Here is a 63,803-nt window from a genome sequence, read left to right as displayed (position 1 = left end):
CATTCTTTTTTGTGAGGTGGGAATAGAAAAAAGCCTCAGCCCGCACCATAAGAATAACGCATGATAGGACAGTGGCACTTGTACGTGTGCAAAAGGGAGTCGTATACTCTCCGCTTTCATCACTGTCTCGGTAATATTAGGAAATCGCGAGAAAAGAACGCCAATTTTGTCATCCGTACACGTTCTTGTGGATCAATACTATCAAACGCGTTAGAGCACGTCTGACAATTTCTAAAGCAGCAATCAAACTTCCTAAAACACTCGCACTTCGAGATCAAAGCTAACGAGAGAAACGTGTTTTAATTTGAGCATAGTGATAACAACCTTAATGCTTCACAAGTGACACGTATGTTATTCTGAGGTTTATTTTGATGACTTAATGTTAACTAATAAGTGCGCAAGTCGGTTAGAAGGATAACGTAAAAAATCGACTTCGATGGAAGCTTTTCTATCTGTATACTTTATCGTGCTATCTTTTTTTCTGACGTGCATACATATTGTTCTGTAAAACTAATATACGTCGTCATCATTTAGACGCAAATATTTCTATCCCAACTCTATCAAATGAAAAGCAAAGGCAGGCAGAGAGAAAAAAATATACACTTGAAAACGCAAGATATTTGTACCGCCGTACTTCTCTAAGCTTTACGTTGAAGTTTTATATAGGCATAATCTGTCGTTTCTTAAGACAAATGTAAAATGCAGATATAATTTACTTTTGCACACGTTGCGCATCAATTTGGATGAATTGTGTCTAATTTAGGCGATCAACTTAAGAGCCGGTGACTGTAGTTACAGAAAAAGCTGTTAAGAGATCGCAAAACGGATCTTGTGAGCGCCGTAGTTGTCCGCTGCCACCACCACCGGTGGCCGTAACCACTAACGCATAAAGTAACAAAAAAACTCAGTAACTAAAAAAAATTGCCCGCAGCTTCCCTCGGGGGAACACTGAGGAGGATGCGGAGCATATAATTGGTTAACGGGGTGTTAAAGTGCGACTTACTTGGGTCGATGGCTAAATTGGTTAACGTGGTTGTGAAATGGGGTGTTAAATTGCGACTTACTTGGGTCGATGGCTAAATTGGTTAACGTGGTTGTAGGAGGGGGTGTTAAATGAGTGAACACGTACACACGTATGCGAAAGGGCGGCGCTGGTCAAAGGGACGTCGATCATTGTGTTTGTGGATTGGTTGGAATTCATTTCACCGCGACCTTGGACGTCGACGCGCCGTACAAACCAACCGACGAGCGGCAACTGAGCGAGCGAGCGCCGACCTTGAGTATATATACAGCACGACGGCGCATGCACTGTCAGCTGTTGAATGTTCTCGAAGCGCGACGCCACATGCGCGTCCACTGGAGAATCAGGAGAATTGTAGATGTCGAACGCGGTGTGTAGAGGAGGAAGGGTGCACAGATGGTGGAGGAGTGAAGCGCGCGCGGTGTGTAGAGGAGGAAGGGATGCACAGATGGTGGAAGAGTGGGCGACGGCGCGACGGCGCATGCGCGCGCGTCAGCTGTCGAATGTTCGAGAAGCGGTGCGGACGGCGCACTACAAGGCGCGAGTATAAGATGCTTCCGCATCTAAAAACCAAGGGCACAATGGGACTCAAACCAGTGGCACCTGTGTTCCAGACTAGTATTCTACCACTGAGGTACGCTGGTGCTTGGAAATCCTTTGCAAAGTGGTCTTAGGCAAGCTTGATTTTGGGAAAGGAATCTCATTATTATTAGTAACAGCGCATTTTTGAATAGAAAACGAACAACCAGGTGTCAGATAATACGAGTTGTGAAACTATTGGGTCGTAGAATGCTCCAACTAATTACAAAAGCTTGCTCTTGTTTACCTATTGACTGTAGGGCATACCCACTGTGGGGGATGGTGGCGATTACAAAAGCTTCTGGCATAATTCTTCATCGTCGCTTGCCACAGCGGAAAAAATTCCACAAAATTCTTTGCATGCGTGCATTGGGTACCACGCTTCTACAAATAATGACGAAGGATGGCTTAACAAACAAACAAACAATTCTCTGCCTAGTACACAATGATTAACGGCTTAGTGGGTACCATACCAGTGTGCTTGAATCAGCTACCCAAAGAGTATTGATGAAACTAATAGGTTGACTAATTAACCAGTTTCATTATCCTAACAGGTTTACATAATTATATACGTATAAAATCTGATTATTGCTCTATTCTGAGAATAAATTCGTTTATGTAAATATTTGTATGCATTACATTTAGCACCACACTTTCCTAGGCTATCGGTAATCTTTCTGTTAAACCTCCATCATTCCAAATATGAACAGTAAATGTTGAAACCACTCGATTCTTGGTCAATCCCCCACAGTGGGTATGCACCACTAACAATAGAAAAACAACAACAACAACAACAACAACAAGTGTTGAAAAAGGTGCTCTGAAAGGCCGCTGGTCCGGCTTTCGCTGTGACAGCGCTGTGTGTTTTATGCAGGCCTGGTGGTCTTAGCGAGCCTGTATTGTCATCGAAACGTTTTCATTTCCAGAACTGCTAACTTTGAGAAAACTTGAAGTATATATTTACTGATGAGACACTTTACACCGATAATAAATACTACAGTTTTGTAAGGTACACCTTTTAGAACACCTGCGGCAGAACAGTGCACCATATGTGCTACATATTTTTGTCAATACCTCACGCTACACATTAACTAACGAGTACTTGTCCCCCAATAAACTGAAACCCACGTGAAATAGTCCTAGACTCAATCTGACACCCTTCCATCCTCGTGCTAGCTTATTTGAATTCAGCTTCTTTCCGCACACTAAAGAAAAATGAAATAGTTTGCCGAGGTAAACCAGATCATTGCCCTTAGATAAATTGTTGAACAAATGTATTGAATCGCACTTTGTTTATTAAGAGTGTTAACACAGCTTTTTTTCTGTTTTAGTTTTTTTACTAATCCAATGTTGCATTGTCTTACTGTTTGTAATCTGATGTTGAAAAACCCCTCTCCTGCGGCAGCCCGAATTGGGCTGCAGTATGTTAAAATAAATAAATAAATAAATAATAAATAAAAAAATAAATATTTCAATATATACAGCTCAAGTTGAAAAACAGCGTTTATAAGAGTGCCACTTACTTTCAGAGTACTTTAAAAAAACATTGCCAGTTTAATGAATCAAGTTGTTAAACTGTATATTTGTTATTGAATAAACTTTTATTCTGCATTACCATTTTTTGGTACAAAAATTAAGAACACGGTGCAGCATTTTTGCTGCGTTGCTGTGCGTTTCAGCTACTTGCTTTTGAACTTATGGCCTAAACTGAAAATTTTCTTCACAAAAATCTTCCAAGCTTTCAAACGCAGAAAGACGCACTAGTGTTGCCGCAGCAGTTGTCGAGAAAGCCAATGTGTTATCAAAATACTTTGCGTGAATTGTTAACATGCTCAGATATTCTGCTAGGTACCAGAAGCTTCTTCCACGAACTACATCTCTGCATACTTACCCGCCAACACGGCAATTACGGCGTGGTCTGAGCTCAGCGGTCCGATACCAGCAACCTCCGGCTACGAAAACTGTGGCCTGAGGTGGCTATATATCCGTGCCCGTGGGCGCATCGCACTTGCCACATCGACAATGTTAGTTAGCAATTATAAAGTATGCACCCACTAAGCCACTCCGAGTGAGCTTGACTGACAGCGGTTTCTTTCTGGCCTTCAGTGCACTCCCTGCAGACGCTATAGTTTGGAATTATTTAGTTCTGCATAAAGCTAGTGCACAATGCTAACACAGGATGTCGTGCTTTTCGGCTGTCTGCCGAGGCGGAGCATTGAATATGAGGCTCGGCTTGTAACCCGAAGGTCGCGGGCTCGAACCTGATCGCGACGTTCGCATTTGGATGGAGGCGAAGTGCTACAGAGCATGGTTTGCTTTGTGTGATGTCAGTTCACGTTAAAGAACATTGTATAATCGACGGGGCTTAACGTCTTCGAACCACGATACGATTATGAGACCCCGTAGCGGAGAGTCTATAGAACGTATTCGATCCATAGAAGATGCCGCCGCAGTGGCGTGAGTTTGATCCTGTGACTTGAAGGTCAGCAGTCGAGCACCAAACCACTCAACCACCGCGGCGGGTCACGTTAAAGAACACCACACGATCAAAATTTTCGTATTGCTCCTCTACAGCGCCTCTCATGATCATTCCGTGGGTTCGGGGCATGATTCAGATATGATACTATTATCAGCTATACGGTGTTATCATCACTTTCGTAGTTGCAAACACCTTAAATGAAGATAAATTGATTGATTGCACACGATAGTCAAGCGAGACAAAACTGGATTGGCACGCAACAAACGATAGTAAAGCATGTAAAGTGAAAATTCACAACTGAATTCTTTTGTGTATGGAACTATACTGAGAGCTTGTATACAAATAACGTAACGCGAATCACCCTCCTGGGGCCAATAAGTGCGCTGAAAAAAATGAAACAAAAAACTGAAAATAAAATTGTGCTCACGTTGGAACGAGATATTACCATCAATCTCAAAACAGTGACTATAAGCCACAGCAACGAACACCGCCTACTTAGCTGTGAGTTTTTAAAACACTTATTTTTATTTGGCCGACAGAAAACGCATCACTCTCACCATCGTCAATAACATCCGTCATAGGAACTTCTTGCTGTACGACTTCACCCTCGTCCAGAATTTGCTGATTGTCGACACGACGTTGTCGACGAGCCACATCACTTTACCTGGATAGTTCTCGAGAGCTCGCGCACCGGCGGAGTCCAGCGGCGGGTACTTCAAGTGCCGCTTCCAGTACTGGCATCGGTCTCGGCGCAGCTGCGAGCCCGTCGTGTATCGCCGCGGCCGCAGGGACAGATAGGAGCCGTTGTTCTTTTGAAACTCGTCCCAGTGAACGTCTTGAGTGCTTGGGTTGCTGAAAGGCAGCAGAACGAAAGGCGCCACTACTTGTCAGTGGTGTGACGTCACGAAAACGATGACGAAAGCGCCGGTGTAAGAGGAGTGCCGCGATAGACACTGATAACTGGAAAACGGGCGAGCAAGGAGTTACCGACCAGAGCGCGATACTCTGTTCGTTTTGCCCTGATGGCACTATTTGCTCTTCGGACGCAAGATATCTGGCTGCAGCGTCTGAAGGCGCGCTGGCTAAACCCCATCCTCTTACGCATGGTGACTTTCTGTTTGCCTTCCACTTCTTCGCTGCCTTTGAGGAAGAAACTGGGACGTCATGTGATCTTGAGTGCGAGATAAATGTCATAGAATGCTATCAGAGTATCAAAACTGAGTCGTAGTAAAAATGGTATTTGTCGAACGAGGCAGGAGCCTTTCGCTTTCGAAGTGCTCGTGAGTGGAAAACCTTCATGTTGGGTGATTTATGGGAGGCCAGAAAATTGAGGACAGCATGGAATCAATCATGTACAAATTCCGGCAGCACTGCGCGTACAGCGAAATGTGTAACGGTCGAGACATGGCACTCGTACATTTAATCTCGGCACCTGAAATTGATTCTCAGGCTTTACGAAAGAACAGTAAAAAACAATTAAAAAAAACAATACGATACAAGACAACGGTCATTTCAACTGCGCACTCAATTTTTTTTTCTTTTTTTTTCAATTGAACAGGTTGACGCCACAAGTGCTACTGTGATTATTTATTATGTGTTAATGAATCCTTGTTGCGAGCTGTGCTGTGTGTATTAATCACTAGGGGCAAATAAAAAAAGCTTCTACGAGCAATCCATCGTTATAGCCTACTAGTATACCGATCGAGCATAAAAGTCTTCCAAGGAGCACTCACCCAGTCTTCGCGAAGCTGACCCACATGTCCATTATGCGCTCGGAGAATCGTGCCTCCTCGTCTGTGTAGTGCTCGGGAAGCCTCACTGGCATGCCGAAGACGTACTGCACTTCGTCGCTATGCGGAACGCCCATCCAATGGCCCCAGATGCTAGACTCGGTGCGGTGCTCGAAGGAGTAGTAGAACACGCGGTTGCCGTGCCTTGTGTACGTGTGGGCAAAGTGCACCGACGGACAAACGAAGAACAGGTCGCCCACGATGTCAATTAGCCGCTTACGCAGAAGATCGTCCTCGCTAAGTGCGGGGGCCCTTTCCTCAGCATCTAAATACACGTCGAACACATCGTAGGGCACGGGCGAGTGCAGAGCGTGCAGCAAGATGCGCGCCACTTTCTCCGTGTCTTCTCGCGACACGCTCTGCGTCGTCTTGAGAGGGTAGAGATGCGGGAAACCGAGGAAGAGGAAGAGCGATCCTTCGTCCGCGTTGGTCCCGATCAGCACTTCGCCTTCTTGGATCTGACCCCTTTCAATCTGCAGCAGGTGGGATTTCGGCATGAACTCGTCCCCGTGAACGGGCATCATGCTAATGATCTTGCCCCGCGAGAAGGCGATGTGCGCGCGCAGGATCGCGTCGGCACTCTTGGAGCGCAGACAGTTTACCACTAAGGCCGGGTGCGACAACATGTCCTCGTCGATGCTACTAGCGCAGCCGAGGGTGCTCGCGAAATCGTTTGAGACCCGTATAGCTTCCTCGGTGGAGCTCATAAAGGTGGCCGAGTAAAGACTCCCGCTCTGCAGGATGGCGCGTTTGAACAGGCCGCGGCTCAGCGGCGACAAGAGGTGCATGTTTGCCGAGATGGCTCCAGCGCTGACTCCGAAGAGAGTCACCTGGTCTGGGTCACCCCCAAAGTTTCGGATGTTGTCGCGCACCCATCGCAACGCTAGCAGCTGGTCGTGAAGCGCCATGTTCCCGGGGGCATCCTCCGTGTCGGCGGTGAGAAAGCCGAACGCACCAAGCCGGTAGTTCATCGCGACCACTACCACGTCACCGAGGGCGGCGATCACGGAGCCGTTGTTGTAACTGTGGCTGGCCGATCCCATGATAAACGCGCCTCCGTGGAGCCACACCATGACGGGTCTGCTAGCAGAGTCGGTTTGAGGAGTCCACACATTGAGATAGAGGCAGTCTTCGCTGTGTCGACTCTCGTCTTCAAAGCCGGCACTGAGGAAGACGTTTTCTGGTTGCATGCAAGAGTGAGGCATTGTCGTCGCGTCCAACACATTGTTCCAAGGCAAAGCGGGCAGGGGCTTTCGAAATCGAAGTTCCCCTAATGGCGGCCTCGCGTAAGGAATTCCGAGAAAACCGAACACCGTCTTGTCTCTCACGGAAATTGGAATGCCGCGCACCATACCACCAGTGGTGTTGACTACGTGCGATGACGCTACCGAGGCCAGGGTCATGGCCAGGAGCGTCACTGCAAGTATCCTGTTCATTGCTGAAAGCAATACAAAAGAAAGTGTAAGAACTCTCTAATTTTCTTCACCTCCTTTAGGTATAGAACTTTCTCTCTTTTTAAGAAATAAAGATAAGTCTGTTAATAAAATAGTTGTTTTCGTTAGACATCATTCAAAACACAGTGCCTCACTTTCTCTAAAAACTTATAAGAAGCCCGCCTTGATGGACTGCCGTTAAAGTGCTCGGCTGCTGAACCAGCAAGTAGCTGGATCGAATTGCTGCCACAGCGGCCACATTTTCGACGGAGGCAAAAATGCAAGGCACCGTGTACTGAGACTTAGATACACGTGAAAGAACCCAAAGAGTTCGAAATTTTTGGAGCCCTACACTACGGCCTCTCTTATAATTATATTGTGGTTTTTGGGCGCTAAGGGACAAAATTTATATCTCGTACGAAAGTTTTGAGAACTTGAGAACTCATTGTATGACCGCAAATATTTTATGAGGCCTCGTGAGCTTTTCATATCAGGCAAAAATAAGACAGCTGTGCGAATTTGGTCAGCACAGTGACATTTTGGTGAGCACTAATTGGTTAACCCTACTTGATTTGGGATTACATTTTTTTGCTCTCAGTCCTATCGGTGTTCCTCATGGACACGGCGTTCCATTCATTGGGTCAAGTTCCAGAACCCACTTGTTTCCCAGAAGTGCAGACACTCTTCAAACGGAGAAAGTGATAGGTACATCCTTATCGCAGCCACCGTTGAAGCTCTATGCAGTGAAAGTACAGTATGCACTGGGACGCAAGCCAACCTTGAAACGCACCTTCATCATTTCTGTATCAAATTTACACTCTCAAACTAAAAGAAACGAGCGGAAACAAATAACCTTCTTATTGATTTCTTGAGATTTTAATAAGGAGCTGATCCACATTTTTTTTTTCAATTCTGATTATTCACAACATAAGATAATTATTTGCTTTACGCATGGTTACTAAGAGACGAAACTGCTCTGTCACCGGCACTTTTTTTGCTGCAGAGCGTGGGTATGTCGCATTAATATTCATCATGTATATGTATTGAATAAAATCGTGCTTACGTACAAATACCATAAACGCGCTGCTTTTTTTCATTTCCTGGTCTTACATGACAACACTGAAATGCATGATACACAATAACACCGTGTACTGTACTCCGAAAATCATGACTCTTTATAATTCCCTTTGATACGGCATCTTAAAGCTAGTAGTTGTACTTTTAATGCTTGACGCGACGCAAGTGTAAGCTCGGCGGCAAAACTGTGATGTGCAGCACAGTGTATTCAATCAAAAATTCATCACATAAAAAAATGGAGGTGCAAGAAAGATCTTTACCTGCTTGTATCCTTCCTGAATTTAGCCGCATCCCTTCCTCTGTCGGCAAATACACTGATCCAGATGTTAGGTGTCGTCGAAGCGTGTCTCTAGGAGCTGCTGATAACGTGTACGATTTGTTTGCGGATCGATAGCTGCTTTCTTTTTTTTTTTGTTCTTATCACGAAGACTCGTGCTGTGCCGGCAGCCGTTATCTCTGCTTGCATTTGCGTAAAGCCCGACGTGCTCATTCGCACTTGCACGACGTCAAGGAGAGATATTTCAGAAAACAAGCTGGCTTTGACAGTCACAACCGTGTAACTCATTCAATTATCTTACGACTCGCCTATGTATGGTTTGTAAACAAACGTCACGGAAGTCTCCTGTGGCAAAGTTATTTAAGTTCTGAGCTCTGCGAAGAGAATTCTAACTGCCCTAAAGCTATGCATAAATTGCATACGAAAGCCGTCAAAAGTGTCACAAAGCTGTCGAAACGAAAGTTCGGCGCTGTCAGACGTTGGATCTGAAGTAAAATGCATGAGTACGCAGAGTTTAATAAGTGCAGCGTAATTCCCTAAATTTTAGTTCATTTAAATATGCTATTTTTGTTATATCAGTACGAACGTTACTGCGAAACTTAACATGACAACAACAACAACAACAACAACAACAATAATAATAATAATAATAATAATAATAATAATAATAATAATAATAATAATAATAATAATAATAATAATAATAATAATAAAATAATTCTTTTTAGAGGTTGCACGTAAGTGTACATAAATATTCAGTGACAGCACTTGGCTGGCATAAGAACCGAACTATTATTCATTGACGTTGAGTGAATATTATTCCCGAATTTTTGAATAATAAAGAAATGTGTGTGTTGTACGTTTTAAAATTACGTCAAGCAACACTGACGTATTGTCAAGTTGTATTCAAATTTCTGTCAATGTATTTGTTTGTTTTCACTCCTGCATGGGCCCGAGAGGGGCCTGCAGTATCTGTATATATATATATATATATATATATATATATATATATATATATATATATATATATATATATATATATATATATATATATATATATATATATATATATATATATATATATATATATATATATATATATAACCCCGGACCAAACTAAAACTGCTCCGGTGTCCTGTAGCACCTTTTTGTCAATGTACATCAAGGAATTTTTTTTTCGAAATTATACCAAGTCTTCGCCAGAAGAAGATTTGGTGATAAACGGGATGAAATATACAAGAACATAACATAGCCCCATTCGCTTGTCATACCTTGCACAAGAGCTGTACAAAATTTACTATTTTTTTGCTTCTATTCTTAATATGGGGGCACAGTAATGAGGCTACGGAGTAGTCAAAGAATGTATGGAGCTTAAGTGAATACAGATATACATATGTACCAATATTGCACAGATACTGTAGTTCTCCGCAGGAAAGGCGGCCAAACGCCGATGACCAGCGCAATCAGGTAGAGAGATAGAAAGAGAAGGATGCAAGCAAGAGCAGGGCGGTTGAGACATGCAACCCCTTCAATGCTGTTCACTGCCTTCTTAGATCTCTTCAAACTATTACACTGGGAAGGATTACAAGTTAGGATGTCACTTCAGTGAGTTTAGGTTGTGCAAATGAAAGTTAACTGATCAAAAACGTTCTAAATACGTTTCAACAAATGTTTGAAAAGTTGTCAATGCAGAGTTGGTGTGTGGGAATGAATATTATTGTGCAAATGAGGAGGCAATGTTCAATGGTGTGGGAATAAAATAATCATTTACAAGTGATCGTTCGCAACTGGAAGACACTTGGGAGCACGTTTATCGATATGAATTGTTCAAGACTATCGTTTGAAAGCGTTACCAAATGATCACCGGTAGTTTGGTATCCATTAAAACGTAAAATGTACCTTCACAGCATCGTTGCATTCCGTCAGTATTACACGATACGGGGTATAAACTTAGAGCCGAAGAAAGCTTGAGAAGTATATAACAAAGCATGGAATGATGAATAAAGTTTTTAACGCTATATGACTGTCGCATTACTGTAAGGTGGAGTAATAGTGATATAGCGGTGTGTAGTGCCAATAAAACAGGAATATATAATATACTAGTTGGCAATAAAAGGAAAATAAATTGTTGCTGGACTAGTTAGTAAATGAGTACGACACACAGCTGATTGTCTATCAGAATTACAGTATTGATACCAAGGCAAAGTAAGTAATTGAAAGGTGTGGTGACGTTGGAAACCCGAAGATGTTTCAGGTTTCGCCAGCAAAAACCACATGAGGCATCAAGTTACGAAATTCGCAAACATGACTGAATCATTTAGAACAAAACAAATATAATTAATGGTAGCCAGAAGATGCCTAAAAATGTAATTGTCATATTAATTACGGTGGTGATTATTATGATAATGATGACGAAGACAACAATAACCAGGCTACAAATATTGTTAACTCTTATCGAACAAAGAATGCTTTATGCTGCAGACAACATTTTATCAGGAGACTCAGCACAAAGATTCATCGCACTGACGAATTATGGTTTCTTGAGAGCGAAATACCTCCTCAAAGTATATGTCACATGATATTCAGTATCGTGTGACTTAAAGAGAGGTGAGGTTTAAAAAAAGCGTTGTAGTATTTTGTAGCTTAGGACAATTTTTCGCTTTATATATTGGCATTCATTCTCATTTCAAATCTGTATTAGTTTTTGAGTAAGTTACACAGTTTTATTTTTATATAATGACGTTGTGTAACGTTTAGTTGGTTTCGGACAATTTTTTGTACCACTAAATATTTATACTTTTCAGCCATTAATGGTCTATATTGCTTTACATTAACTGCAGAAGGCAGATTGCTATCAAGAAAATGCATATAAGACAATTTAATAGACAGAAAAGTTGTAGTGGAAAAATACCAAGAACACTACGCCCACACTAATTGTTCACTTTAGGTTCGCAATAATTATACAGGTGACATCAAGTGTTAAAAAAGGCACTTGCACTCTTCACATTTTAAAGAATATTTGAGCAAAATTTCATCCAAGTCAAGCTTTGGGAAACACCGAAAACACAATCTCTTAACTCAAGAAGTTGCCCGAAAATGAATCCTGAGAAAAATGCATTTTATAGGTACACGTGAAAGCTCATCTATACGGAAAAGATTTGTTTTTAAGATGATTTCTGTCATCGTGAGAGCTTGGCAGTCAAGGTTATTTTGAGCATGGGGCTTTAGTGAACTGATGTTAAATTTAATGGCAAGTATGCAGGTGACAATTTCCAGAGGACTCTAGATTCCTTTGGTTTTTAGTAGCCACCTTGCGTTCTTTAAAAGCAATTTTAACCTACTTCGAGTTTCATTGCTATCTTAAGTTTTTTTTATCGTAGAAGTAGAGAAAGTATACTTGTCAGAGCAAATAAAAACAAAAATACGTAATTTTACAGAAACGCGTTTTTATACTCACATATCTCCTTAACTCTGCCTTATGTATGGTGCGAAGATTACACGGAGTTTCATTGTTGATTTCGGATAGATTTAATTCCAGCGAATGTGCTTTCACAAATATTTCAATGCGTCTCATTGCTGTCTTTATTGTAACGACGACTCTTTCGGGAAAACATTTAAGCGAATCAAATGCTCATCTACACAAACCGCCTATGTATCTTAAAGGGCATGTCATTTAAAGTATTCGTTAACATTTCGTTGTAGTTATTGAAATATTTCACCTTTTTGACATCATATACGACACGCGTGTGCCTATTTTCCTTCTCTCTCGAAGGTAACATGTTTTCAACCCCATGCACTGGTTTACTTCCTGGTTGCATGGGCAACAAAATGCGTGAAAATCAAAACCTGAATAAAGCTACTCCACATCGGTCTTAAAAAAGCGATTCCTAATAGATATAGATGACACTGACCGTGACTGCATGCGGAAGCGAACACATCCCAGATACAGCGGCAAGTGTTGCAAATAAACTGTAGGTCATGTTAAGGAGCGGCCTCACAAGACTGGCCCATTTGAAGGCATAGGCTGTCTTTAGATGCCTGCAGTGTGATGGGAACTGTCCTAGGAAACATTTACTCCATTTGAACGCTAGCGTGTATACGTTCCTCATGGCTGTCAGATCCCGTACTGGTGACCAGAAAACCGGGGATGGCGATAAAATTGTACGAATCTCAGCGTTAGCGGCATCTTTCTCTTCGATAGCGAGGTCAGTCTGGGCCGACCATTCGAGTAGCAGCAGCCTCTTGAGATAAGGAGCAAAGGATAGCACTGGAAATGCACTAACCTGACGATGGGGAAACCGCACATCTTTGGCCACGGCCGAACACGTCATGCGAAACGTTGTCGATAACTGCGGAAAGTACAAACACAAGAAAAATCACCCAACGAAGGTTAATACGATGTCTGAAAAACTAACCGTACCTGAAGTGGAGCGCTTATAACTTTTCGTCATCTTATTATGACATCTTTCCGCACAATTCCACAAGATTATTAATGTTGCGATGACTGCAACAGCAGGAAGCCATGAGAGGGTGAGAAGTACAGCCACCTTCCTCTGTTTTCACCTGCAATCACCCCCCCCCCCCCCACTTGCACCGAAAAAGCAAACATGTGGATCCCGCTGCCCTGGTCTTCCCACAAAGAAAAAACTCGCTTGTCATTGCCCCCCCCCCCTTGAAAAATCTCCACACCTGTATCGTACATTTATATTATCGCCTAAAATAACTAATTATTTGTCAGATCAGCTGATTATTTAAGAGCCGTATTGTAGAAGCCTGCTATTTTCTTTTTTTGTCTGTTTACACGAGGTACCAATTGATAACACGACTGAAGATTTGATGAACCAAACGGTCACACTTCCTAAAAAAGGCATGCAAGCACTAGTGTATTCCACCAGGGACCTAGCCAGGGGGTGACACAACAGGCCCATGCCCCCCCCCCCCCCCCAAATTTTTTTCTCATGACATAGACAGCAGAGAATGACCATTTCGAGGGGGTTCCCTCCCCTATAATCAAGAAGGTAACCCCCCTCCGAAAAAATGTGTGGCTACCCACTTGATTGCAATCACTAAGATATTCTTAAGTAAACAGAAAATAGGTTCTTGTTTTGTGCTAAAACGTGCATTTAGTCAAGCAAATTACACTGATTACGTTACTTTATTCTAAGCGTAAAGTTAGAAGCCTCACGAGAATGCTAGAAAGGTAGCGTAACACGCAGCTTGACGTGTTCGGCGATACATCTTACCTGAACAAAGTTCGCTGAGAGGCATCCACTTCAAACTCGAAAAGGCCATGTGATTGCCGTCACGTCACCATCAGTTGAAGGATTCAAGAGCGTTGGCTATACCAACAATATCGTCGATTTTGTAGTACGCTCCCGCGATGTTGTATAACCTTAGCAAAGAATTTTGAAGGTTCATATCATTACTGCCCTAATGTGGACCTTGTCCTGTCCCTTTCTTCTTCTTCTTCTTCTTCCTCTTCTGCATTTGGATCTCAAAGAAGTTGAAGTCAACAAGCCTTTGGGGCCTGAAAAGCACGAGCTTCAGCTGCACTTACTGAATGGCAAACTTCTTGTTTTCTGAAAAGCTTCATACATATAAAGAGATTTAGTTCACTTCTCTACTGGTGATCCTGCATAATTCCTGCCATTTACCTCGGTCACTACTTTTGTTTCATTTCATTTATTTATTTATTTATTTGGTTTTATTTGTATTTAGGATGCTGTACTACTGACCTCTAGGTCACAGGTTCAATACCTAGTCGCGGTGGTCACATTTACAATGAAGCTGAAAACGCCAGAGGTACTTCAAACTCTCTTGATCCTACCGTGCACGTATCACGCACCGAATCCCAGAAATGAATACGCCTATGTAAGCCATATAGTATGAACACTACGCATTTTTTGGTGGTTACAACCTGATATAAATAAAATCTTTTGTACAATATATTCTGGTATAATATTATTACTGACGCAAGTTCTGACGATTCTACATGTCAATTACAGTGACAATACACCCAGGCCTGCATTTTCATTTGAACTTCTGAATTATATGAAGTGTATATTTGGCCCGCCTAACATCGCTCAAGCATATTACCTCTCAGTAACTTTAACATTGGCCAATATTCTGCAAGAAACAAGAATCCTTCACAAAAACAATCTCTTCGACGCAACAGAAGCATAATCATGAAAACAGGCATGGCTTGTTGTCAATCTTGCTTACGTCATTTAAAAATGCCTTCGTCATTAAAAAATGATATGCTGTTATTGCTAGAATACGGTCTATTTACCTATTCAGTAAAATCGTTTCTTTTGCTTTGGTTACACTGATGAGATCAATTAGTTTTCTTTCGCCTAAAACTTACCGCTATGCATGTCCCATTGAAGGGAGTCTTGTTGGGGCGTAAAACAATAAATTCGTTATAGTAAACCTTGCTTGTTAAAGATAACATTTATTCAACTATAGAAAAAGTTTTCTGTGCACTTCACACTTCTCTAACGTTGCACTATCCCGAGTGCAAAGGCGTATCACAATGAAGTCATTTGTATATTATTTGGAAAACATTTAGTGATGCAACTAATGAAGAGAGCATTTTGCATTCGCACATGCGTTTTGAAGAAAGCGGTGGTGGTTGGTTTGGGCCATGTAAATGGTTGGCCTACTTTGCCAAACTCTAATGGGTAGATAGCATTTTTTTTTATTTTGGTGTCAAAACGTTGAGAATGTCCATGTTTAAGTGGGAAGTATAAATTTTGTGATTTCATATATATATATATATATATATATATATATATGCAGGCATGGCAGTAGAGTGGCCGTAGCGTTGCAAGCAGTCAAGTAGATCCTTCGTCGTGAGAAGTCACAACGCAGTTTATTTGTTTCAAAGTTTCAACTAGTGTCTGGCCTTATATATATATGAGGAGGAAAAGATGCTTAAAGTTGGTCGATCAAAGATTTGATTGATTGGTATGTGGGGTTTAACGTCCCAAAACCACTATATGATTATGAGAGACGCCGTAGTGGAGGGCTCCGGAAATTTAGACCACCTGGGGTTCTTTAAGGTGCACCCAAATCTGAGTACACGGGCCTACAACATTTCCGCCTCCATCGGAAATGCAGCCGCCGCAGCCGGGATTCGAACCCGCGCCCTGTGGGTCAGCAGCCGAGTACCTTAGCCACTAGACCACCGCGGCGGGGCAATTGGTCGATCAAAGTCGTAGGTTATGGCAATAATTGATTGCATCCATAAACGCATGTACATTAAAAAAAACAAAGGCGAGCACAGTTATATTGCTCTCTGCTATTGTTTCGTCAGGCTCCTCTCTTTGCAAATACTAACATACTGAACCATGCGCGCTCTGTCTTTCAGTGCAGTTAATCATGCATCTTTTCCACGAGCAACGATGTTGCGGTAATCTTGTTCAAGCGAATCATAGCGCGGCCCACGCAATGACACGACTCCGGGGTCGTGCAGGTTGTTTAAGTCGCGACTTCTACTGTCGCTAGGTTTAAGCTACGTTCGTGAAAATATGGCCTCCGCGGCGAACAATCCAGAACGTCGGTGCAAAATCTTGGAGGCCGCCACTGAATCGGCTGATCGCCGCTAGATGGCCCTACGTTGATAAAAGAAGAGCGGGGTTCCCGTGTGCCCGAGTACGGCTTGCCAACGAAACTAGGCACGTGCAATGTGGCTAACCTGTTAAAGGGTAATGTGATGAGAGATGATATAGGGTATTCAATTAACTTCGACGTGTGCCTAAATGTAAGAAAGTTCGACAGTTAATATATATATATATATATATATATATATATATATATATATATATATATATATATATATATATATATATATATATATATATATAAAGAGAGAGAGAGAGAGATATAAAGTGTATATGTGGGTAAATTAGTGATCAACCACCAAGCTTGCATTCCACTCTCTGCACTCAAACCTAAACTGTTTAGTAACGTCAACATATACCGATGTCCATGAATACCAGAACTGTTCTGTTTGTTTTTCTTGCTGCCCCAAATTTCACTCTAGAAGTCAAGTCCGCGTCACTTTGCCTTCAAAAACAAAGGAGAGAGCATTTGCCTCGAGCTGGTATCGCTGTACTCCTTTCAAGTCGCGTCAGTTAGCCCATAAACTGCTGCGCCGCCGTCCTCTCGATATACAGCAGCTGTGTTCTGATAATGACTCGCGTTTATTGAAGCCACGACTCGTGAAAGAGCAGCTTCTTATTTTTGTTTCGCCCGTTTTGTTCTCTTCTTCGTCGCCAGACGAGTGCGTGACGGTGATGAGTTCTTTTCAATGGTGTGGGGATATTCAAGTCTCTGTCTGTCGTTTTGCCTCACAGCTGCTATGTCGTAAATTCCTGTTAATAAATATTCTTACAAGAAACGTTCGATAAATATGACAGGCAACCGCTAACGCGGATGAACCGAACGAAGCAGGTAGTAGTATTGAAAGGAAGAAAAGTGAAAGTGCCAGAGTTCAACGTGTAGCATGCAATTTTGGGGGTGTTTTATTTTATTTTGTTCTGCTGCTTCTTTTCCTGAAACATATTTGAAGACGCTGTCTTTTGGGGCCTCTTCTGCCCGCATTCTATGACGGATAATAATATCCAATTTCAGATAGTAATGTTTAATAATAAAACAAAGAAAGTGAACCAACCTAGTCCCAGAAAGTAGACCCTCCAAGAAAACTGTTGATAGGAGTCGATAGGTCGACAGAATATAGCAAATATAAAAAGGTGTCTTATAAACGTATAGCAATGAAGAAGTATTTTCTGACAGTCACATGTAGTCGTAATATTTCAGGCCCCTTAAAAAGAGCGATAATGTCTTTCGTTCGTGGAAGGAAGTTTAGTGCATCGTAACGGTTTATTTTCTTGCGAATTTGGTGTAGTGTGGAAACGGCTGTCACTAAATATAATACAGCATATCCTGTCTTTGAGCCTACAAGTATACACAGTAGCAGATAATGTGATCTAATGTTTCGTCAGACCCGCCAGTAGCAATAACACGGGAAACAGGGAGAGAGAGAGAGAGACGCAGGAAAAAAGGCGGTGAAGTTAACCAAGCTAGGCTGAGTTGGCTACAATGTATACACGTGTGGTGGGGTCTGAACTATTCATCATGTACCTTCTATAGATTAACTTTGCTCAGCTTCCATACATGTAGTCATGATTAAGAAACCTCACGGGGCGGTTAAACATAAGAGTGCACATAGGTCTGGCTGGCTGTTTTGATTCGAACGAACCGATGACACTGCTTTGAAGGTATCGATAGTTGAAATGATTATCATGTAATAGTAGAATACGCGATTGTAGTGAGGTTAGCGAGTGTCTTGGCGCAAGCCTAACCACGTGCAATTGAACAAGCTACACACGGATGACCCGATTACAGTAGCGATCAGCTTGCCACGTGTTGGCCGTGTGTGATAGATATTATATGCTCGTCGGCCATGGTGTGTCTGTAAACTAATCAAACCTTCCACTTTAGTTGTTTTGAATAATTCATGAGGGGTACAGGTGTTATAACTCCCCTTAGCAGGAGTTACATGTAGCAAGGACAGGTAAAGTTCTAGATGTTAAACATACACAGGAGCGTTGAAAATGTATCGTATTAGAGTATTCATCTTGCTTTCATAACTGCGATATGCCTGGTAAAAGATTCAACGGAACTTAGAAATAGGTTTTGGAAACACGCGCATATACGCGTGAGGGCTCTCGTGTCCCTTTCGAAAAACACCTTGAGAATAGCAATGCCGTAATCCATTTTCTTCCCCTCGCCAAATAGAAGCCTATAAAAGCCTTACAAACAAGGAAAGCCTTCTTTTTAGTCGCCCATGTTTTCTACCAACAAAGAAAAGTGTGTTTTACCAGCCCGCTTGAATAAAACACGGACCCTTTATTATACATTCATAAAAAATACGGTTAATAGTTTATTAGAAGGCTGTTTACGTCAGAAGAGATGATGATCGCTGATTATACCTAAGCAATTTCTGGTTAGTGCAAATGGGGTGTAGCAACACTGATGAAACTCTGGAGAAAAAAAAAACGTTAGAAAATTAATTCCCAACTAAGTTTCCTTAGACGAAGAGTCACAGTTGACGAAGCACTTTGGGTAGCGATGAAGGGATATGATAGTAGCTGAATAGGTTATTCTGTTAAGTTAATATAAATGGAGGCAGTGGACATCAGTCAACATTAAGGAAACTACTGGGCAGAAATTACGCAACAATCAGGCAATGATAAGCTAACATTGATTGGTGCTTGTAGTAGTGCCTAAAAGGGTTTGCATAGTTGCGTAATTTTTAGTTTCTTAATCACTCAAGTATGTGTATAGTTGGTGTGAAGCCTATAGCTATGATAGGGTTCGTATATGTTATATAATGCTATGTATACATTGTCGTAATTAAAGTTGTGTTAGATTTTTTTTATATGCCTCAATTTCAATACTAGAAATTCCATCCACATGTCTTGGAATATGAATTTTCGACATTCACATAACATCTGAACAAATATTTTTTTGTCTTCTAAAAGGTTAGGTATGTTCTTTTTATAGAAGTTTTAATTAACAGGTCGTTTATAACAAAATATTCCTTAATATTTCTGCGTTTGCAGCGAATGAAGTCGCACCGCCCTTGAAAAAAGAATCCACGACCCGGTAGCCCTCGAATGCGTAGTGCCTTTTAAACTCACGTCCTTTACACTCTGCAGTTATATTTACGGCACAATTCAACCGCGATCAAAAAAAAATATGAGCTCACAGGCAACCCTTTCTAAAGCAGGAACTAGTGCTTCGCGGGAGCGAAATGTCATCGTTACAACGCGTCGCACAGGACACCTGCACCCTTTGGTAACGAAAAGGATTCACGTCGCCGCAGAGATTTTATGGCTTCTCCACAGCTTTCTCTCGCCAGCTGACCTGTCAAACACGCCTCGCCGACGGCGCGCACGCAAGGCGTCGACTGAATGCGCCGCGCAAGAAGAGACCACAACTGTGAGCCCGGCGGCCGCAGCGAGCGCCGCGGTGTGCTACGTCGTACGTCGAGACGGTTTCGCGTGGGAAAGGTAGGCATAAACCGCTCCCACATAAGCTTCTACCAAGCATCCCCTGGGATAATATTGCCAGGTTGTTGCCGTTTGCCGCAAACTTGCTCTAGTTTCTGTCGGAGTTGCGTGGTGTGTGCTAATGATTGTCGAAGCCGGTCGCAACAGACGGGCGTCCTGGTGAAGCTCTTAGTAACTAACCTGATCAAATCGAATCGAGCTTAACCTAACCATCCTTGTATATAAATGTGAATGAGCGTGTCAATTTCACATGTGAGGAGTTGACAAGGTACGCTGAGCTTAGGAGAGCAAACTCAGCATCTTCTTTGATTCAGAAGCCAGCTAACGAAGCTATTATGCCCAATAATCTGCGCACTCTGTGACAAAAGCGCGCAGTGACCAGCTATGGCGTCACTGAATGGTTAGCAGCAGTTTGCAAAGATCCCTTTGTAGTGTCAGTCATGTTTTAATTCATCGCTACTTTATTGCATTTCTTAATAATGGTAATAACTCCTTCTTGACCACCCAGACTCTTCGGAATTTCACAGCTTCCCAGACATTGCTGAAATGTTGTTCAGCGGGCAAGCAGCAGTCAGCTGACGGGTGCTATGGCCTCACTGCACCTAATGAATTTCCAAGATAGTGTTGCACTATTCTAAGCGAGCTCCAGATTTTATCCCTTTGAAGCATAGAATTTCCTTCACGTAAAGCTAAAAGTATATACGACCGCATATTTCTCCACAGACACCTGATTTTTTATACGGCATTGTTCCTCTGTCCTTGTAGAGTCAAGAAGTCTTCTGCCAGACTACATATGCCCTCTTCGTTCTGTAACCATGAAGAAATGCCTTCAAGTACTGCCCAAGCCAGGATTGTGGTGTTATTAATATGCCTCGTCATAGGAGCTATCCTTCTGTACAAGCGCCAGCAACGCCTCGAACCATCATCTAAGGCTACCGTACGCCGAGTTCCGATGAGGAAGGTGCTACCACGTCTCTACAACCACCCTAAGGATTATGTCATACTTCCTCCAGCCATTTGTGGCATGCGTTCAGCGCACGAAAGCGTGAACTTCTTCGTCGTGGTCGTCTCTGCAGTCGACCAGATTGAGAGGCGTCAAGCGATACGCAGGACCTGGGGCCGTGACTTGAAACTTCGAGGGAACAACAGTTTGGTGTTCCTCCTGGGAAAGGCGGAGAACACTGAGCAGCAGCGACGGGTCTTTGAGGAATCGGGTGAGCATTTCGACATAGTTCAAGGTGAAATGTGGGAAGGATACAGGAACCTCACTGTCAAGTCTGTGCAGGCGTTGCACCTGGCCACCACTCACTGCCGCCAGGCTTCGTTCTTACTCAAGACGGATGACGACACTTTCGTGAATGTTGCCAGGTTGTTAAAGACAGCGGCCGAATTACGCAAGGACGCCATATACGGCTCGATCCATGCCAACAATTCCGCCATCCGCGACCCGTCCATCAAGTGGTTTGTGACGTACGAGGAGTACAAGCCAGAGTCGTATCCAGACTTTGTCAGCGGATCCGCTTACGTCGTGGGAGGAGAGGTGATCGCGCCTCTTTACGTGCAGACGGGACGCGTGAGGCCTCTCTGGTTGGAAGACGTGTATGTCACAGGGTTGTGTGCCGAGGCGGCTGGCATACCTCGCGTCGGCTTATCAACGTTCAACTCGGACGAGGTGTCTTCGGTGTGTGACATGCGGAATATGGTTACATCGCATTACGTGACGCCGGAGAAAATGTTACTGTTCTGGCATGAGCTTCGAACCGCTGAGCTCAAGTGTAAATAACTAATGCACGTAAAACATCAGTCACTATGTGGCACATTTACAATCTACAAATTATTTAAATTAACTCGAACAAAAAAAAGCTAACCTATATTTTATAACGATTCGTGAGGTACTACCTAATGAAAATTTATTTTTTCGATGCTGTTTTTATTATATTAGCCAGTTACTTAGAGTGTTCATTACTTGATACAAAATTCTTATGCATGCATGTACGCAAAAGTAGATATAGAAGGAGAATTCGTACGTCGATACAAAGTTTCTATAATTTTTTTTTACTCATAAGAGTTGCGACAATGTATTCTGTCGTAATCTCAAAGTCATTTCACGGTTAATGAATTTGAAAGTTTGTAAATATCATTGTTGCTTGTTTTTCCATCTTGAAGACCACGTATTTGAAACATTATAGATTGCAGATTATAAATAGGACGTGCCGGCGTTATCTTATTGCTTTACGTTTATGCATATTCAGATACCCCTATGGGAGAGAGAGAGAGAGATAAAGATGCAAGGAAAGGCAGGGAGGTTAACCAACCCCTATGGGAGAAAGTAGCAGATAACCAGTGGCATAGCCAAGCAGTGGCACAACAGGCCCAGGCCCGGCCCCCTCCCGAAATTGTTTTCGACAAGGACAACAAAGCTCAAAAGGATCATTTGGCAAAGGTTCTCTCCTTCCTTGAAAAAAAAGTTTTGCTTATGCGCCTGCAAAAAACTCATATTTCATAAATATTTGTAGATATTCTCTTGCTACAAAGAAAGCCTTAAAGAAAGTGTTAACTTAATATAAAAATGTTCCCATGCTCTGACAACAAACAGTGGCACGATTAGAATGGGAAATAGCTAAAAAAATAGCACAGAGAGGGTGGCGAAAACGGGATGTGTTTCGACGCATTCCCACAAATTGATTTGTTCTCGCATTGTTGTGTTTGAGTGCAAAACCTGGTAATCACAGATAATCGCCACGTGGCTACCGCAATCTTACACGTGGGCGCTTGTTCGCTTCACACTGAGGAGTGTGACTTCCACAGGAGAATATTGGAACACCTCCAATGCACCCAAAAAGAAGCGTAGCTTGTGCTGAGTCGTTTAAGGTGGGGTCACAGCACAACTGGTGGGCCCGTTTGAGTTTCTTTTCTTGTACGCAATGATTGGGTAATCATTAAGTGCATGCAGGTCATGATGATTACAATTTCACATCTACGACACATAAAAAACTTCGACCATGACAGCTATTCTGTGGAAGTCGCACTTCTTCGACCAATAGATTGAGAACACCAACTCTCGCACTATAGCACACTCCAATTTCTACTTAGTGCTTGAAGGCTACTGAACAGCTCACTGAAGATCGGTAATAGATACGTGATTGTTCGTATAGGCTGTTCCCGAGGTTATCAAATTAACCAACGCGAGACAGTTCGTGTGAACGTAACATGCGTTTTGCCCTTCGTTAGAACGCTGTTACATTTCTAAGTATATGCCATTTTTTACTGAATGCACCAGCCCTCAACCAGGTGACATTAACAATTATTGACTGTCGATGGCTGCTGTCCTGTTAAATAGCTCAAGTGTTTACGAGGCTCTCAACACGGGTTCGAAAGTGATAACTTCTATATCTTTAATTTTGTTCCCACCAGGAAAATGGAAGATTGGGTTCGCGAAGTTCTTACATGCGTACAAGATCTTTATTCAAATCTTCAAGGGAAGATTCCAAGATTATTGCTTATTTGCTATAATGTTTGTTCGTTTTCTTCGACCACCACGTACACACACGTACGCCTGGTGTGACATTTAAATGGTAATTATTTATTAATTAAAGTAAGATGATAACATCATTAAGCAAGCGACGAATAACGCAACGTGAGATGTATGTGTTAAGTTATAAGTTTGGTAGCCCAAATAATTTTTTTCTTATCAAACAATAGGAATTCGAAAAACACTTCCCGATTATTTTCCAGTTATTCGTTGTTGTGGTTGGGGTCGCTTCAACGTGCACGTAATGTACTATTCAATGCTCTGTTTGCATTTGTAACCGTCATGCTCAATTTATCGCTCGAGCTTTTCTTTTTCCTTTTTTTTACACCACCATATGCATGGACAAAACTGAAATCTAGTTTTCTGGTGTTTCTTTTTTTGCTTATTATTTACAGTTTTTTACCTATGTGTGTGCTCGCAGTATACCTAATAATAAATATGAACGCGTCATTTTGCCATCTGGATCCCATTTTTATATAAAGGGGGCTTTTGTATTAAAGAGTACGCAACTTGCGGTGACCTGATTGGACAAGTGTTTTGGCGCACAGCTGCATTCTCCGAGGGTACTTTCTATCTACGGGTCTATATAATGAAAAGTCCAGTGTCACAGTTTATGTTATTGCCTACATCCATGACCGTCGGCTGCATTTTGTCTTAGGGGAGCGTACCCGTGTTGCATCACGGTGTGGAGTGCTTTTGTTTCTATAGGGCAGATACCCAGTACGTCTTGGTAAGCTTTAGAAGAGTGAGTACCCGTTTTTCATCCCTCCTGCCGCCGACCATTCATATACTTGCCTGATTAGTGCCAAACAATGCTATGACAAACGTCATTAAATTGCGTTTGTGGCTAGGGGATGTGACGATCGCGCCAAATATTTGAAATAGCTACAGTCCGCGTTCTCACGGGATAAATGAGTATGTGACTTGTGAATTGAATTCTAAGATTTTACATGCCGGAAACCCGACCTGAATAGAAAGTACGCAGCATTGGAGGACTTGGAAATAACATTGCCGATCTGCTGGGTTTATTTAAGCGCACACAAAGCATGGCCTGCATACTCATTTGCGTTTCAGCCACCACTGGAATGTGGTCACCGGAGCCGGCATTTTGATACGGTCATATTGCGCTAAACAGCGCAGTGACGCAACGCCGTGACTAACACGGTAGATTTTCAACTTAATCTATAATAGCATGGCATTGTTGAGTTTTAATGGTAATTATAACGAACTAAAAAGAAAACCAAGACAACTTTAAGGGTATGGTATGTTCTTTGTAGTGATTATGATGTAAATGTGTACAAATTAAAGTGAATGAAAGATATCTTTCCACCGGTAGAGGCCGAATCTTCAACCTTCGAATAACGCATTCTATACTTTACCATTGAGCTATATACGTCGTATACATATGACGTCCCGTATACCTTCCTTGGTTTTAAAGACGATAGTCTTTCTTGGGGACCTTCGACGCAAAAATTTGGGTCTGTCTGTCTGTGCATTTGTCTGTTTGACTACTCTTAATGGCACCGGGTACTTGAAACGGCCGACCCCATCCGCAGCGCCCACCAATGTTGCTCAAGCTTTAGCGTTCATGCTTGTGCAATTGTCAATAAATAAGCAATTATTGCGCAAGTCTGGGACATCATAGCGACACGTATTATTCTGCATGTGCATCTTTTACTAGAAAATGCATACATAAGTAATTTTAGGAACTGTAGCACTCATCACGCTGCGCTGACCACGCAACACTTGCCCGAAAAGGTGAGCGTTTCCAACGATTTGCTAAGACGCGATGGTGGCGGCACCTATACCCATCGCCTTGCGTTGTGCACCTTATAACCTCTGAGACGGGCGTGCACTCCCGCCTCAGAGCCACATGCTTCGTTTTCCAAGAACACTGCCAGGTGGTGCTCATGTCTCACGTGTGACGTGACTTGATGCGCTCGTTCTCCTCCGCTGCACGCTCGAGGCACTCTTACGCAGCGCCTTCAAAATACCGTTCTCCGATTTTCTCACGCAGAACATCAAATAAATTGTTCGCTCTCTCCCCGCGCAAGACTATCGTCTTTCGACGACATTTGCAGAATACTTGCAGATACGGGGTCAATTTTTTTTCTGGTACTTCAAATAAATGTTGTTTATAAAAATGTTGTTTATAAAAAAATAAAGCAGCCCCTAAAATTCCCTTTCTTTGTGTTGTGTTGTCAGATTCAATCCACCATCGAACGCATAATAATAACATGATCTGCACGTTGGCTGATTGCAGCAGCAGCAACAGCCGATTTATCGCGTAGCACGCTGAAAAGCGAAGAAAATTTGCAGGGTCCCTTATGCATTCGCCTAAGACGACTCGACGACGATGACGACGATGACGACGACGACGACGACGACGACGACGACGACGACGACGACGATGATGATGATGATGATGATGATGATGATGATGATGATGATGATGATGATGATGATGATGATGATGATGATATGCCTCAAACATGGCTCATACCTACTCAGGGAGGGTCGGCCAAGAATTGAAAATCGTATTCTTCTTTTTCGTTTCCGTGAATGTGGTTGAAGGTAAAGAACCTGAAGGCACTGCGCCGACCAAAGTAAAAGTTTAAAAAGAAAAAACAGAAAAAAGATCTTTCGGCTCCCATTTGGAAGCCTTGTTCACGCTAAAATGAAACCATTTGTAAAACAGTTCGCCTTGTGTATGTTTCAATATATCACGCAGGCATCGCGCATATATTGACGGCAGATTACCATCGCTCCTGTTTAAAGTGCTTGGAGTGGTTTGTATCACGAGTGACTCAAGATGAAGGCACCGCGACAGCCCCTTTTCTCTAGCGAGAACACGTGCCTTCCCCCTATCGATTGTGTGACCACCTGACGCATGCTCGGCCAAAGCACTGGATTTAACATTTACTTTCTTAACGTCGTAAATGTGCTGTTTGAGGCGCCGTTCAAAGTCACCATTTTTACCGATATACACATCGTCACAGTCTGTGCACGGGACAGCGTACACTACACCAGGGAACTTCACTTTGGCTAATCTGTCTTTCATATTTACAAGCAATTGTCGTAGCTTTTGGTCTGGAACATGTGCAACATGGACGCCATAGGAACGCAGAATACGGCCGCAAGTTTCGCTTATGGAGGGTATATACGGTATTCCCGCAAGCTTTTCACCAGATGCAGCACAGGGCAATTCTGGGCGTGGAATTTGTCGTTCGACAGCGTTCAAGAAGGAATTCGAATAGCCACGGGCTGGCAATTCACGCCGCACCAACTCTACGTCGGCTGCGTAGTCTTGTGTAGATTTCCTGCGCGCGTCCTAGAAGTGTAGAAACCACGGCTCTTTTGTGAGAAGCGGGCTGCATGCTATCAAAATGCAAGTAACGACCTATGTGGGTCATCTTCCTGAACAACGCCAAACGACAAAGTGGGCCCTTTTCTTTCAGTGAGCATATCAAGGAATGGGAGCTTTCCTTCGACTTCCATCTCCACCGTGAATTGAATTGCTGCTTCCATGCTGTTCAGGTGTGAAATGAACACCTGAACCGCCTCTTGGTGAAGGATGCAAAAAATTTCGTCCACATAGCAGAAAAACACCTTCAGAGCTGGACTGAATGAGGAGAGGGCTCGACTTTCAATCGCTTCCATAGTCAAATTAGCAGCGGTTACTGCTATAGAAGCACCCATAGCCGTACTGTGGATCTGTTTGTAAAACTTCTTTTCGAAAGTAAAATACGTATTCAACAAACAGAACCGTAAAAGCCAAACTAAGTCTGGTACGCTCACTGGTGATCTTTTCGCTAGATCTGCATCCAACTCCAGACTCGTCCTGCACACATCCACAGCGAGTTCTGCGGGCACACTGGTAAAAAGCGATTTCACGTCAAAGGACACTAAAATATCATCTTCATCGAGGACGACGTCATGGACTTTGTCCATTAAGTCGTATGAGTTCCGGATGTGGGTGCCACGGTGTCCTACAAGAGGTGAAATGACACGAGGCAGAAATCTTGATAGCTTGTGGAGGGAGAGTGGTAAATCCACAATTGGGCGCATGGGAGTGCCTCGCTTGTGGACCTTAAGCAGGCCGTACAAAGCCGGTGCTGAACCACTGTGACAAAGTAAGGTGAGGTACAGTGACTTGCTTTCAGGGGGAACCACACGAACAGTTGCATTTACCTCTTCGGCGGGAAGGATTACGAGCTTACGATTGCCACGAAGCCTCCTGACCGCTTGACGCTCCTCTGAAGATAAGGAAGACGACGGGGGTGCCCGGAGTCTCGAAAGTCTCGCCCGGAGTCTTGTCGTCTTCGTTATTTTCAGAGGAGCGTCAAGCGGTCAGGAGGCTTCATAGCAACCGTAAGCTCGTGATCCTTCCCGCTGATAAGGGAAGCGCACCTGTTCTGTTGGACAGAACCGACTACTCGCGGAAAATGTTGACGCTGTTACAGGATACGAACACGTACGTGCCTCTCGACCGTGCTCCGACCCCCAAGGTGCAAAAAGACTTCCAGAGACTCTTGACGGATGTAATTCGTGTGGTTCCCCCTGAAAGCAAGTGACTGTACCCAACCATGTATCATCCCGACCTGATGGGCTTCCGTCAAACTTTAAACTTCATCAAACTTCGGTGAATGTATTGATTCTCTCCCATGTCCCTCCAAAATCTTTCTAAACTTCGTGCGGTTTAGGGGCGAAGCTCCTTGTTCAGAAAAAGTTTATTTACAGCATGTACAGAACACAAAGTCTTCATACCATTCCAGTAACAGGGCACATACACTTCGGCACATCTATATTTCATGACTATCATCACTACGTTACAGTGAAGACATTTCCTCTGATATACATGATTATGTTGGCATACATGCACACGAAAATTCAATGTGATATCACGATACAAGGGTATAACGATACAATAGATCCAAATGAAACACAATTTGTTACAAATGAAATCATATGTAACAACTCAACGGGCGCTGTTTAGCACCAAGTCGGTCGGAAAATATGGTGTGGCTTGTACGTCCCTCGTAGTACGTAACCACCAGTGGCTCATACCCGAAATAGCGGTCCTTACGATTTTCACCTCCAAGGTGGTTCCGGTGAGAGATTTATTCTGTGAGTTGTTGAACAATAAAAGATAGTGCTCAATGCACATGTTAATGGCTGCTAAGGGGGAATGAGAGACAGGAGCATTCGGCCTTTAAATAACGCGCACGCTGCGATCCCCATTAGCAGATATTGGCAATTACATTGAGCACGATCTGACAAGAAAGGGTTGCTACGTTATACTCGCTGGGTGTAACCTCCTTGGTTTTAGAAAGGTTTAGCGAGCGTTGGACCGCATAGCCATGAATACAGTGAACTAGTATATACCATGAACTCGAGGTGGTTAAAGGTGGGAAGTAAACCCGAAGCGCAAGCCGTAAGAAAGTGTGCATGTGCCAGCTCCCGTTTAGTCCTTGAAATGTCCGCTGGATGGCGGTGCTTCTATATGGAGAATGAAGCACAGAGCGTTGTGGGGATACAATAGGTATGAGGTGCTTCGAGGTCTGTGGAAGGGTGTAATGGTTCCAGGGCTTACTTTTGGGAACTCAGTGGTGTGCATGAGGGCAGAGGTGCAAGCGGGAATGGATGTAAATCAAAGGACTGTGGGACGCCTCGCGTTGGGTGCTCACGGGAAGACGACAAACGAGGCTGTAAAGGGCGATATGGGGTGGGCAGGTTTTGAGGCGAGGGAAGCGCAGAGCAAAATAAGGTTCGAAGAAAGGCTAAGAAATATGAAGGAGAGTAGATGGGCAGAGAAGGTGTTCCGTTATTTGTATAGGAAGAGCGTGGACACACAGTGGAGAAAAAGAACTAGAAGACTCACTAGTAAGTATACGGCTGGTATTGTAAGCCATATGTCAACAAAGAGCGTTAAGGGAAAAGTCAGGGAGGCGGAGAGGATTTACTGGATGGCAGCTATGGAGAAAAAACCGGCTTTGAGTAACTACCGAAAGGGCAAAAATGAAATAAGGAGGGAGGCATTTTACGATAATTCAAGGGGAAGCGCTTTACTGTTTGAAGCGAGATCGGGTTGCCTTAGAACGCGTAGTTATAAAGCAAGATTCAGTAAAGAAGAAGAACAATGCACATGCTGCGGGAAAGATAAGGAAACGGAGGAGCATGTTCTGATTGAATGTGGAGATATCCACCCAGGTGTACGTTTGGGCACGAGCCTACAGGAAGCCTTGGGTTTTAGGGACAACAATGGAAAGCTGAACACCCCGCGATTGAAATAAGTAAGAGACGGTTAGAGTATTGGTGGCAGAAAATTAGAGAGAAAGGACAAAAATAAATATTGGAAAAATAAAATATGGACAGTGTGCCGTAAATGGCAGAGAACTTAAGCTGAAAATTTACCTTTTGTTCCATTAAGATAGAATTTATCGAAGTAGAGGCATTAGGCCAACATAAAAAGAAAAAAAAGGTTTTTTTTTTTTTGTCGAGCCTGGTGGCATACTTGTCACCACCCCGTTATAAAGGGGACGCTCATAGCATCCATCCATCGAATATATGATGAAAAGATGCGAGATGGTGGTACTTGGAGTGCTGAATAGATGGACGAACGGACACACAGACAGATGCATGGATGGACGCATGAACGGACGCAGGCGCGGATGCATGGATGAACGGTGGGACGGACGCACGAACAGACGCACGCACGGATGGGTGGATGGACGCATGGACGGTTACACAGACGTACGCAGGAACGGATGGAAGCAAGAACGAATGGACGGACGAATGCTTCGCCCCACTCCCCATCATTCACTCCGTGGATATGCTGCCATTTTTTTGAGTGCGGAACACCTAAAGGATGCGACCTGTCGTCCTCATTCAGCTCATGCGGCGTGGTGACGTTCAGTACAGGTCAGTACGGGTCATAAGCCCTCAGTACAGGTCTTAACTGGGCTAGTGACGCTCAACCCGGGGTCGAAGTGAACAAGGAAGGTCTAAAGTAATGTAATTAATAGACCCAAGAATTAATCCCATCAATTACCCAAGAATCACTAAAACTTTTCTGAAACATGATGTAGACTCCGGTGTGGCTCAAGCAAGGGCGCTACCATCTCGCCGAGTGAGCGAATAGTCCTCCCCGTGTGCGGCGTCTCAATTGTGAGTTTTGAAAACTCGCTTAACAAGATAGTACTCGTGTCGGGGAAACTCTCCATGCCTACTTCAAACATTGGCGTCATTGACCTTTTCGTAAATGGAAGAGCGGGAAGTCTACTAGGAGGTAATCGCTCGGTGCCCGTGCGATGCACTTTCTCAGGTTTCGATGTAGTGAAGCTGCCACACGTCTTATTTATTTTTTTTTCGTCAGTGCCTGCAGAATTTAAGGCATTGCAAGCTTATGCACCTCGCCTGTTTGTGCACTGGCTTCGCGATCAGCGGAACCAGTGCTTTGTGAATTTCAATTTGTCGCAAAATACATTTTGGGATGAGTAGTTTTGTGATGTGGGTGAAGCCGTGTTTGTGATGTCGTGGAACGCCGGCCTTCGATACGTGAAGCGATGCCAGAAAGACGGAGCCTCGAGACAAGCAACAGAACGCCTTTAATGGCGACAGAAACGAATACTCAAACTGTCCATAATGATGATAGTGCAGCAAGCAGTTATCTTGGTGCTCACTGAGGAGACCGCAGTCCGCGATCACTCCTTCTTTGTCGTCATCTGCTATTGCCGACATGAGACGTATAATTCCCACAACTTTTTTCCTAATAAAATCAATTGTTAGTGAGCGCCTTTCCAACATACTTGTCGCCTGTGACCAGTCCTTTCACACTCTACTTTTAATTTCGGTGCTCCTTTGACCATCAATGATGTCATTCTTTGACGTCGTTGTCTGACGTCACGTCATGTGGCGTCACAGTGACATCATGATGGTGTCATAATTACGTCAAAAGTTATGTCCATGGGTGAAGTCCATGGGTGATGTCCAGGCGACGACGTCATCTGGGGAGGTTATCAGACGATAAGTTCTATTGCGTCACTCACATTCTACTGCGTCACTCGGAAGACCTCAATAACTGCTAATTCACACTGAGCATTCCGGCAACCGAAAGGGCGGTGAATCCGATTCAGCGGCGGCGAGATCCGCCGAAAGGGCCCTCTCCGCGCTGATCACTCCCGGACCGACTTTTGCGGCGTCTGCCGCCGGATCGGCTCGCCGCGAACCAATAGCAGCACTAGCCAAGGAACTTAAAAAAAATGGCAGCCAAGTCCAACTTGCTCGTCATGTCACAGTCAAGTAGCGTGCGCTTAGCGGTAATGCTCATTGAATTGTTGGGCTACCACCCGGCCCTATACGACCAACGCCACCCGAAGCACAAGGACACCTTGCTAGCTATAAGACTACTAGTGCAAATAAAATAGGAAACAAGCTTGCATTGACTGGTAAGTACGAGTTCCTCTGTCTATGTTGTTTTTCTTCTTAAATCGCGAGCACCTTGTGATGTAGTTTTTCTCTTGAGAGTCGCAATGAGCGTTTCGACACTCAAATTATAAACTATAAAGTGTCAGCAGTTCACAACTGTAAAGTTGAGAATGGCTGACAACATCCGGGGAACAGCGCATCCATGCCACGGTCGCCCTGTATTTGACTGTTCACTCGACAGATGGCACACTATGGCTATTCAGTTTAGAGTAACTGTATATGGTCCCTACGGGACCAGAGTAGCGCAACTGTTTTCCAACGCCGCCGGCACCGCCAGCAACCATGCATTGCGGAGAAGCTGACACTCAGGCCAATTTTGAGTTCCCCGGCGTCACCGCTGCATTGGCGTGAATCATCGCCCTTCAAGTTCAAAGCCAGTCGCACTGGTTTTGCATCTTTTCTGAATGTGGTTCATAGATGCGTGCGGGTGACTGTGGACTAGCTCTATGTGCGCACAAGCTTTGCAGTTCTACCATCACTGCAATCGGAATGTTACAACGACTGGGTAAACTGATAAAAGATGTTTTACCAGGTGCTGAATGCTCCTTCGTTTGTGGTGTACAAAGAGAACTGCACTGTTCTTTGTCACGCATTCATATCTGTTCAAAGGGAGCCAGATTACCTATTCTTATGCAAAAACAAAATATTTATTTGCCACCGACGTAGCTACAAGGGCATGGTTGTTAAAGTCACTGAACTTTACAGCAAAAGCTCTTATTAGATCACAAGGACTGAGTCCGGCACCGTAGATGTTCGCCACCGCCGGTGTCCGTGATCCTTATTACATGAAATTAAAAAAACATACAAAAAATCATACGTGTCTTACTTGGAAATCGAAGCAGAGTCTTTTGCGTAGCAGCAGAGTATTCTACCGCAAAGCTACGGCAAAAGTGTGTGCCGCATTCTAAACTGACTTTATGTAGGCTGCATATTGGGTAAAAATTTGTGTTTACGTGTGAAATAAATCGTCTGAGAAGAGTGAAGTAACAACCGTGTGTCACACAACGCGTATTGCGCAAAACGTTCACCGTTATGCTCTTACCTAAGGCATAACTCTTCATTTCGGTTATATTCACCGCGACTAATCGGGCGATTCCATGCACAATCAAGGTCAACGAGTGTCACATATTTCACCAGCGTAACGTGAATACTGAATGTTCTCACTTGGTATCCGGTCAAAAATTCCGAAAATTTGCGAAATGTGAATGTCGCAAGACCAAACGAATTGATAATGTTCGCTCTGCACTTTTCGCCACACGCTGAGAAAGAACGTCGCTCTTTTTTTTTACAACGTTGTTTAGTCGGTACTTACGTTGCACTTTGTTGGCAATCGGGCAGAAAAGCGGCCTTCAAGCACTGCGAACAGTGCGTGAAAGATGCAAGCCAAGCTAGTATGTCAACATGCAACACGATGAAAAAAAAAAAAAAAAACACGCCAGTGGTGTCGCTTGCAGAAACAGAGGGTGACTTCACCGCATAGCTGGTTGCTAGCCAGGAGATGGCGGACCTGTGCGCTACTCTGGTTCCATAGGGACCATATACAGTTACTCTAATTCTGTGAATTCGCCATTTGGTGTTTCTGTGCAGCGCTGGCTCTTTTTCACAGGCATTTTCGGTGGAGGCGAAAATGCTCTAGGCCCGTCGGCTCCCGTTTGGGTGCACGTACAAGGACCTCAAGTGGTCTGAATGTCCGGAGCTCTTCACTACAGCGTCTCTCATGATCATATGGTGGTTTCGAAAAGTTAAACCCTGCGCTTAAATCTATCAATTTTTACAAAAAATGGAATACGTGTGAAATTACTGCAACCAAAAAGAAAAAAAAAACATGTTAAGTGGTCGATGATTTACGTTTCAACGATTTCACTTTAAAATTCACTATTCCCGCCTCGGAGCAAGTATGTTTTAAAAATTGCCTAGCTGTCATTACAAAGTTTCAATCTTTCAAACGCATTGTTGTCTTTTAGCGCCATCCAGCGCCTCTAGGTGGATGTAAAGCTATTGTTAGTTCGGACACTAGGCGTAACGTGGCTGCGCAGTTGTTTGATCAATAAAATGCAATGGAGGAAGGCTGGGGGGTCGCTATGAAGCTATATAATGAAACGAAGTGAAGTAACATAGCTGCTTCACGGCAAATATTTTAAAACTCTAGAATACGTCTTTTTGACACAGTATTTGCGCCTTTTGATTGTGTTACTACTTCGGAAAGCGCGATATTTAAACCTAGCATATATTGAATTTCATCACTCGGCGTATTCAGCAGTTGCCGCGGAGGCGAGATATGCCAGAGTGATTTTTTTTATTTGGACTCGCTCATCACGATCACTACTTTTATTGTATTGAGAGCCCAATTTCATGTCTGTCTGCGCAACAAGCTTCATTCTGGCGTGAGACAACAGTAACTAACACCTAATTTTGAGAACATAGAGCATTTTGCGTCTGTAATAAAAGACATCATCGCATTTTTAGGCTGTGTAGTTGTTGTATTGTTTGCAGGTTATTTTAATGTTCGAGCAGACACTGCCTCGCACAGATGTAGTCCGGTTTTTTTTTATGTAGCATGAGCTTAGCAAAACAATTGTGAGCAACATTTAAATTGGCACTTTTCCCGACTCTCAATAGAAAGGTTGTGGCTATAACTTTTACTCAGCACAACGCATAGGTAACGGAAGCAATCATAATGGACTAACATATCAATAAAAAATAAGTTGGAAGCGAGATTACCCACGTAAAGACTTTATGTTGGGAAGGTCCCCATCACCAGGGCCAGCGAGTGAAGTATTGTCGTTTCCTCATCTGCTGCGACTCGTACAACAAGTGCAAATGAGTTCTGCTGAGACACGCAAAGTGGCGAAAGGGTTGAGAAAAGGTAATTAGACAACCACCCTTGGGGCCCGAAGCCACAAGGAAATCCGCACGAATTTCCCAGAAAGAAAAGCTTCTTGGCAGCTGTGAAAAGCTTCTTGGTTTTCGTATATACTAAGAGAATCCGTACGGATTTCCTTGTGGCTTCATGCCACAAACAGGCAGTTGTCTGATTCCCATTTAGTACAACGAGTTGTTAGTAATATTTAGAGTATGGATTACCACAGGTGCTCGAAATAATCGTTTGGAAGTATAGCGCCCCTTCTGCCCCTCGCTTCTTTGTTACTTTCTCGCTCCATGCACTTCTCAATAGCACGAGCCCCGAGAGACGCTCTTGTTTCTCTTCCAGGCACATCTAGTCGAGCAATCAGTTCCAGTTTTCCTAAATTTCTGAAAAACTTTTGTAAAAAATCCAACCGGTGCAAAATCGATGATCCCGGACTATGTATGTATGTATGTATGTATGTATGTATGTATGTATGTATGTATGTATGTATGTATGTATGTATGTATGTATGTATGTATGTATGTATGTATGTATGTATGTATGTATGTATGTATGTATGTATGTATGTATGTATGTATGTATGTATGTATGTATGTATGTATGTATGTATGTATGTATGTATGTATGTATGCATGCATGCATGTGTGTTTGTGTGAGCGTAACCTTACTAAAAGTTGAAAATTTTGAACAAGATCAACGTGAGATCAGGCGTTTTTTTAATAACTCGGGTCGTTGCAACACCTGGTGGAGAAGATCTCAACCACGCGCTTCTTTCTACGTGACCTCTGAGATCTTCTCCGTCAGCGCGACAAACAAAACACTAAGTCATGCCAATAAATAAATACACCAGGGCACGAAAACGCCGACGCTTGAGAGCGACTATTGGGCATCTAATTCAAAACTTAAGATCCCCTCCCAATTATTCAGAATAGTGTTAATTCATGAAAAAGTTATTTATACGCACGCTAGCCATCACTGGTTCCTCAAAGTCATGCGCTGAAGAACCACTGACGCAATGGACGGACTTAATATTGAAGTGGTGCTCAGTACTATGTTCAACTTACGAGGTGATCTTCTCCTCCTGGTCTGCAGCAGATGACCGCCATCTTCTACCTCATTTATTCCCTGTAATTAAGAGCACCCGCCAGTATTTCTTCAAGTTTCTTTAGAACCGACCGCGTTGATGACTTTGGTTGATCCCATGACTACTGCGTTTCATAAGTCACCATTGAAACGTTTGCAGAATTCTATGTGAATCTGGCACATTATTTTGCACACAACATTGATTAAGCATTGTTCGGCGTATTGAACGATGCGAGCATTATTAACAACCTAACTTCTGATGACTGTGAGTGATATCTACTTATTATTTCGTCTGTATAAACCAAAAACACTTCTGTATTTCGATGTGCCACCGCAAGACGCTGGGGAAATAGGAGAAAAACAGCCTGACCACTGCCAACTATAGGGGCACAACGCCTGCCTGCTCCTTCGGGAAGGGGAGACATACAAGACAGCAAGGCAGGAGAGAAGGAAAAATAAAGACAGAGCAGATGAAGAAAAAACAGACAAACATAAATACACGTAAGCACGAATTAATATTCACATTAAAAACATGCCTATAAACGCAAGGCCACACTGGTTTTTCTTTAAACATTTCTCATGATTCGATGGGCCTGATCACACCTAATAGCGCATTTTTCTTGACAGAGGCAATAGTCGTGATTATTCATGGAGGCAGCCGTTCACAAGAATATTTTACACTGTCTGCAGGGAACAGCCCTCAGTAGGCAAGATTCGTGTACAATACCCGTCTCAGATTTGATACGTTACATAAGCATGTCGATCAGAATTTTATTTTACCTGCTTTGATGAACAAATAGTGGCCTAGTTACTAATTTGGAAATAGACCGAAACTCTTTTCTCGTATTTGTGTTTTTTAATTATCGAATTAGTTACCGAAATCATTTTGATAAGTTGGAAGGAAGAAAAAATTTGTCCGAATCAGCACTAAATGGGACGTAACTGCTAGAGTTTGTCCGCAGCGGTGGATAAATGGTTATGGTGCCCCGATATAACTGACCCGAAGGTCGCAGGTTCGATAGCAACTGTGGTGGTCGCATTTCGATGGAACGAAATTGGTAAGGGCCTGTGTATTGTGCGTTATCACTCCACGCTAAAGAACAACAGACCGTCGAACTTTCCAGAGCCCCTACTACAGCGTCCCTCATAGTAATATTATGGTTTTTGGACGTAAAACCAAGAATATCAAGTTTGAACCATCCAGCAGGCCCTGAAAATGGCGGAAAGGCTAAACCTTGCCGCGAACACCTGGGCGGCCTAGACCAAGCTACCAATCTGAAGGTTTTAGATGAGTTTTTGTACACTCCACTTCATAATTCTTTTTTACTGCCAGGCGTGATCAAGGGCAGTGTACTTATGTCAGTAATCTCAAGTATTGCAACACCATTCCTTTCATCATATTTGAAGAAACAAAAGCCGCTTATAATACCAGGTCAGAGATCAGTGCAGTACCTGGTAGACTTCGTACTTCGTCGCATCACAAACTAGGCATTTGATTGATATGCGAGGTTTAACGTCCCAAAACCACCATATGATTATGAGAGACGCCGTAGAGGAGGGCTCCGGAAATTTCGACCACCTGGGGTTTTTAAACGTGCACCGAAATGTGAGCACACGGGCCTACAACATTTCTGCCTCCATCGGAAATGCAGCTGCCGCAGCCGGGATTTGATCCCGCGACCTACGGGTCAGCAGCTGAGTACCTTAGCGACTAGACTACCGCGGCAAACTAGGCAATTGACTTGCTCTATAACAAGCCCGTGTCGCTTTTTTTTTTATGTACACCGTTTCTACCTCCCACGCACGATCACATGGTGTAGGAAGAGGCGCGAAATGCCTCCGAAGACGTTACATCAGTATTCGGGCATCGACGTCGTGACCAGTTGAGATGTTGTTGTCTCGTTTATTAACGGACCCGCCCACGACTCACTTTTATTGGGAAACGCATTTATGACCTCGTGGGCAGCTGCGGGGGGACACGCTTTCAGCCGGTGACGACATACGCTCCTTGAACGAACAGGCGTGAGGGCGAGCGGTCACTCATTCACACGAAGTCTCCTCGTGTACTTGGGTACGTACACCTTTCCGCTATTTTACGCTCACGAGCGACGAACGAATCGATTGACAAGAGTGCGGAGCACCTTGAATGGCGTTCAACTGTGCTTTTTACTGCAACTTACGTGCACGCTCCATTCAAAATGGATGCGTAAACGAGTCACATCTTAGAAATTTCTTTTGCAAGAACGAAACTTGTAAGTTGAATAGTTGACGAGTCATTTTTACTGGTCATCCTTACTCGTCTATTTTTTTTATAATTAAGACAAAAAAAATATGAAAATTGTCTTCTTAAACTTGTTAACCCACTAGACTTTAAAAAAAAGTGTATTTACCTGTGCGTCACGTAACGGTTATTAAATGAAGTACAATTGTCTACGTAGCTGCGAATACTTTACATACCAGTGCATCTTACTCTAAAAACCAAAACAACAACAACAACGTAACCGAAAGAAGGCGGGACCTCCATAATTTGAGCTATAAAGCACCGCTACATTAATTGTGCTTCTTTTGAACATGCTCATATCGCATATAAGGTAATGTGTATGCCTATTCTTTTGTTTTTGATGTTGTGTGCGTGTAGAGTGGGTGACTTTTGTCTATGAATGCAGTGAATACTGACATAGGACAAAATGGGAGTACAAACTAGTGGCGCGTAGATTTGAAAGACTTTACTGTTTAATATGAAAAAATTACTCAAAACAGTAAAATTTGGTTTCAATTTTTCCTTCTTAAGGGCAGCATGGTTGAAAGGGAAGAGGATGCAGAGGGATACAGAGAAGAACGGCGAATTCCGGCACGGAGTTACATCGTAATTCAAAAACACAGACGGTGGTGGCTCAAGAACGCAACCAGAACCAAAAAGCTAATGGCGAGTAGCTCAGACATCGCGTTCACATCAAGATCATCACGGTCAGCATTTTCAGCCACTCAGCGTCGAACGTGCAGCTTTAAACATGCGTTAAACACAAGTATGCCCACTTACGTAACTTCGTGAAGCGAATTTCGCCTGTTTGCACGTCGTAAAAACTTACGTCAGCGGTACTGTGAAATGTTGAAAATTAAAGCCAAAAAATCCCAACTTCTTTTTTTGCGGTTAATTTCTCTTGGATGAGAAGAAAAAGGAAAGAGAGGAAAGGCAGGGATTTTTACCAGTTTAGCATAATCACCTACTGCACGAGATATCGGAACCATCATGGCGGCTCAATCACTATGATGTTTGACGGCAGCGAACGAGAGTGCTGGCTCAATTCCCGAGTGCATATAGGTTGAATTGAGACGAGAGCTGAACACGAGAAAGCTTATTTGGCGTATCTCATGTGAACGCTAAAGAAGCCACGAGTGAGTTGTCCTGTCCCACTTGTAATAAATCTTGCTAACACATTTGTGCGAAGGTGCGAGAGAATACACCGAACCACTAAGCATAGCCTTCATTGATTACGAGAAGGCATTTAATTCAGTAAATATATATCAGCAGGTATGCATACAAAGGCGAAATAAGAGTGCCGACGAAGCATATACAAGCATCCTGGAAAAAATCTACAGAGGATCAACTACCAGCATAGTGATCTATGAATAAAGCGACAGAATAGCGATACAGAAGGGTGCAAGACAAGGGGATATGATATCCCCAATTCTATTTACCGCGTGCTTACAGGAGGTTATCAGAGGCCTAGAATGGGGAGAATTAGGGACGAAAGTTAATGTAGAGCACCTTAATAACCTGCGCTTCACTGACGACATTTCATTCCTGAGTAACTGAAGGGACAAATTGCAATTCACGCCAACATCTCCTTATATATCATATCAATAAAAAAGAGCAATTCATGAATTGCAATTCATGACGCACCAACTATAGCCCGAACCTCCACGCGTCAATGTGTCATGTAGTCATGGTAAATACATTAAGAGTACGCACCACGAAAACGGGGCGAATACCACTGAATTGTCACCGGTCCGTACTATGCGTGTTATGAGTTAAAAATTCGTCGTTGTTGCCTATAACAGTATGTTTGGCTCAGCAGCGGTGTCTGAATGCCCGGCGGCAAAATTTGCGAAGACACTCAAGTTTGCTCACTAGGGAGTTTGTCATTAGGGAGTTTTAGAATAGCGCACCGCGAGCCCTTGCGGTGCGGTCGCTGCCACTGCGCATGCGTCGTAACGCGAGTCGGCGTTCGCGTTCGCGGACCGCACGCAGAAAATTCGAAATTGCGTGCGGTGATGGCGGCCCGCATGTGGCCTGCAAGTGCTGGATTCGAGGCTACGGTGTCGCTGCGATCGTGCATTGCGGTTTGCAGCAGGGCAAACGCTATTCTAAAGCTCATTTGGCACCCGCAACGCCCGCAACGCCCGCAACGCCCGCAACGCCCGCAACGCCCACAGCGCTTACAAACGTCGTTCTAAGACTCCGTATTTACTTGAAATGCAACTTCTTGAAGCACACCGGCGAAGTTATGGGGCGTTAGGGTACCGGTGGAGAGTAAAGCCCTAAAGAGTAAAGATTTTGTTGCGGTAAACATCGGCGCATACTGCATGTTTACCCCTCTTCAAGTTTCAAGTTAGTGGGGCTGAAACAAGCTTGCTTTGTCATTGCGTAGTGCATCCTCTGAACTTTATTTTCTTTAGGTGAAGGTCAAGATTAGATAAACACTAAACAGACGTAACTATGACAAATTTATGTTTCATGGAAGAGATTACTCGCACCAGGTGTTCGTATAAAAACTTCCCGCGAAAAAGTGCGTGGTAATGTCGGGGCACCCTCCCCTTCCAATCGTAATTCCTGCCTCCGATCAATTGATTGATTGATATGTGGGGTGTAACGGCCCAAAACCACCATATTATTATGAGAGACGCCGTAGTGAAGGGCTCCGGAAATGTCGACCACCTGGGGTTCTTCAACGTGCACCCAAATCTGAGCCTGCATCCGATCAAGAAATACCGAGCTGGCCTATGGACGCTAGTGCGTTGAAGTATGTGTGAGTAGACGTGAGTGTAACGTGAGCCGATATAAGGTTGACAGTAATGCTGGAGTTGAGAAGATAGGAGTGGAAGAGAAAGAAGGATCGGGGGCTTTAGGTTACAGTGTGAGGGGCCACGCTAACATGTGTCTTCACGTAAAAAAAACACAATACAAAGTAAATGTTATTGCCAAGAATCGGTTAGGCAGTACACGAATTGTTTCACAAGCGATTGTCATAAATATACAGCGTTTACGTGCTGCAATATTTATTTAAAATTTAAGGAGCAGTGGCAGGATAGACGGCTTACTGCGATAACTATGATCCTCGATCAAAACTTGTTTTTATTAAGCAGACAAGACTTAGCATAATTTTTATTTATTCCTCTAGACGGTGCGATTGTACGTGCCGGTATACGATACTTCCGCAAGCTGGCGCAAGCGGATAAAAAAAGAACGACAACAAAAGAATGAAAAGGTGGTATGAACGCGCATCGCAACCGCGGTGCTCTCTGATTGGCTAAAACCAAGGTTACGTGAACTTCAAAAAACAAAAGCGCGCAAAATTCACTCAGTTTTACCCAGGAAACTAGCAGCACATGCGCCGGAGTTGCTGCCGCATCATTTATTACAAGACCTCAGAGCGGAGACAGATGTGGTGGCGATAAAACTAAGCCACTGAACACACGTTCTGTCATTCGCTCAAAAGGGGAACGTAGAGGTGCGCTTTAATTGCGTTTTAAGTGCTGCAGTGAAAATGAAGTCTCGCTTTCTGAACAGGGTGAGTTCACGACATTTCCCAATAACCGCTTTTTAGTGATAGGTATTATTACGTGAATAAGTTTGTTATACGCTGGATGCGATGTAGAAAACCATTCAAAGGAGCCAAATAGCAAAATTGAAGTTATTTTAATTTGTAGCAACAGCGTCTTTTTGGTAATACTTTTAGACTTAAGTTTGTATTGTTTTTCGTGGCTTTTAGGACCATTTCACGCTTACCAATTATATACATAGTCCAATAATGTGGTTTCTAACGTGTTTATCACAGCACATGCACCTGATGTTTTAAGTGCTTTGAGTTGGTATTGACGGGTAATTTAGAGGTACAAACATTTTTTCTTCCTTTCTTAAAGTTACAGTGACTTTGCTTTATTTAGTGTCATTGCGTTCCAAAAAGAAGATGCAGTGCCAAAGAGAAGTCAAGTTCATTTGGCCAAATATATCTTTCAGTATATATAGTAGTTGTCACATCATAATTTTTGTGATTATATTACGCGAATTTACAAAGCATAATGAGATAGCATCAACCTTTTTTTAATTGTTCTGACAATCTCGATTTCTGAACACTGTTTTTTGAATGAAAACGATGTCTTTTTTGTGTGCTCAGTCTACATTAACAAAGTTTTAGAGTGAAAGAAAATTTTTCGAGACTAAAGATAGCGTCTTTCATTGATATTGGTGTATTAACGAGAGATAGCGTCCCACCAATTTAGTGGGTATTGAAGTGAAAGTAAGTTGAGGCAGTCGAGAAAGAGCAATCGTAATTTATTACATTGACCTCTTTTTATTCATTTACCTATTTACAAATACTACAGGCCCTACTCTGACCAAAGCAGGAGTAGGATCATCATTTAAACATAGACAATACTGACAAGAGTAATTAGAATTGTTGCTAACATATGTGCTAAAGTAAATGTAGTGTACAACAAGCAAAGAAAAAAATAAATGTGCTTCGCAAGTCCATACAGACAGTAATGTAACACTGATAAATCATACCGATAAAGCAATTCAACACAGCAGATAAGTTACAAAGAAACGCAGGAATTAACTTCTTACATTGCTGCACATAAACTTAATTTTACATGTTCAAGTAAAGATTATTTGAAAAATGAACAAATGTTTCTTTTGTATTAGCGTTAGCGACTTCTCGTAATTTATTACATAGTGATACTGCATTTCATAGTAATACTGAGTACGAAAAATCATAATTATGTAGTACCATGGTGTCGGGGTTAAGTGAAACACACCCTTGTGTTCTTGTTTCCTCCCGTACGCGTAAATTCCGCATGATATAGGCGTGGCCTAATTTGAGGCACGAAATATGATCCCCATGCAGTGGCACGTGACAGTGCTGTCAACTTTTCACAAGCAATCTCTACTCTTTTTCTTGACTTTTTGTTCACGTTTCTTTTACCAACCACTGAAATTGAAGTTAATCGTCTTCTATTTTGTAGTTGTATCTCACGAGTTTAGTTATCACTAACGTCTCTCAAACGCCTCTTTCTGTGTTCTCATTACTGTAGACAGACCGATCAGAAGTAAATGAATACGTCTACTACCATTATAAATATTTGTGACTGACCGGAGAAGCATAGAGGGTGACGTTTAGCCCAAAATAAACGGCTTGTGCTGTAGTTCACACAGGAAAGTAGTTGCAATGAGCGAGTTGTGGTCGTACTAATGATCCATGTGGGTACAAAAAATTGAGAGGCTGCATCATTTCTGGAATTTGACGCCTTTCAACTCATCGCCTTCGCACGCATTGTGTCTTTTTGTTGTTCAGTGGTTTTTGTAGCAAGCTTTATTCATATAGAACCGATCAAAAACGTTAGATTGCGTGATAATGATCGCTGGGATATATTTATTTATTTCCTCATTTACTTGTAATAAAAGAGGGCTGAATAACTAATCGTGGAGAGAGAAGCAGAGAAAAAGAATATGGTAAAACTGCGTAAAAGAATGACATTAAAAACTGAATCAAGTGGTGGGTAATATCACATATTCTAAATTTTATTAAGGCATGAACATATAAGCTCAAAGCACAAATGGTTATCCGGTAATATTTTTGCAGATCTTGCCGCTGCGGCCATCAGCATGGTTCCAGTGTCGCCTCAAGATTGTTGCCAGTGCAACGCTACTAACACTTCTTGCCTATTTCTTTCTACGCCTCGTCGCACCTGTGATTAGTGCCATCTTTGCAGAAACGCCTCTCAGGTGGTTCCATGACCCGAACATCGCCAAACAAAGCATACCGACCGAAAGGTTGCATAACAAGCCACATCGCTATCTTATAAATCCTCAGGGCATATGCCCGATAGGTCAACCAATAGACTACCTCTTCATGGTCTATTCGGCACCGGAGTACGTCGAAGCTCGAAGCGTTATTCGACGAACCTGGGCAAGCGACGCCAAGAGGTACTCTGGAAACAAAGTACTCTTTCTCTTTGGCAAGCCCAGTAACGACAGGTTACAAAGTGTCCTGGAGTTTGAGTCCCAGCAGTACGGAGACATCGTGCAAGAGAGCTTTATGGACACGTACCGCAACCTAACCCTGAAGACTGTAATGATGCTTCGATGGGCATCGCAGAATTGCCCTCAAGCCCGCTTCGTGGTCAAAATTGACGACGACTGCTTTCCTAACCTGGCCAACTTTTACCGTGCCATGCATGGTCAAGCGGAAGACACAATCTACGGTGAACTGAGGCATCGTGACCGACCCTACCGCGAGATCGGACACAAGTGGTACCTTTCGCCCGAGGAGTTTCCCAGGGACGTGTTTCCCGATTACATCACGGGAGGCATGTACGTCGTAGGTGGCCGTGTCGTGAATCTCCTGTACAGGGCCACGGGACAGGTTCCATTCTTCCGCGTCGAGGACATCTATCTGACCGGCATGTGCGCTGAAAGAGCAGGCATTACGAGGGTTAACTTGGAGGGAACGTACAACTTGAAGCTGTCCACTCTGTGCGAATACAAGAAGGCCATCTACGGTCACCACGTGACACCCGTAGAAATGAACGAAGTGTGGCACGCCATGAAGCGCCTTGAATACAAGTGTCGTCGACTGTTATTCAGCGTTCACTTATGCTACTGCCGGCCCGTAGATACATCAGCTGGTTTAGTAATCGAAACGCCAGTATTCTGAACTTCGCTTACATTTTTTGTAATTAAACAAGGTAATTTTTAATTCACCGTCACAAACTGTGTAGAACTTAAGAAATAGAACAGCATTTCGGTGAGTGTGATCATCGTCAAGTCAACGTGGGAATGAGCGCTTTTACTGTCTTAGTCTGCTTTCCGTACTGACGTGGCTTTTTTTCTGCGCACTCATCGTGGAATACGAACTCGCTCAGGCAGCTACTTGTATTTACAAAATGCAGCTATAGAGCGAATGTGTGACGTTTGTATCTCACTTTATTTCAAGATGGCGCTTGCATAAGCTCTCTGAATAACTTATTTGTTGCGGTTGTGTTCTTTTCCAGGCACTTAGAAAATTTATTGAAGGAATGAGAATAATGTAATAAAAAAACGAGATGTTCAAATAAACTGTTTTTCATATATCTCGTTTCGCTTCGCGGGTACAGTGGTCCAATAGACCTACTAGGTCTTCAATAGGTTTAGATGGAAGTACTATACTCGACCTACCCATTGCTGCCGGTTATATAAGTTTAGGACGAACAGGCGCCAGTAGTTTGTTATAAAGATGGTTTTGGGGGGAGGGGGGCATGCCTGCGAAAGACGAAAGAAGAGCACGCCTATATACAAAGTGTAACTACAAAAGGCAAAGCAAGCTTCACAGCCTAACAAAGCTATGGCTAGGTTGGCCAACCTAATCGTGGGGTGGTGAAATAATAAATAGGATAGACAAGGAGGAAGTTATTTTGCTGAGCTGTGTACGTGCCACACAGAATATGAGTGACATCAGCACTTTATCAGTAACAAACATCGGTCCTTTCCGCTTGAAAAGAAAAGTGCGCCTGCAGGAATTCAGGAGCCATTTAATTACTGCTGTTGAGCATAACAACACACGAAAAGTATGGTATACGCGTTTAGGCACTGCGATCTATACTAGGAAAATCACCGTTAAATTCGTCATATAGTTCGACTGCTAAACCACGATTTGATTAAGAAGCACGCCATGGTGAAAGTATTTAAACATTTCGACCATCTGGTGTTCCTCAAGAAGAACGGCTATTTGGGCTATTAGTTGGTTAAATTCTACTGTAATCAAGGTTGCAGTGCAAGCACGAAAGTGCTAGAAGAGAAGTGAACGGAAGGCACACACGATTCAGCGCTCGTGTTGTCGTCTGTGCCTTCCGTTTTTCGCCTTCCGTTCACTTTCCTTCTAGCGCTTTTGTGCTTGCGCTGCCACCCTTGCATTCTTCAACGTGCATTGAGATCGGAAAACGCGCAAGACTGCCTCCAGCAAAGTCCGACCACTGCGGCATAAATCAGACCCGCGACTTTTGAGTGAGCGGTCGAGCGCCGCAACAACTGCACCTCCGTGGCGGACAGAGCTCCCCATGTTCATCATTGATTCAAACATCTGCCCGTTTGTTGGACATAAGGCTTCCTGCCGCTGAAATGAACCTCGAAGGCTATCGACCCTACCACACAACCACCCCATCCCTAGTATCCTTTCTCGTACGCGCTCGCTTCTCAATACTTGTGGCACGAGGACATAGTTGGCTTAGTTTGTTGGGGACTGAAGAAAGACAGCACGGACCTTGTGTTTGGCTACGAGCTCATCTAGATGGTTGCTGATTTTGTGCATGGACGGCACAACATCAAGATTAGTGACGTCCCTTCTATTAACTTCAATGTCGACAATCTTTATATAGTGTATCAGTGAATACATTCACTGATTGATTAATAGGAGTAAGGTATGCGATATAAGGTATAACATGGAGAGAATTGAACACGCTGTGAAAAACGGAGGAAGAGTCAAATCAGTCAAGAGGAAGCTTGGGATAGGCAAAAATCAGATGTATGCACTAAGGGACAAAGAAGGCAAAATAACTACCTATATGGATAGGATAGTTAAAATGGAGGAGCAGTTTTACAGAGATCTGTACAGTAGCCGGGACAACCACGACCTTAATACTATAATAACTAGCAGTAACCCAGACGACACCCCAGCAGTAATCATAGAAGAAGTCAGAAAAGCTTTGGAGAGCATGCAAAGAGGCAAAGCTGCTGGTGAGGATCAGGTAACATCAGATCTGCTGAAAGATGGAGGACAGATTGTGTTAGAAAAACTTGCCACCCTGTTTACGAGGTGTCTCCTGACGGGAAGAGTACCAGAGTCTTGGAAGAAGGCTAGCATAATCTTAATACATAAGAAAGGATATGGCAAGGAGTTGAAGAATTACAGGCCGATCTGCTTGCTCTCTGTAGTATACAAGCTATTTACAAAGATAATTGCTAACAGAGTAAAGAAAACATTAGAATTCAATCAGCCAAAGGAACAAGCAGAATTTCGAACAGGCTACTCAACAATCGACCACATTCATACTATCAATCAAGTTATAGAGAAATGCTCAGAATATAACCAACCACTATAGCCTTCATAGATTACGAGAAGGCGTTTGATTCAGTAGAAACATCAGTCATCATGCAGACACGGCGGAATCAGGGCGTCTATGAAGTATATAAACATCCTTGGAGAAATCTACAGGGGATCAACTGCTACCATAGTGCTTCATAAAGAAAGCAACAGAATACCAATCAAGAAGGGTGTAAGGCAGGGGGACAGAATCTCCCCATATCTATTTACCGCATGCTTACAGGCGGTTTTCGAAAGCCTAGAATGGGAACAGTTAGGGATAAGAGTTCATGGAGAGTACTTAAGTAACCTGCGCTTCGCCGATGACATTGCATTGCTGAGTAACTCAGGGGACGAATTGCAACTCATGATTACGGTGTTAGACAAAGAGAGCAGAAAGGTGGGCCTTAAAATTATTCTTCAGAAAACGAAAGTAATTTACAACAACCTCGGAAAAGAGCAGCGCTTTGAGATAGGTAATAGTGCACTTCAAGTTGTAAAAGATTATGTCAACTTAGGGCAGGTAATAACCGCGGAGCCGAACCACGAGATTGAAGGGACTAGAAGAATAAGAATGGGGTGGAGCACATCTGGCAAGGACTCTCAAATTATGACAGGTATATTGCCACTATCCCTCAAAAGGAAGGTATATAACAGATGTATCTTGCCGGTACTTAGCTACGGAACAGAAACCTGGAGACTTACAAAGAGGGTTCAGGTTAAATTGAGGACGACGCAGCGAGCAATGGAAAGAAAAATGGTAGGTGTAACCTTAAGAGACAAGAAGAGAGCAGAGTGGATTAGGGAACAAACGGGGGTTAAGGATATCATAGTTGAAATAAAGAAGAGGAAATGGGCATGAGCCGGGCATGTAGCGCTTAGACAGGATAACCGCTGGTCATTAAGGGTAACTAACTGGATTCCCAGAGAAGGCAAGCGGGTTAGGTAGAGACAGAAGATTAGGTGGGCAGATGAGATTAAGAAGTTTGCGGGTATAAATTGGCAGCAGCAAGCACAGTACCGGGTTAAATGGCGGAACATGGGAGAGGCCTTTGTCCTGCAGTGGAAGTAGTCAGGCTGATGATGATGATGAACACATTCAACTACTGCAGGGACGACCTGCTAACTGGTGTCATCTTTTAAAAGCATAGTGATTTGGTGGGAAGACTTGCCTGCATCATGTCAGCACATGGCTCCCACAGCGCTAGCAAGACACGTAGTAAAGTCATACCACGTGACAAAGCCTACCCTATGAGTTGCCGAATCGTGCGATAGCTGTTCGGTCATAACATGTGGAGGCAAAGCCCACTGGTTTAAGTAAAAACGCGAGGTTCATATCAGGTTAATAACTGGCAATTAAAAAATTAAACGTCATCCCAATTTACATCGTCTACAATCAACTGAAGCTATATCGATGGCACTCCAAAAATATATAGGACAGTCCCGTCCTAAATAGTTTAAAAAGTTAATCATGAATTTTTCTTAACAATCTAAAAACAAGAGGTGAGATGTCAAAATGCTGCGGTAATTTTTTTAACAGCTGACATGTGCTCATCAAACTTGGGGCATATCTCTTCTGCAGAGTAAGGGCAAGAAAGTTTGCAAAATTGTTGGGCAGATAAAACTCCAACAGGGGCATAAAGTTGCTGTATGTCCAGCTTTACTTACACAGACTGCTCCATCGTTAATATAGAAATGTATTCCAAGACTGTTTTGAAGAGTTTAAAATGAAAAAAAAAAACGCAGTCAAGTAGGTTCTTTATGTCCCAGATGTGCTTGTCGGACGCAAACATGTTACAGCGTTGACATATCTTCGACATTGCGAAAACGTCTTGTGCTGCGTGTGGGCAAAAATTGCGACATCTCCCATCTTGTGCGTGCGTGTATGTGGGCGTTCGTGCACGTGTGCGTGCACATGTGTGTATGTGGGCGTGTGTTTGTGTATGTATGTGCATGTGAGATGTGCGGGCTTGCGTTCGTCCTATTGCTTGTTCATCTCGGCTGTGCCCCGATCAGCCACGTTCAGAAAACCATTAATTGTCTAAAAAAAAAAAACTTCAACAGTATGCTGATCTACTATCATGCTTTGGCTACAGAGTAGGTCATAGTTTTGAATATAATTTGGAAAAGGTTGTCACCCATCGCATCTCAGGCTTCAACGTAGGCTTACGGTGCACGCTGAAAAGCACCGTGTGAGAGCGCACAGAGGGCGTCTTAGCCTATGCAGTCTGTATAGTTGGTTTTTCATTGCAGGTTTTACATGCGCCTCTTTCCTGTCAACTCCTTTCTTACACTTTTCGTACGTGGCGCTATAGTCAAAAACCTGTAATAAAAATCCATCTATCCTGACGCCATTGTTCGGCGTCTTAGATTTGGATGCGTGTTAAGGAACCCCAGGTAGTCGAAATTTCCGCAGCCCTCTACTACGGCATCTCTAATAATCATGTCATGGTTTTCGGATGTTAAATTCTAGATATTATTGGGGGTGTCATTACGCCCAGTGTTTAAAACTACAAGATTTTTATCACTTGATATGCGTAACAAGAAATTTCAACATAGGTATGAATTTGGAGCGATAGAAACTTCATTCTCGGTAAATATTAGGTTAAGGGTAACCGATATGCAAATGCCTTACAATCGTTCAACAATGCGGGGTTTAGGCATTATCGGGCCTGCACCTCAATCGGTGCCCCGGATTCTTTACCACTACTGATAACGCACGTACAAGCAGCTGCAGAGAACTGCTGATACGCGTACCTATTATGTTTCCAACTACGCGTACACTCTACTTCCCGCGGGGACACTGTTCAGGCACCTGGCACTGACAGTCCCGTACAGCCACGTTGCAGCAATTGTACTTTTTTCCTTCATTTTTCTTTTTCTATTGTGTAGATGTGGAGTTGCGATTGCTTTCGTATCTGACGTGTTGTTCAGGCCCACAAGACTACACAACGCTTGCAGACTTAATCGTTTACACTAAAAAGTATTCGACGCACTTGAGTGGCCTAGTCCCTACATTGACCGGTAGACTGTGTTCTGTTTGTGAATATAGACACAATTGCACTTCAATGAGAACTAGTGAGACTGTCTGGCTGTGTTGTGCAAGTGGCAACGTGCGTATTTGGTGTTCGGGTAATGCTCCTCATAAAATCAGCTAAAAAAGACAAAGGAAGAAAATATGCACAAAAAGAACAAGGGGACAAAAAAGAAAAGCAATTCGAGTGTGCTATTATGCAAAACAAAAAAGGCCGAGTATACGATTTACAGGGAAATGAAGGGAGGACGCCACTAGTGATTTGAAAATCGGCGCATAAAAATTCTCGCAAGGCACAAGCCTCACACGGAGGATCAGCCATAGTTTAGAGACGTATAGCGCTGTTAAATACGAGGACATGGGTTAGGTACCCGGTCATTGCTGCCAGCCTTGCAATGAGTACGACCTACAAGAATACTCTCATACGTAAACCTATAGGTGCAAGTTATAGGAACTTTAGGTGGTAAAAATTGTTTCGGAGTCTCTGCCGCTGCGACATATGTCATAATAATATCGTAGTTCCATGCACGAAAAACCCCATAGTTTCGTACGACTGCGCATATTGAATTGCGCATCATTTAATTGGCGTCTAACGAGCGTCAATGTTACCACGGGGTCTCCTTTCTTTCTGTGTTTTATCTTATTACAAGCTGGCAGCTGACCAATAATCTATCACACACTACCTTAAGACATCAAATCTACTGAATGTATTGCGGTTTTCTTCAGCGTGCATCTGCATATATTGACCTGGCCAAAGCAAGTGGCAGGGGCAAGATAACTTGGAGGATGCTATAGTTTCGCCTTCAAGAGTAGAGCACGACGGCGTAATCAGGCCTTCTTATAATCACATTCTTATTTGTATATAACCACATTTTGCTTCCCGGTGGACACCTCAACCCTGCCGCGAGGAAAAGATCGTGTGTGCGCTTGACATTGACCATTTCCAACTGTCTTGAAATTCATATCTGCATTAAGTACAGTTTCGAAGGACACACTGCGCTATAATTATTAATCTTGAGGGTTTGCGAAGTATACACCGACTGCGCGTCCACAAGGTCGCACGTGCACCTACACAAATTAAGTTAGCAAAGACTGTACATCTGGGCCTACGCAGCTGCACGCTCAATTGATTATGTGTCTCGCGACCATGATCAGTTTCTTCTGAGCGCCTTGTAATGGGTGGGCCTTTAAACCACCCACTCGTTGCGCAATGAAGGTGGTACAACGTCTGACGCAATCCCACTCTTCTGCCACGCAATGCTTTATGGTTGGACCAGTCTCCTAGACTTTCATGACGCAAGCCCACGATTTCTATTATCTGCCGCCATCGCACTACTTCGCTCACGAAAAGCGCCCATTTTTCGCTCACAAACAACGACGCCAACGCCACAAATTTCGCAACACGGGCTATTTAACGCTATCGTGGCATTAAGAAATCTATAGTCATCTAGCAATGAAATGCTTCGCTGTGCAGCCTTTAAGCGGGTGATCAGCTCCAGCTGTTCCAATGATCTCACCGGTGAGCAGGAGCCGCTGGCATGCACGCAAGACGTGCCAACCACGAAGACTTCGAAAGTTTTCATCTTGCTTCATAGCAACCAGAACGAAGGTTTTTGAAATATTGATTAAGAGTTCATTATTTTACTTACATATCATTTTTTTTTCAGTCTACTTCTGTAAGCAAAACATTTTCATGGCACGTGGAGTCGTTGCCTCTTCTACATATTTTCTAACTTTCCAAGCCCATCCCACATCTTTCCTGCAATTTCTTAATAAGCACTCGAAGCACGTGTCTAAGGTGTCAAAGTTCTCATTGTTATGTGATCAGTTAGGTTTTTCGCGGTCTTTTGTGAATAAACTAAAGGGTATTTACATATAGTACAAGACTAATCATGTGCTCCATGAAACCACACTTTCCCTCGTGAGACCAGTATGTATTTTATCAGGCGCACAATTTGTCATTCTTTTAATCTATTTATTTGGCTGTATCAGCTCTTCTCAACTGACAGACTTTCAGCTGTGAGACGTATTTCCTTGTCATTTGTGGCCCTTTTTCTCTTGGAACTATGCGCATGACAGCTGAGCAGCAATACCACGTACGTCGTATCGTCGTTGTAATCTTTCACCCACAGCAACACTGCGTTTCCAACTGCGTTTCCTGGAACTTTGAGTAAGCGGCCACTCGTACATTTTTTTTTTATGTTTCAGGACAAACGTTTGCATATGCGTAACCGACCAAATGAAAGTATAAAGAAAGCGAGAACATTTCTGCTCCATCAAGGGAGCCATTGCAATAAATGCGAGGGCTTTGAAAATGTGACTCAGCGCACAGTAAACAGATGGGTGATCGTCGCTCTCCTGAACACACACGCTTATGGCGCATTCATAACTGGCCTCGAAACGGACAAAAACGACAAAATTCACTATGAACCCGCTCACTTCTTAGTGAGTGGAAACCCACATGGCGAGCGTGATAGACCTCGGACTAATATTTTCGCGACAAGCCTTACTTTGGCTGTGCTTGCATATAAAAGCCACGTCCTCCAAACATCCGGCAGCAAATTCAAAATGGTGGCCAGGAAGAAGGTGGTAATTTCCACCGACGCAATCGCAAGCTAACACGGCCGCGCGAAAAAGTCACAGCCCCCACAAGGACGTGTCTTTCAGGCACCTGATTTGGGTGAACACTGCCGAGAAGGCATGAATGAGCAGAAGGTGCACATGTGGGGACGTCCCAACATATCTCGTTCTTGCACAGCCGGGCGAATCCATGGTCACCACTGCTAGGCCTTCTGATGAATTGCCTCAAATACGTTTCACAAGATTGGATGAGTTTCTTCTCCATGTTCTACATTCGTAACTTTCATTCGGCATGAACTTATGAGCTCAGGAAACAAGAGGGGTGACATGTATTCTCTTCGTTTGTCACAAATAGGCGATTGTATATAGGTGCGAAGGTGGTAACTCCTGACGAAAAACAATGAAAAACGTCTGAACTAGTAAAAAAGAAAAAAAAAGTGACTGAATTCTCTATCTATTGGAATCGGTATATCACTGAAGTGAAACGTGTCTTAACAGACGTAGTTGAACGTTTATTCTGAATTGTTTCAGCAACAGCAAAAAAACGTGCATTTGCTATACATTATGCATTGTTTAAATGCGGATGCGTTAAACATTTCATGTCTCGTCCATTGTTGCTATCGGATTTAATGACTGACGAATCAACACTCGTGTTCTGGGATAGTAGCCGAAGGAGAGGAAAAAAAGAAGAAGATAACGAAGAGAACGCGGTGGTTTGTGAAGATGATAGTTTTTTTCTCGAGCCACATGGTACACTACATAATACATGGTCTTGCTTTTTTCTATTTATTTAACATCGGAGCTGCTGAAGCTCACCGCAATTGGACTGTCGGAAACAGATGTGACCAATCTTATAAACCACCGTGTGCTGTCTCTATCCTCGTGCGCCTCGGTGGATCGGTGACTAAAGTGCTGAGCTGCTGACCCGAAGGTCGTGGGTTTGATCCCGGCCATGGGAGTCGCATTTAATGGAGGTAAAATGAAAAAAAAAGGCCCGTGAACAGTGCGATGAGCAGTGCACGGTAAAGAACACCAGATGGTCAAAATTTCCGGAGTCTGGCACTACGGCGTCTCCCATAATCATATTGTGCTTTGGGACGTAAAACCCCACATATTAGTGTTTCATTTGACTCCTCTAAAATGTGGCACATACCAACTTTAGGGGAATGGCCAAGGCAGCGTATTGTACTTTTTCTATGAGCACTACAACAAAATTCATGAACGAATTCATATTAAAATACAAATATTGCAAGAAAAATCATACAAATAGAGAGAGAAAGATAGAACGAAGAAAGGTAGAACAAAGTTGCGTTTCCTTCTCTTAACCATTCCGAATCTATGTGTTGAAACACTTTCTGATATGAGACACAGCCAGTTACAACCGCTGGATACATGAAAACACATTCCACAAGACACTACTTCACTTCATACACAACACCGGCCTGACGGTGCACATATAACAAACGTACTCGCGAAACTATTATGCCTTGAAGGGCAGTCTTGTCGCAATTAAAAAAAACACACAACAGCCCTTATTCGAGTGGGCATTTAAAGTGAGATACGGCAGTATGAATAAGATTGTAATCGGCATTGAATGCGTCTCTGTGGCACTGATGTCCCAAAACATAGGCACTAAAATTCAGCACGATTTCCACCGTCAACCTAGCACCTACGTATCTTCAAAAAGGGAATAACAAGAAGCCTTCTTCTACGTAATAAGTATCGGCGACATGATTAAAAATAATGTTTAACTGTTTTTAATCCTTCACACAATGCACAGAGTGGTGATATCACCTGGCCAGCTCTGTGTAAATAAAAATATAGAGGAAAGACGCAGCCTCGAAATTTAGTAGTCATAACTTCGTGCTTTCTGGGCTGACTTTACAAAGGTTGCCATGAAAAATTCGGGGTGGTTACATTCGGTTTATGTAGTTCCTCTTCTTCATAGTGTAGCCCCGCCGTGGTGGTATAGTGGCTAAGGTACTCAGCTGCTGACCCGCAAGTCACGAGATAAAATCCAGGCTGCGGCGGCTCCATTTCGATCGAGACGAAATTGCTGTAGGCCCGTGTGCTCATATTTGGGCGCACGTTAAAGAAACCAAGGCAGTCAAAATTTCAGGAGCCTTCCACTATACGGCGTCTCTCATAATCATATGGTGGTTTTGGGACGTTAAACCTCACATATATATTAATTAATTGTAACTGACGTAATATCAAAAATGATGTGTGTGTGTGTTGATCGATTGATCCGTAAGGTTTAACGTTTCAAAACCACCATATGATTATGAGATATGCCGCAGTGGAGGGCTCCGCAAACTTAGACTACCTGGGGTTCTTTAACGTGCACTCAAATCTGAGCACACGGGTCTACAACATTTCCGCCTCCATCGTAAATGCAGCCGCCGCAGCCGGGATTCGATCCCGAGTACCTTAGCCACTATACCAACGCGGTGGTGTGTGTGTGTGTGTGTGTGTGTGTGTGTGTGTGTGTGTGTGTGTGTGTGTGTGTGTGTGTGTGTGTGTGTGTGTGTGTGTGTGTGTGTGTGTGTGTGTGTGTGTGTGTGTGTGTGTGTGCGCGTGTGTGTGTGTGCGTGCGTGCGTGTGCGTGTGTGTGTGTGTGTGTGTGTGTCTGTTTGTGTGTCGGGGCTATACGCCAATGCAATTTATTGCTGCGAATGCAGCCGCTGAAGCAAGTGACTCATGAAAGTACTAAGACAGAAACAGATAGTGTTTGGAGGTCCTCATTGCTATCGCCACATGTTTTAATGAAATGTGCCTTGCTATCGCTTCTCCGCTGTTCTAAAATGTGCAATTTGCAATGATTTCGAAATTCGTGCTAGTTGTGGTTCAAAATACAAAGCAAAAGGAAGAATTATGGCCCCGTCGTGTATACGGTTGCACAATTTGACGGTGCTACAGGTGTTTATTGTAGGACATCCAAACCAGCCTATGAGTGAGGAGCCAGAACATGTGGTCCGCGTAGTCGTTGTAGCTAGCAACCATCAAGGCAGTCTTTTTTCGGTGCCTGAATCCTTTGTAGAAAAAAAACCTGTCGCTGTCATAAGTTTTCTGCAATCAATGTTCTTCTACTATTATCTGCACACTGCGGTGAGTGCCTTTGATTACTTTTGTTACTGGAAACAATGAGAAATGTGGCATCTTTTTAGTTGTACTCAAACCTATTGTCAATGTATCGAAACTTGATTCGAATCATTTAGTGTCCATGAAAAGGAACCTTTTCTGCGGGGCTCATAAACGACATTCGCCTTTAATTGGTAACAGAATAGTTGTTGTATTGTGTCCCAAAGCTACGATATATATGATTATGACAGACGGGGTAGTGGAAGCTTTATTATATTTCACCTTTGTTTAGTATAGCCTACTTTATTATATCAGTTTATGATCTTGTGCTTAACAGCGCTTCCAATGAAACCATGCAGAGAAACATATGCAGCGCCAGATGTACTTATAAACTTGGGGGAAAATCTATATAGGCAAGTAATGTGCTGATTTCTGGCAAATTGATAATTATAATGGCCGCCACACTTCAACAGCCTTAAGGTTCGTTCACAGCACTGAGATGGACAACGCAGTATAATTTTCGAACTTGTGCAGCACATCCCGGTATCACAAGCAAAGGCAGAGCCAGCCAGACGAATGGACATAGCGCTTACTTCCAACTGGTTGTTAATGGCATACTGCATCAGATACACAGTCTTTCGCAAAACACACAAGGCCACGAGTGTCACGTTGAGAACGGACAGCACCATGGCCACATGACAGAACAGATATTCATACACAATGCACCTTTGTGCCACGAGTCAATGCAAAAACCAGACGCATGGGCACCCGCAGGTCATTATCATGAACCGATCGATAGTCAGATGGCTTCGTATGTGTTTTGGCGTACTACACGCATTTCTAGCGCTTCGGTTATTGCGTAGTCTCGTCAACCAACTTTCCTAGAGTTACAGAAACCTGTAAGCACTACTTTCCATTGGCGACACAACACGCGAATCAACCACTTTGTTGAGCGTTTAAGAAAAAAACAACACAGCAAGTAACCATGAAGGTATAATGCAATGTAAACATTTAGTACCCACTCATGTATACTAGCCAACATCAAGTCAGGGGGTGGCACACCTGGCCCGTACTCCCTCTCTGCTTGATTTATCTTTTGCCATTGCACTGGGGCACCAAATGGCATTATAGCATGGCATTAAGGCACACATCTTTCTGTCCAGTCGACATCTTCCATCAAAGTGATGCCTCTCCCCCCCTTCCCCCCCCCCCCCACCCGCTTCGGAAAACAAATTTTTTGCCTACAACTCATCCTTCATGACTACTCGCCATTCTAGAAATTATAACTTCGATTCCGGGATTTTCAAAGAAATGCGTAATGCCTGTCATCGTAATTTAATAACCAAGTTTAGCCCTTTTTTACACAAAATATGCTGATCGTAATAACGTTTACATTGATGAGTCATGTAGGAAACAATGTTCTACGTCAGCTTTCCGCATATATTTGAATTCCAAAAAAAAAAAAGCTTTTCGCCTCTGTCACTCTACAACGTCTACAACGGCAGAACTATTTACTGTATCTACTTTCTGGGTGGCGCTTCATATGTGGACTGACAGGACATTTTCGCTGGGTAATTTTAAGCGACTTACAAGCCTTATTGGTGTGTAGAAATACATCAGTTTAGAAAAAAACAGATAACAAATCAACATACGAAACTATGTAGCCATGCACCTTAGCAAAAGCTTTACATCATGGTATCGAGGTTTTACATCATGGTATCGAGGTTTTACATCATGGTATCCCAAGTCACTGTGAAGTCGCCGGAAATGCTACAGCTAATTATACGACACATACACGCATTCTGAGAACGATTTATTTCTACAACCTCTCGCTGTGAGCGATGCATGAAATCTACCCGCCACGGTGGTCTAGTGATTAGGGTACTTGACTCCTGACCCACTGGTCGCGGGATCGAATCCCGGCCGAGGTTGCCGCGTTTTCGATGGAGGCTAAAATGCTTGAGGATCGTGTACTTAGGTTTAGATGCCCGTTAAAGAACCCCAGGTGGTCTAAATTGTGTAGCCTTTTTCTACGGCACTTCTCATAATATTATGACCTCTTTGACTCCTTTGTATTGTCGCTATTTCTAGTCCGTTTAAGAAAAGTCAAGCAAGACGCCTGAAGCGAGAGTCATTTTTTTTTCAACAGTGCAAATACTGCGTCACCCATGTAATAATTGCTGAAGTGGATATTTTATTCATACTGGAATATAGGGAATTGTGATACCGAAGTGATCGTGCTGAACATTTTAAGAGTGGAACTCTATAGGCTCTCCGTTGAACCTGGTAGGGTAAGCAGGAATTATCATCGCAATGTACCGATACCTGCTCGCCTCGTCATCCTCAACTTTTGCTTTGCTCCACCGACACGTGTGCCAATTTGTCCGGCATCGAATACAAAAACTATCATGCATTGGCGAGTCCGCTTCGCGACCTTAAAAAAGTGGTATCGCGGAATAACTAGTCACGTCAAATCACGCTAAACAAAATCGCGAAACGTCACTTAAACCTAGTCACGTGACTAAAATAACGCAACAACACCTATGTGAGGTCACATAACATGATGTAACCAGTCACGTAACGAGAATAATGTAATATGTCTTAGTTGGTCACATGACTAAAATACCGTAACACCATGTCACGCCTAGTCACGTGTCTAAAAATCCCACAAAAGTTAGTCGCCAGACTAAAATCACGCTATACATCGAGTAATAGCTAGTTACACAAAAATTTTCGCCATAAACACGTAGCAGCTATAGTGCCATGACAAAAACCACATCACATAAGAGGCAGTCAGGGGACATGTCTAGCCAAGCCTAGCAAAATTTTGTGCTACTTGCTAAAACTTAGCACTTCTAGCAAAAGCATGACATATTACTATAGCAAAACTTAGCTAGGTCGAACACAAGCTCCACAGATGGTTCCAGTGTCACGCCACTATGATGCAAACTGCGCACTTTTGTTTACATTTTCGGGGAAAGGCTGTTGAATTCAGCCATTTAAATAGAAATGTGGAAGTGGTTTCCAACCATGTCAGGCCAGTTTGGTGAATTTTACTGGCCTTGGCTCAAGTTGGCTAATGTAAGGCTAGTTATTTCTATTTTTCTATTTCGTTGTCTTTTTGACCTGGAAACTCTGCCTTCTGGTGTACGCACTAATTGGTTGAGTGAGTGAATCAATCAGTGAATAAGTGAATATCTTCTGTTTACAAAAGAAAGCAAGCAGAAGTCAAAGGCAGGGTGGCTTGACAAGCGTTTCTGCTCCTAGAGCGATTTTGCTCGAAGGCCGTACTTTGTGCGCAAATCATACAAAATATGCCGTCAATACATGATTCAATGAAACTAAATGGCGTTCTTTGTTACCATAAGACAAGGAACAAGTCACGCTCACTCGCGACAAAGAAGTCAGAGTATTATAACTGCAGATAACGATGAAGATAACCTCGAATTTATGAGTACATCAAAAAAAAATGGCAGCATATCCACGGAGTCAATGATGGATAGTGGGGCGAAGCATCCGTACGTCCATTCGTTCTTGCTTCCGTCCATCCATGCGTGCGTCTGTGTGGCCGCCCATGCGTCCATCCGCCCGTCCGTGCGTGCGTCTGCTCGTGCGTCCACACGTTCATCTGTGCGTCCGTCCATGCATTCGCTCCTGAGTCCGTCCATGCGTCCATCCGTTCATGCAGCCATCCGTGCGTCCGTCCATGCATCTGTCTGTGTGTCCGTTCGACCACTTATTCAACACTCCAAGTACTACCATCTCGCAGCTTTTCATCATATATTCCTCATATAGAAACACCGCCATCCAGCGGACATTCCAAGGACTAAACGAGAGGTGGCACACGCACACTTTCTTACGGCTTGCGCTTCGTGTCTACTTCCCACCTTCAACCACCTCGAGTTCATGGTATATACTAGTTCACTGTATTCATGGCACTGCGGCCCAACACTCGCTAAACCTTTCTAAAATCTAAGAGGTTATGCCCAGCGAGTATAACGTAGCAACCATTTCTTGTCTTCTGTGCGTTGTTGAACAATAAAAAATTCACAGCGTGCGCGTTAACTAAAAGCCGACTTGTCCTGTCTCTCATTCCCCCTTAGCAGCCATTGGCATGTACATTGAGCACTATTTTTTATTTTTCAACAACGCACAGAAGTAATCTCTCACCGGCACCACCTTGGTGGTCAAAATGTTATACTTGTTACACACTACTACTACGGCTACGAGGGACGAACAGGTGCCGCTATAAGGAGCTTCGCCCCTAAAAAGCTCGTTCAGCAGAACGCACTCCTTTTTTTTAATGTTTAAGGCAGTCTGTATGCCCGTCCAATTGGTTGAATTTCGTTGTTTTACCATCTGGTACTTTTGTAGAGAACGCCGTATGCCTTATGCAAGCCCAAATCGTATATACGTGCTAGTGTGCGTAGCTGGTGTGTCTAAAACCCGACGTGCTACGATTCAGGTGGGGTTAAAGAGGCAGGATGTGGTTTGTCTGTATAGCAGTGCAAAAACCATGCATGCGAGGTAAAACGCACGCGGGAACGTTTGCCAATAGCGACACGCGCCTTCTGTGGTTGGCTTGCTCATCGTCTCGGTTGCGGCTTCCACATGTGCGGTGCAACTGGTTGCTGACTGGTTTTGAAAGCCGCATGTGGGTTTGCAAAAATGAATATAGTTATTACAAAACACTAAGTCGTATTGTTTCATTGAGGAGACAAAGAAAAAAAATTAGGTCACGCGTCTAACTACTTGATGGGCTGTTCGGAGAATTGTATGGAGAATTGCCACATCGCTGGTATGAGTATGCTGCAATCGTAACGGTAAATTTGTATAATGCTTCTACAGACGCCACTGAGAGACTTCCTGTGGAAACCTGCACTATGTGTGTGGTGTGCAGTGAGTCTCTTTTTCTCTATATTCCTCTCTTTCTCTCGTTCTCTCTTGTATCACTCAAGGGTCGCATAGTAAACTGGACGTAGTACAGTTAACTTCCCTACCTTTTCTATACTTCTCTCTCTCTCTCAAAGTTTCTGAAGTGCTTAAATTCGTTAAATTGACGAGTTTCGGTTGGTTGTTACCACATCTAACAGTGTTAATATTTGCGTGTGAGTGTGTGTGTTGCTTCTCTCACTTCAACGTCTTTTATTTCCTTCCCCACTTTCTACAACGTAGAGTATTCAGCCAGCCGGAGTTTACTATCTGTTTACTTTCTTTTTTTTCCCGCTTCATTTATAATGAAGTACTTGGTCGAAGAACACCAGAACAAAAAAAAAGGACATGCATATTAGCACTTTGCTGTAGTAACATGTCAAGAACACACTTTCGTAATGTCTATGTGTGTAAGCAACGAAAGCAGCACGAAACACCTAGAACGGCAAATAGTGGCAAAATGCATGCACATTTGTTTATTTTCTTGATTTACAGGTATGCGTGCATATCTGAAGAACAGCCAACAACCAAATATTTCTTTTCTTGATTTACAGGCATTTCCCCTGAAACCTGCAAAATGGTTGCAGTGCAGAATCGAGAGATTGGGTGCGGTGTTCCTTCTAATAATATTTGTATACGTGACCATCCAGTCCATAAATCTGCCATCGAGCAATTCTTTCCACGAAAAACCTTTGAGGTGGTTCCCGGAGGTAATGACAAACGATCTGTACATGGAACGGCGGTACAACAAGCCAAATAAGTACATCATCAACCCTCAGAATGTGTGCCCCTCAAACGCGCTCGTAGATTACCTGTTCGTCGTCTTCTCAGCGGCGGAACATGCCAAGACTCGTAGAGTTCTCAGGGACACATGGGTTAAGGACGCCAGGAGGTCCTCTGGAAACAGGGTGATTTTCATCTTCGGCCAGCCGGGTAACGCCAAGTTACAGAGTGTCTTGGAATTCGAGTCGGAGCAGTATGGCGACATAGTGCAAGAAAGCTTTCGGGACAGCTACAAGAATCTGACCTTCAAGACTGTGGCGATGCTTCGCTGGGCAAACATTCACTGTCCCCAAGCTCGCTTTGTTGTCAAGATTGACGATGATTCCTTGCCGAACCTGGCCAACTTATACAGAGCGATGCACGGGCAGCTGGAAGATGCCATCTACGGGGAGCTCAAACGCGGTTATGTTCCAGAGCGCAGCCCGACTCACAAGTGGCACATCCCTTACGAGGAGTACCCTAGAAGCGTTGTCCCGGATTTCATCATGGGAGGCATGTACGTCATCGGTGGTCGCGTGGCGGATCTATTGTACCGAGTCACCGGTCAAGTCAAGCCCTTTCGAATGGAAGACATGTTCTTAACAGGAATGTGTGCCGAAAGGGCGAAGGTTACCAGGAAGCATTTAGTTGGCACTTATATAGAGAAGTTGTCGTCTCCGTGTGACTACAAGAAGTCCATTTACGGCCACCACGTGTCCGCCAGTGAAATGAGGGACGCGTGGTATGCCATGAAGAGCGTCGAGTACAAATGCATTCGCCTGTTTTTCAGTGTTCACTTCTGCCGCTGCATCTCCAAGTACAACATGCCAGCACTGGAAATTGAGACCCCTGTCTTCTAGTGCACATGAAATATCTTGTTAGAGTGTATACGTAACCATTTACAAAGTCTGCTCTCTAAGATCTGTTGATCAAAAGGAACACTGTCACACAAAGAGGTGTTAGCACTAATCTATACTTACAAAATAGCCTGAATGAATTATAGTTATATGCAGCATGTGTACAAAAATGTAAACCAGCCGTAATAGCTTAACGGGCTACAGCATTTTATGGCTACGCACACGGGCACGGATAGCTGAAATGCGAATGCGGTCAAGTAAGATTATGGCGCCGGTAAAGATTCTCATTTGGCAAAAAGCATTCCAGTATACCTCACTATGCCATGTCAAGCGTAACGCTAGTATGTTATGTGTAACAATGACCTAAAAGGTGTTCTTTAGCTTATGAAATCAGAATAACCTTGTTTATCTTATGTGACTTAGCACCATGAAGAAAAGTAATGAAAAAAATTGGGCCTTATTTTTGTAACCAGTGTAATAAACGACTAACAAACGAGTGTAACAAGTTAAACTGGCGTGCTTGTTGAAGCCAAGAGACAATGAAGCCAATGATTTTCTGGCTTCATTGTCTGTTGGCTTCATTCAAATATATCTAACAAATAAACAAGCCCTTCGGTCCATTTGCCTTCTTTCGTTCTTAGTGCCTGCTTATTTGAGGAACAAGCACAGAAAACTCAAAATATACATTAAACCACAAGCTCCATCGAATGAAATACTTAAATAGCTAGGCACAATCTCACCCACCAGTGACAACGTAGACGAGTAAATTACCAAAGAGGAATAAATAGACGTAAAGACAGCGTACAGGCAGCCGGTTTAAAAACCAGATAATTAGCATGATTTGTGCAAAAAAACAGTGCTCATGTTTTAGCTAGACGGCTTATTTTGCTCTGCATGCTGTAACTTCGTTTTGTCGAATGTACAGTTAGCGTGTATGCCTTTGTGTATACCTTTTCAAACCTAATGACTCAAGTTCTAATAAAGACGGTGTCAGCTGTTGAATGAGCGTGTCAGCTGTTAATTAGTAGCACGAACACCAAGTTACACTTATATGTTTCTTTTCCAGACACTTCCAGTTGAGCACTCCTAGTAAAAGGTATCCTAAAAATTAAAACTGGTACAAAACCAATGGTATTGGTTAAAGTAAGTTGTTATATTCAACCAGACATCGTATGGAGCAAATGTTCATCAAAATTATTTCAATGACTTCATTGCAAGGGCTTCCGCTTTCCTTGTGAGCCGGTGGGTTCATGGCGACAACTTTTGTAGTAGATCTCGAACGCGCGCTTCTATTTTTCTGGTCTCTAAGATCCGAGTCCGGCAGCGTGGTGAAACACATAGTTAACCCAAGGCCCGCAGACCTAAGGTACCCACCAAGGCACATGAACGCCGACGTTCGGGTGCCTTTACCAGACACTTGAGTCTTCGAGTGAACTCAACGCTTTCCCGTTCACTTCGTCGGACAACTAACAACAATTAGCAAGACTGATAGATGGGCCAGTTGGTGATACATTAT

At 43.3% G+C, this 63,803-nt stretch overlaps 3 protein-coding genes across 5 annotated transcripts; 2 read left to right on the top strand and 1 right to left on the bottom strand.

Annotated features, from left to right (window-relative positions):
• Positions 1-4,581: 4,581 nt before the first annotated feature.
• LOC119172101 (acetylcholinesterase-like) lies at positions 4,582-12,773 on the bottom strand. Of its 2 annotated transcripts, none has more exons than XM_037423093.2 (3): positions 12,568-12,773; positions 5,813-7,307; positions 4,582-4,931 (listed from the first exon to the last, which is right to left on the bottom strand). In XM_037423093.2, the coding sequence occupies exons 2-3, from the start codon at positions 7,303-7,305 to the stop codon at positions 4,655-4,657; spliced, it is 1,770 nt and encodes a 589-aa protein (XP_037278990.2). In that variant the 5' UTR covers positions 7,306-7,307; positions 12,568-12,773; the 3' UTR covers positions 4,582-4,654. The 2 variants fall into 2 exon arrangements, with proteins under 2 accessions (XP_037278990.2, XP_075749049.1); XM_075892934.1 differs by lacking the exon at positions 12,568-12,773 and adding an exon at positions 8,640-8,735.
• A 7,731-nt stretch (positions 12,774-20,504) lies between these two features.
• On the top strand, positions 20,505-45,042 carry LOC119172100 (uncharacterized). Its single transcript, XM_075893093.1, has 3 exons — positions 20,505-21,511; positions 41,426-41,497; positions 43,568-45,042. Exons 1-3 carry the CDS (start codon positions 20,528-20,530, stop codon positions 44,639-44,641), a joined length of 2,130 nt encoding a protein of 709 aa, XP_075749208.1. The 5' UTR covers positions 20,505-20,527; the 3' UTR covers positions 44,642-45,042.
• Positions 45,043-55,618: 10,576 nt separating this feature from the next.
• LOC119172099 (beta-1,3-galactosyltransferase 5) lies at positions 55,619-63,289 on the top strand. 2 transcript variants are annotated; one of them, XM_075892935.1, is made up of 3 exons: positions 55,619-55,763; positions 60,585-60,635; positions 61,223-63,289. In XM_075892935.1, the coding sequence occupies exons 1-3, from the start codon at positions 55,734-55,736 to the stop codon at positions 62,288-62,290; spliced, it is 1,149 nt and encodes a 382-aa protein (XP_075749050.1). In that variant the 5' UTR covers positions 55,619-55,733; the 3' UTR covers positions 62,291-63,289. The 2 variants fall into 2 exon arrangements, with proteins under 2 accessions (XP_075749050.1, XP_037278987.2); XM_037423090.2 differs by lacking the exon at positions 60,585-60,635.
• The last annotated feature ends 514 nt before the right edge of the window (positions 63,290-63,803 follow it).

Source organism: Rhipicephalus microplus, chromosome 4 (assembly GCF_043290135.1).
Source record: "Rhipicephalus microplus isolate Deutch F79 chromosome 4, USDA_Rmic, whole genome shotgun sequence".
NCBI lineage: Eukaryota > Metazoa > Arthropoda > Arachnida > Ixodida > Ixodidae > Rhipicephalus > Rhipicephalus microplus.
Note: the sequence above shows the minus strand (reverse complement) of the source record. Positions and strands in the feature narration are given on the sequence as shown.

Coding starts and splice junctions, on each gene's coding strand:
- LOC119172101 (XM_075892934.1), bottom strand. CDS start 8,670: ATGCGGCTAAATTCAGGAAGGATACAAGCAG. Junction 7,308..8,639: donor TTCAGGAAGGATACAAGCAG/GTAAAGATCTTT, acceptor TATTGCTTTCAG/CAATGAACAGGATACTTGCA. Junction 4,932..5,812: donor GTCAGCTTCGCGAAGACTGG/GTGAGTGCTCCT, acceptor GCTGCCTTTCAG/CAACCCAAGCACTCAAGACG.
- LOC119172100 (XM_075893093.1), top strand. CDS start 20,528: ATGCCCTCTTCGTTCTGTAACCATGAAGAAATGCCTTCAAGTACTGCC. Junction 21,512..41,425: donor GAACCGCTGAGCTCAAGTGT/AAATAACTAATG, acceptor TTCGCTCAAAAG/GGGAACGTAGAGGTGCGCTT. Junction 41,498..43,567: donor AGTCTCGCTTTCTGAACAGG/GTGAGTTCACGA, acceptor ATATTTTTGCAG/ATCTTGCCGCTGCGGCCATC.
- LOC119172099 (XM_075892935.1), top strand. CDS start 55,734: ATGTTCTTCTACTATTATCTGCACACTGCG. Junction 55,764..60,584: donor ACTATTATCTGCACACTGCG/GTGAGTGCCTTT, acceptor ATGCTTCTACAG/ACGCCACTGAGAGACTTCCT. Junction 60,636..61,222: donor CACTATGTGTGTGGTGTGCA/GTGAGTCTCTTT, acceptor CTTGATTTACAG/GCATTTCCCCTGAAACCTGC.